The following is a 72,089-nucleotide window of genomic DNA, read 5'->3' on the forward strand; positions in this document are numbered from 1 at the left end:
TTGACGGTAGGACGTCTTTAAAATTTTTTCAACAGGTTTCGTGCCTGACAGCCAGCCAAATTGACAGACTGGCTGCCTGTCGGGTGGGAAAGCAGCTGGAGAACAATTGGGGTCTTTGAGGTTTGGATGTGGGGGGGGTTTGGGGGGAGATCAGGGTATTTGGGGTTTGGATGGGGGAGCCAATCATGGGGGAGTGGGGGAAGTTGGACAACATGGGGGGATGGGACTTATCAGACATCGTGGGGTAGGGGGGGGTAGAATCGGACGATTGCGGGGTGTTTAAAAGATAAACGTGGTGAGCCACAGGTAAACACTCCTGATCCTCCTGGACCACAAGCAGTACAATAAAGGCACTTATCTCATGGATCCGGCCCTTCTCACCTCCTTTTATCTGCTGGGATTCCTGCAGCCGGGAAACCTGTTCTGGTGGCATTAAATTCTAATGCCTGTTGAGTTCAATTTAAAATCACCTCATTAATATACGAACATAAGAAATAGGAGCAAGAGTAGGCCATACGGCCCCTCGAGCCTGCTCCGTCATTCAATAAGATCATGGCTGACCTTTGACCTCAACTCCACTTTCCCGCCCAATCCCCATATCCCTAGATTCCCTTAGAGTTCAAAAATCCATCGATCTCAGTCTTGAATATACTCAATGGCTTAGCCTACATGGGGTAGAGAATTGCTAGACATCTGCTAATCATCTAAATTACCCATCCGCCTGTATTAATTATCGACCTGCCTCCGTTAAATTCGAAAGTGGGCACAATGGAGCTGGGTTGTGGTTGCGCTGCAAATTCTATTATTTTAACTTCCCACCCTCCCCTAACCCACCCGCCCTTGGGGGATAAAATTTCCCCCAGGGGGCCAGTTTAGATCAGTGAGGACGAGAGTATTGAGCAAGCAAGACTTAATGTGAAACAGGCTAGTGGTAACCAAAATGACACTGTGTTAAAATGACACTGATCAGAAAACCTAGGCTATTGGGTTTAATTCCACAAGATGATTATTTATTTTTAAAAACTACAATTAATAGATCATTGGACTTCAAATATAATTCAGGGCTCATATTTATACAACTATTTCTAGAATAAATTCAGCTATGACATACCACTGCTATCATCATCTAGCTGAAAACACTCGTGTAGCTTTGATGCTATGCTGTTGATGACCCTCGGTCCTTTAGAATTTGTACAATTCTGAAGATGCTAAATGGCTGAACTGCGGGCACCCATGCCTGTCACTTTTTATTATTTAAGAAATCCATTCCAGCGGGCTACAGTTCATGCTACTGACAACCAGAGAAGTACAAATCTAGGCCAGAATTCTGGGCTAATCTGCATTTGGCTCGTTTGATTGAAGCAGGCAAAAATGTAGCTTTTGTCAGAGCAAGGCTTGGATAATCACATATAGGGGGTTAAATTGGTTAACCACCAAAAATGGGTGCTGGGATCGTGGCGTGCGATTAACCTGCACCCGGACGTTGAGATGCAGGCAGCACGTAACATTCGTGCTGTCTGGTGATTGCAGTGATTGCTGCGTGCAGCCAGCGCTACCTGCGCTGTTGATTGCCTGCATGGACCAGTAAGGGCCCCCGATATCGGGAGTGGCTAACACTACTTAAAAGGCAGTCTGCACCTCTTAAAGAGGAGGTGCATTGTGGCTGCAGGGAGACCTGGAATTGGTGTGGCAACTAACTCTGTGGTGGAATATACTGAAGAATGGCTGGGGCTGCGAGAGAGCGTGCACCAAGATTCTCAGACGACCCACTGGAGGTCTTCGTGCAAGAGGTGGACACATGGAGGAGCACCCTATAGCCGCAGGGAGGGCAGGAGAACCTCCAAATGCTGAAGAGGCAGTGGGAAGAAGTCACAGGCGGGGTAAATGCCAGGAGCATCGCACCACACACATGGATGCAGTGCAGGAAGAAGTTCTATGATTTGACATGAGTTGTTAAGGTGAGTGAGTTCAAGTTTCAAGTGACCAACTGCACCACTAGCCTCATCCACTGCTCCACGCACTACACCCCTATCACCCAGCTACCAAAATCTCTTTCAAACAGTATTCAACCGTTCAAATCAGATGCTTCATCTCACCCTCACACATTACCACTCCTGCAAGCTGCACACCCACAACTCACAGATCACACACACTGGCAGCTATTCAACTATGACAGCCACATCACTCAAACATCTTGCAGGACATTCACTGACTGACTTCCCTCTTTCTTGCAAGAGAAGGTGGCACATAACAGTAGGCAGCAGGAAAGACCTGGAGGAGGACAGGCATGCCTACACGTCCATACCCCCACGGAGCAGACAGTGCTGTCGATTATTGGGCGAGTCATTGCTGATGGTGCCAGAGGGATCGATCATAAGGGTCCCTGCATAACTAATCCTCCTTCTTGCTCCCCACTTCTCCCTCATCCCACAATCTTTTCTGACTCACGTGATGCGGATGGTGTAAGCATGCATGTTTTACTTTCTCCTCTCCCCTCACCACAACGCAATCCGTATCCCTTTGTCGTTTCAGATACCCAAGAACTGGAACCAGCACCGTCAGAGGAGGCAGAGGAAGATGACAGTGGTGATGCAGACACACCATCGCTCAATCTTACACTCACAGCCACCAGCACAGATACTGACACTGCGCGTAATTTAGAGGCTAGGTCAGAGGTGGGATCTGCACGTGGTGAGACACCAGGCACAAATGTGCAGGAGCCGGGGCGGGGGGAGCGGATACTGCACGTGCCAGCTCGCCGGAGGGTGAGATCACATACTGGTTCTGCTGCAGAGGAGTCAGATGATGAGCCAGGCTACAGAAGAAGGCTGATGGGCGTACACGGCCAAATGCTTGGAGCACTGGAAAGCCTGTGCACAATGTCAAGGGCATGGAGGAGTCCAACTCCAACTTGGCATAGGGCTTTGCGCAGAGCTTGGAGCCCATCCTTTCCCACATGGAACAGGTGGTCACCTCCATCAGCGCACCTGTGGTCCCCACCATGATGCAGCATCTGATGACCGATATCACAGCTTCCATTGCAGCACAAACATCTGCCGTCCAAGGTCTGACTGTTGCCTTGGAAGCTCAGACTGCTGTTATTATGGCTCTGGGTTCCACTGTGGAACGGGGCTTCCAGGGCATCACTGCTGTCCAGCAAATCTGTTCTCCAGCTGATCACCAGAATTGCTGAGGCCCCGCCCCAGGAGAATGGCAGCGGCGCCATGGAAGATGAAACTGTTGTCTTCTCTCAGGATGACAGAATTCCTGTTCCCACCCCTGCCACTCCACCAGTGCCCCTGTTGTTGCCTGCCAGCCAGCCAGCCCAGACTGCTGCAGCTCAGGCTGAGATGGTGCAGTCTGAAGTCGGGCTCTCCCAGCCCAGAGCTGCTCGAGGTCGTCCTCCAAGGCCACCTGCACTCTCCTCAATTAAAGGCCAGCAGCCTTCCACCACCCATGCTCCAGCCATTGGGGATACACCTCATAGGAGCACTAGGATAGGTAAAGACACATGAACAACGGGCACAAGGGTGAATAGTATCAGTTTGTTTGAATTATTACATGTGTTAATTTATTATTTGGATTTGAATTTGTGTTTGGTGTTGGTTTTTATTTCTGCGATGAGCTGAGGGAGGAACCAATGTGTAATCATAAGGAGAATGATTTGATGGTCATGTGAGGGAGAAAAGGTAAGGAGTGTGGGACTGTTGGTGAATGGGGAGGTGTCGTTGAGATTACTGGTATATCGCTCATTAATAATCTGATCACACAGAGCCCTGGCAAACAGGAACTGTCAACCTTGTTGCCTCCCTGCCTCTTCCACCACTTCCTACTGCATTCTTCCTCCCCCTCCCTCTTCTGGCAGCTTGTCCTGCTCTGCCTGGCCTCTCAGCATACTCCCAGGCATGTTCAATTCCCAGAGGAAGCCCTAGCAGGCCACCCTTGGCGACAATCTTGTTCAGCACACTATTTTAAATGCCACTAACAGTAATGCAGACCAGCCAGACCACTCTCTATATAATCATAAAATCGTAGAATCGTTACAGCACAGAAGGAGGCCATTCGGCCGATCAAGCCTGTGCCGGCTCTTTGTAAGAGCAATCCACTTAGACCCATTGCCCCGCTCATCACCTGTAGCCCTGAATTTTTTTTCTCTTCAAATATTTATCCAATTCCTTTTTGAAAGCCACGATTGAATCTGCTTCCACCACCCTTTCAGGCAGCGCATTCCACATCATAACTACTCACTGCATAAAAAAGTTTTTCCACACGTTGCCTTTGATTCTTTTGCCAATCACCTTAAATCTGTGTTCTCTGGTTCACGACCCTTCCGCCAATGAGAACAGTTTCTCTTTATTTACTTTATCTAAACCCTTCATGATTTTGAACACTTCTATCAAATCTCCCCTCAACCTTCTCTGTTCTAAGGAGAACAACCCCAGCTTCTCCAGTCTATCCAAGTAACTGAAGTCCCTCATCCCTGGAACAATTCTAGTAAATCTTTTCTGCACCCTCTCTAAGGCCTTCACATCCTTCCTAAAATACAGTGCCCAGAATTGGACGCAATACTCCAGTTGTGGCCGAACCTGTGCTTTATAAAGGTTCATCATAATCTCCTTGCTTTTGTACTCTATGCCTCTGTTTATAAAGCCTAGGATCTTGTATGCTTTTTTAACCGCTTTCTCAATCTGTCTTGCCACCTTCAAAGATTTGTGCACATATACCCCCAGGTCTCTCTGTTCCTATGCCCCCTTTAATTGTACCATTTAGTTTATAATGCCTCTCCTCGTTCTTCCTGCCAAAATGTATCACTTTGCACTTCTCTGCATTAAATTCCACCTGCCATTTGTCCACCCACTCCACCAGCCTGTCTATGCCCTCCTGAATTCTATTACTATCCTCCTCAATGTTTACTGCACTTCCAAGTTTTGTGTCATCTGCAAATTTTGAAATTGTGTGCTATACTCCCAAGTCCAAGTCATTAATATATATCAAAAAAAGCAGATGCCCAGCACCGACCCCTGGGGAACACCACTCTATACCTTCTTCCAGTCCGAAAAACAATCGTTCACCGTTATTCTCTGTTTCCTGTCACTTAGCCAATTTCGTATCCATGCTGCCACTGCCCCTTTTATTCCATGGGCTTCAATTTTGCTGACAAGCCTATTATGTGGCACTTTATCAAATGCCTTTTATAAGTCCATATCACAACATCAACCACATTGTCCTCATCAACCCTCTCTGTTACCTCATCAAAAAAACCAATCAAGTTAGATATACATGATTTGCCTTTAACAAAGCCGTGCCGGCTTTCCTTTATTAATCCACACTTGTCCAAGTGACTATTAATTTTGTCCCGGATTATCATTTTGAAAAGCTTTCACACCGCTGAGGTTAAACTGACTGGCCTGTAGTTGCCGGGTTTATCCTTACACCCTTTTTTGAACAAGGGTGTAACATTTGCAATTCTCCAATCCTCTGGCACCATCCCCATATCGAAGGATTGGAAGATTATGGCCAGCACCTCTGCAATTTCCACTCCTACTTCCCTGTATATATAAAGTTGCAACTAATATTGCAACTTTCTCCAAGTAAGTGGGAACCAACGGCATAGCAAAGAAAAGGGATGAGGTCCTGCAATCAGAATTTCAGGAGCTAGGGAGGAAGTTAAAAAGCAGAACATCAAAGGTTGTAATTTCTGAATTACTCCCAGTGCCATGCGCTAGTGAGTACAGAAATAGGGAGATGAGGCAGGTTAATGCATGGTTAGAGACATGGTGCAAGAGGGAGTGCTTCAGATTCTTGAGGCATTGGGACCAGCTCTGGAGCAGGAGGGATCTGTTCAAGATGGATAGGTCGCACCACAACAGAGCTGGGACCAATGTCCTTGTAGGTAGGTTCACCAGTGCTGTGGGGGAGGGTTTAAACTAATTTGGCTGGGGAATGGGCATCAGGATATAGCACCAGAAAGGAGAAACAAGGTGCACGATGGATTGTGAGAGACAGATAGCACTGGAGTAAGAAATAGTACAGTATTAGGTGGGATCAGACGAAGAGAGAATGCGAGAAGGTCTAAGATACGTTTAGAGTGCATGTGTGTAAACGCATGAAGCGTGGTAAATAAGGTTGGTGAGCTGCAGGCTCAAATAACCACATGGGAATATGATGTTGTGGCAATAAGAGACATCTGGCTCAAAAAAGGGCAGGATTGGGTACTTAATATTCCTGGATATAAGGTGTTCAGGAAAGATAGGGAAGGAAAAAAAGGAAGGGGGTGGCAGTATTGATTAAGGAGAATAGTGCAGTGCTGGAGAGAAAGGATTTCCTTGGGGGGGGTCAAAGGCAGAATCTATTTGGTTAGAGTTCAGAAACAATAGAGGAGCCATTACACCACTCGTGGGAAGGGCTTAGAAGAGTAAATTTGCAGGGAAGTTACAGAGAAGTGCAAGAACTATAGAGTAGTGATAATGGGACTTCAACTATCCTCATATCGACTGGGATAGCAATAGTGTAAAGGGCAAAGAGGGGGAAGAATTTCTGAAGTGTGTTCAGAAGAACTTTTTTGATCAGTATGTTTCCGGCCCAATGAGGAAGGAGGGATCGCTGGATCTAGTTCTGGGGAGTGAAGTGGTCAAGTGGAGCAAATGTCAGTGGGGGAACATTTAGGGAACACTGATCATAGTATCATAAGGTCTGGATTAGTTATGGAAAAGGACACGGAACATTCTAGAGTAAAAATACTTAATTGGAGGAGGGCCAATTTCAGTGGGTTGAGAACGGATCTGGCCCAGGTAAATTGGCATCAAAGATCGGCAGGCAAAACTGTAATGGAACAATGGGCGGCCTTTAAAGAGGAGATGGTTCGATGGTTCGAGTACAGTCTAGGTACATTCCCACGAGGGGGAAAGGTAGGGCAACCAAAGCAAGACATCCTGGATGCTGAAAGAGATAGAGAGTAAGATGAAGCAGAAAAAGAGGGCATATGACAGATATCAGGTTGATAATAGGGTACAGTTGCATAGTGGTTATGTTACTGGACTAGTAATCCAGAGGCCTAGACTAAAATCCAGAGTCATGAGTACAAATCCCGCCACGGCAGCTGGTGAATTTAAATTCAATTAATTAATTAAATTCAATTAATTAAATAAAAATCTGGAATTAAAATACTAGTATCAGTAATGGTGGCCATGAAACTACCGGATTGTCGTGAAAACCCATCTGGTTCACTGATGTCCTTCAGGGAAGGTAACCTGCATTGCTTATCTGGTCTGGCCGATATGTGACTCCAGACCCACAGCAATGTGGTTGATTCTTAATTGCCCTCTGAAATGGCCTAGCAAGCCACTCAGTTGTAAAATCTCGCTACGAAAAGTCATAATAAGAATAAAACCGGACGGACCACCCGGCATCGGACCACAAGGTCCTCCTTACGAACATCTGGGGACTTGTGCCAAAATTGGGAGAGCTGTCCCACAGACTAGTCAAGCAACAGCCTGACATAGCCATACTTACAGAATCATACCTTTCAGCCAACGTCCCAGACTCTTCCATCACCATCCCTGGGTATGTCCTGTCCCACCGGCAGGACAGACCCACCAGAGGTGGCGGTACAGTGATATACAGTCAGGAGGGAGTGGCCCTGGGAGTCCTCAACATTGACTCTGGACCCCATGAAATCTCATGGCATCAGGTCAAACATGGGCAAGGAAACCTCCTGCTGATTACCACCTACCGCCCTCCCTCAGCTGATGAATCAGTCCTCCTCCATGTTGAGCACCACTTGGAGGAAGCACTGAGGGTAGCAAGGGCACAAAACGTACTCTGGATGGGGGACTTCAATGTCCATCACCAAGAGTGGCTCGATAGCACCACTACTGACCGAGCTGGCCGAGTCCTGAAGGACATAGCTGCCAGACTGGGCCTGCAGCAGGAGGTGAGTGAACCAACACGAGGGAAAAACTTACTTGACCTCGTCCTCACCAATCTACCTGTCGCAAATGCATCTGTCCATGACAGTATTGGTAGGAGTGACCACCGCACAGTCCTTGTGGAGACAAAGTCCCGTCTTCGCACTGAGGACACCATCCAACGTGTTGTGTGGCACTAACACTGTGCTAAATGGGATAGATTCAGAACAGATCTACCAGCTCAAAACTGGGCCTCCATGAGGCGCTGTGGGCCATCAGCAGCAGATTTGTATTCCAGCACAATCTGTAACCTCATGGCCCGGCATATTCCTCACTCTACAATTACCAACAAGCCAGGGAATCAACCCTGGTTCAATGAGGAATGTAGAAGAGCATGCCAGGAGCAGCACCAGGCGTACCTAAAAATGAGGTGCCAACCTGGTGAAGCTACAACTCAGGACAACATACATGCTAAACAGCGGAAGCAACATGCTATAGACAGAGCTAAGCGATTACAACCAACGGATCAGATCAAAGCTCTGCAGTCCGGCAACATCCAGTCGTGAATGGTGGTGGACAATTAAACAACTAACGGGAGGAGGAGGCTCTGCAAACATCCCCATCCTCAATGATGGCGGAGTCCAGCACGTGAGTGCAAAAGACAAGGCTGAAGCATTTGCAACCATCTTCAGCTAGAAGTGCCGAGTGGATGATCCATCTCGGCCTCCTCCGGATATCCCCACCATCACAGAAGCCAGTCTTCAGCCAATTCGATTCACTCCACATGATATCAAGAAACGGCTGAGTGCACTAGATACAGCAAAGGCTATGGGCCCCGACAACATCCCTGCTGTAGTGCTGAAGCCTTGTGCTCCAAAACTAGCTGCGCATCTAGCCAAGCTGTTCCAGTACAGCTACAACACTGGCATCTACCCAACAATGTGGAAAATTGCCCAGGTATGTCCTGTCCACAAAAAGCAGGACAAATCCAATCTGGCCAATTACCGCCCCATCAGTCTACTCTCAATCATCAGCAAAGTGATGGAAGGTGTCGTCGACAGTGCTATCAAGCGGCACTTACTCACCAATAACCTGCTCACCAATGCTCAGTTTGGGTTCCGCCAGCACCACTCGGCTCCAGACCTCATTACAGCCTTGGTCCAAACATGGACAAAAGAGCTGAATTCCAGAGGTGAGGTGAGAGTGACTGCCCTTGACATCAAGGCAGCATTTGACCGAGTGTGGCACCAAGGAGCCCTAGTAAAATTGAAGTCAATGGGAATCAGGGGGAAAACTCTCCAGTGGCTGGAGTCATACCTAGCGCAAAGGAAGATGGTAGTGGTTGTTGGAAGCCAATCATCTCAGCCCCAGGACATTGCTGCAGGAGTTCCTCAAGGCAGTGTCCTAGGCCCAACCATCTTCAGCTGCTTCATCAATGACCTTCCCTCCATCATAAGGTCAGAAATGGGGATGTTCGCTGATGATTGCACAGTGTTCAGTTCCATTCGCAACCCCTCAAATAATGAAGCAGTCCAAGCCTGCATGCAGCAAGACCTGGACAACATCCAGGCTTGGGCTCACAAGTGGCAAGTAACATTCGCGCCAGATAAGTGCCAGGCAATGACCATCTCCAACAAGAGAGAGTCTAACCACCTCCCCTTGACATTCAACGGCATTACCATCGCCGAATCCCCCACCATCAACATCCTGGGGGTCACCAATGACTAGAAACTTAACTGGACCAGCCATATAAATACTGTGGCTACGAGAGCAGGTCAGAGGCTGGGGATTCTATGGCGAGTGACTCACCTTCTGACTCCCCAAAGCCTTTCCACCATCTACAAGGCACAAGTCAGGAGTGTGATGGAATACTCTCCACTTGCTTGGATGAGTGCAGCTCCAACAACACTCAAGAAGCTCGACACCATCCAAGATAAAGCAGCCCGCTTGATTGGCACCCCATCCACCACCCTTAACATTCACTCCTTTCACCACCGGCGCACTGTGGCTGCAGTGTGTACCATCCACAGGATGCACTGCAGCAACTCGCCAAGGCTTCTTCGACAGCACCTCCCAAACCCGCAACCTCTACCACCTAGAAGGACAAGAGCAGCAGGCACATGGGAACAACACCACCTGCACGTTCCCCTCCAAGTCACACACCATCCCGACTTGGAAATATATCGCTGTTCCTTCATCGTCGCTGGGTCAAAATCCTGGAACTCCCTTCCTAACAGCACTGTGGGAGAACTGTCACCACACGGACTGCAGCGGTTCAAGAAGGCGGCTCACCACCACCTTCTCAAGGGCAATTAGGGATGGGCAATAAATGCTGGCCTTGCCAGCGACGCCCACATCCCATGAACGAATTTTAAAAAAATAATACAAGTGAGAACCAGGCTGAATATAGAAAGTACAGAGGAGAAGTGAAAAAGGAAATAAGAGGGGCAAAGAGAGATTATGAGAATAGATTGGCGACTAACATAAAAGGGAATCCAAAAGCCTTCTACAGGCATGTAAACAGTAAACGAGTAATAAGAGGAAGGGTTGGGTCAATTAGGGACCAAAAAGGAAATCTACACATGGAGGCAGAGGGCATGGCTGAGGTACTAAATGAGTAATTTGCATCTATCTTTACCAAGGAAGAAGATGCTGCCAAAGTCACAGTAAAAGAGGAGATAGTTGAGATACTGGATGGGCTAAAAATTGATAAAGAGGAGGTACTAGAAAGGCTAGCTGTACTTAAAGTAGATAAGTCACCCGGTCCAGATGGGATGCATCCTAGGTTGCTGAGGGAAGTAAGGGTGGAAATTGCAGAGGTGCTGGCCATAATCTTCCAATCCTCCTTAGATATGGGGGTGGTGCCAGAGGACTGGAGAATTGCAAATGTTACACCCTTGTTCTAAATAGGGTGTAAGGATAAACCTGGCAACTATAGGCCAATCAGTTTAACCTCAGTGGTTGGAATGCTTTTAGAAACGATAATCTGTGTGCAAATGCCTTTACCAAGATGGTGTCCTGCGCATGTGACGCCGAAAACGTGCGCGCGCATTTCAGATGCCATTTTTGGGGCTTCGGAATCCGCGTAGTGGTATGCAGCCCAATTTAGCCCCCTTAGAGTTTACCATACGGACGGTATACATTTCCACAAAGTAATACAAGCGTTACGAAGGACAAATATGGTGCTGTCCCACCCCATGTTGTTATAGCCGACCAACATGTACATATGTTGAATGGCCCCTTGGGTAAGGTACTGGAGGACTACCCATGCAACAATAGCCCAGCAAGAGACAGTGGGGTAGATTTTTCTCTTTACCATTTGGGTGTAAAGCATTGTCTGGGCTCAGCCCAGTTTAGCCTTCATTGTCTGTACTCTTACCGAGAAAGCTAACAAAACACACACAAGCACACACACAGTGACAATCGCATTGATATGCATTTTGGTCACATGGGTCAGTTGTAATGAGCGCAACCACTCTGTGATTGGGGAATTTGTCATTCCATGTAAACTTGGGTGCAAAGAATTGTACTTGGTTCTCAACGCAGCTGGCTATGAAACCAAGATAATCTGTTGCTGATATTTAACAGGAAAAAAAACCCTTCGATAATGTTTATTTCTGTGTGCGCGCCTAAAAGAGTAACATGCAAAGGCAGGAGAACAAAATCCTGTATGGAGCATAGTAGCTTCTGTTAAGTTGCAAATTTCTTTTTAAATTGCATTATTTTGAGTTTGATCTCAAGTGGAAGCTTTAGCAAGTTTACATGCCTTTTGTTTTCATGCTTACAAAAAATAGTATGCTTCAAACTTAAAACATTTCTTCAAAAAATCATTATACCTTAACACTTTGCGTATCAAGTGGTTAGTATTGAATAGCATTATTAATATTAAAATAGATAGTAATGTCATCTGGGATAGGTTAGGAAAGCCCAAAATTGATTGAGCTCCAGGTCCAGATAATATCCATCCAAGGGTGATTAAAGGCATGGGACGGGTGCTCTGTGAGCCCCTTGCCCATATCTTTAATAATTCAATAGAGTTAGGGATAATTCCCCTAGACTGGAGGTTAGCTCATGTAGTTCCTATTTTCAAAAAAAAGGGGATAAATCAGAGCCGGGGAACTACAGGCCTATCAGCCTGGCATCAATTATTGGGAAGATGCTAGAAGGGATGGTAAGAGATGCCTCTCGATGATCACTAGGAAAGGAAAGAGGCCAATAGAAATACACAACACGACTTCTGAAAAAATAGGTGGTGCCTTACAAATTTGATAGAGTTTTTTGAGGAAGTCACTAGGGTAGTGGATGAGGGTAATCTGGTAGACATTGTCTACCTGGACTTTCAGAAAGCTTTTGATAAGGTACCTCACAAGTACCCAAGTTACTTTACAAGAACGCATGTAGTTCAGCTTGGAGACATGTTATTAGTGGTGTCCCTCAGGGATCAGTGCTAGGCCCACTACTCTTCACAGTCTTTATTAATGACCTGGACAGTGGTGTTGGGAGCATGGTAAGTAAGTTTGCAGATGACACCAAAATCTGTGCAAGGGTTAAGAAGGTAGAGGAGTGCAATCAAATCCAAAAAGATTCAGATGTGCTGGGGGAATGGGCCACACATTGGCAAAAGGTGTTTAATTTAGATAAATGTAGTGTTATATGTGTTGGTAGGGCCAACACAAAATACAGGTATCATTTGCAGGGAACAATACTGAAAGAGGTTGAGCAACAAAAGATATTGGTGTTATTGTGCACAGGTTACTAAAGGTTTGTGACCAATGTAGAGAAACTGTAGCTAAAGCTATTGGGTATTGGGTTATATAAGAACATAAGAAATAGGAGCAGGAGTAGGCCATCCAGCCCTTCGAGCCTGCTCCGCCATTCAACAAGATCATGGCTGATCTTCTCCTTCAACCCCATTTTCCTGCACTATCCCCATATCCCTTGATGTCTTTAATATCTAAAAATCTATCGATCTCTGTTTTGAATGTACTCAATGACTGAGCCTCCACAGCCCTCTGGGGTAGAAAATTCCAAAGATTCACCACCCTTTGAGTGAAGAAATTTCTCCTCATCTCAATCCTAAATGGCCTACCCCTTATTCTGAGACCGTGACCCCTGGTTCTAGACTCCCCAGCCAGGGGCAACATCCTCCCTGCATCGACCCTGTTGAGCCCTGTAAGAATTTTATATGTTTCAATGAGATCACCTCTCATTCTCCTAAACTCGGGAGAATACAGGCCTAGTCTACTCAATCTCTCCTCATACGACAGTCCTGCCATCCCAGGAATCAGTCTGGTGAACCTTCGTTGCACTCCCTCTATGGCTAGTATATCCTTTCTTCGGTAAGGAGACCAAAATTGTACACAATACTCCAGGTGCGGTCTCACCAAGGCCCTGTATAATTGCAGTAAGACATCTTTATTCCTCTACTCAAATCCTCTTGTAATAAAGGCCAACATACCATTTGCCTTCCTATTGCTTGCTGCACCTGCATGTTAGCTTTCAGTGACTCATGTACAAGGACACCCAGGTCCCTTTGAACATCAACATTTCCAAATCTCTCACCATTTAAAAAATACTCTGCATTTCTGTTTTTCTTCACATTTTCCTTAACTTCACATTTTTCCACATTATATTTCATCTACCATGTTCTTGCCCACTCTATATCCCCTGGAAGCCTCTTTGCATCCACCTCACAACTCACATTCCCATCTAGATTTGTGTCATCAGCAAACTTGGAAATATTACATTTGGTCCCCTCATCCAAATCATTGATATAGATTGTGAATAGCTGGGGCCCAAGCACCGATCCATGTGGTACCCCACTAGTCACAGTCTACCAACCTGAAAAAGACTTGTTTATTCCTACTGGAATTCCTATTAATAGAACCATTCAGTATAAATAAAGGACACCATTTTGAAACTATACAGGTGGCTGGTCAGACCGCATCTAGAGTACTGTGCCTAATTTTGGTCCCCCCACATGGTGGCTGATCTGGTGGCCTTGGAAAAGGTTCAGAGGCGAGCTACAAGAGTGATTCCTAGCTTAAATAACCTCAGCTACTCAGATAGGCTCAAGGACCTTGGTCTATTTACTTTAGAGCAGCTTAGACTTAGAAGTGACCTGATAGAGGTCTATAAAATAATTAAAGGGCTAGATAGCGTTCCTATTGATAGATTATTCCAATTTAACGGGTTGGGCAAGACTAGGGGACACCAGTTTAAAATATGGAAGAGTAGGAATAGACTGGATGTTAGGCGGTTCTTCTTTTCGCAGAGAGTGGTGAGCCTCTGGAATACATTACTAGCTGGTGTGGTGGGTGCTGTTTCTCTGCAAGCCTTCAAGAGGGAGCTGGACCGGTTCATAACTGGGGCAGATATCACATCATATAGAAGTTAAGTGTCTTTATAGATAACACTTGATCTATTTGATCTCCTGGAATGGTTTCAATTGCCTGAGGGGGTTGGAGAAGAATTTTACAGAGTATTTTTTTCCCTTATTGACCCTGGATTTTTTCTGTTTTTTGCCTCTCCCAGGTAATTATATGGCTGTGAGGGTGGGTGTGAGGGGGGGAGGTCGGGGGAGGGAAGAAATGTTTAGCCATGATGCCTTGGCCATCATGGTGTGGGGCAGGCTTGATGGACCAACTGGTCTTTTCCTGCCCGTCAATTTCATAGTACTGTTTTCATTGACTAGTAATGGAGCAGTTACTCACCTGAGAATGCCGTTCCTCAATGGTGTCCTCTGTCTCCGCCAACAAATCGAAGGAGCAAGTTCCCGCATTTGCACACGCGCACTAAAACCCAGAAATCGTGAACTTGCTTTTGTTGTTTCACCAGTAATTTGACAACTGTGAACTAAAGGGGAATCGCACTCTATAATCATTGAAATCACTGAAAAATCGTAAACTTACCCATCTGCCCAGCTGGAACGTAACTACTTTCTCCACCAAAGGGTATGGTGAAAAATACCAGGTCTACACTACTTTTTAAAAGCACGATGACTCTTAATGACTGCCAAACAACTAAAAACTAAATTTTAAATATGTGGTGTCTCATTACTCCTTATTGTAATACTTCTTGGTCATATTTTTTAAAAAATTAAAAATTAAAAAGCTAAAATTTTTTTTTTTACTTTTCACTTCTTTCTCTTTAATTAAATTACTTTGGCTTTTATAAGAAAAAATTAAAATTTCTATTTACAATGACTTGCAGAATATTACTTTAAATGAATGAACTTTGCTTGCCTGCTTGTGTGTGTGACTTCTCTCCCTGACAGATTCTGTGGGCATGTCTTCCATTCCCACGGACATTTCCCATCTCAATCAACCCACGCTGTTCAGAGGCTGGGTTGATGTCGCTCATTTTTTTAAAACTTCCAAATCACGCAAATCTACGCCACGGAGCCTGCAGTGAGTAAATTCGTACATTTAATTTGCAGGAGCTGCTGCGAACGTTGCCATGCCGCTCTGAGCAAGTTCCTGATCAATATGTTCCGCTATTTTACACTGTGTGTTGGTGTTAATGAATTTACGAGCACATTGGCCCTGAATTTCAGTGGGGCGCTCCCAATCTCCTGCCATAACTTCGATGGGAGATTGCCAGAACCCTGGAGAAATAGCAATAATGGCCATGTTTAGCCATTGGTGCCATTTCTCCAGCGATATCGTTGTCTCCCATCAAAGGACCCTGCGTAAATTCTAGACGAATGTTTACAAAAAGAAAGAACTTACTTTATATTGCACAACCTCAAAATGTCACAAAGCGCTTTACAACCAATGAAATAGTTTTGAAGTGTAGTCACAGTTGCAATGTAGGAAACATGACAAGCCAATTTCCACACAGTGTGGTCTCATAAACAGTAATGTGATAATGACCAGATAATCTGTTTTTAGTGATGTTGGTTGAGGGATAAATATTGGCCAGGACACCAGGCAGAACTCCACTGCTCTTCTTCGAAATAGTGTCATGGAATCTTTACGTCCACCTGAGAGGGCAGACATATTCTTGGTTTAAATTCTCATCCGATAGATAGCCCCTCTGACGGTGCAGCACTCTCTCAGTACTGCACTGGAGTATCATTCTAGGTTGTGTGCTCAAGTGCCTGGAGTGGGACTTGAACCCACAACTTTCTGAGTTAGAGACAAAAGCACTACCACTGAGCCACAGCTGAGACACATGTTTATAATGCACATGCTGACCTGGATTTTTATCTTCAGCATCTGGGCGTAATAGCATTTCTCAAGGGGCACACCTATTGGAAACCGGGTCATGTGCTGGCCATAAAACCATAAGAGATAGGAGCAGGAGTAGGCCATTCGGCCCCTCGAGCCTGCTCCGCCATTCAATGAGATCATGGCTGATCTGATTTTTACCTCAACTCCACTTTCCTGCCTTTTCCCCATATCCTTTGACTCCCTTGCTGATCAAAAATGTGTCTAACTCAGCCTTGAATGTATTTAATGACTCAGTCTCCACAGCTTTTTGGGGTAAAGAATTCCAAAGATTCACAACCCTCTGGGAGAAGAAATTCCTCCTCATTTCCGTCTTAAACGGGCGACCCCTTATTCTGAGACTGTGCCCCCTAGTTTTAGATTCCCCCATGAGGGGTAACATCCTCTCAGCATCTACCCTATCGAGTCCCCTCAGAATCTTGTATGTTTCAATAAGGTCTTCTCTCATTCTTCTAAACTCCAATGAGTACAGACCCAACCTGTTCAATCTTTCCTCATAAGGCAACCCTTCCATACCCGGAATCAACCTAGTGAACCTTCTCTGAACTGCTTCCAATGCAAGTCTGACTCAATTTCCTTTCATTTTTAATTTATTTGCTGTGTCTACACAAAAGTTCCTGACAGAGAAGGCAGGTAACCAACCAACCAACTTCCTGGTCAGCACTGCTCTAGAGATCCACAAGTGCATTTTAGATTGATTCACCAATCGTCCTCTTATCTATCTGGGGAAGAGCCTCACTTTTGTTCAGTGCCTTTCCCTGACAGCTTATTGAGACTGGGACCTCACCGTGCATAGAGTCATAAATGTGACTCCACATCCAGTCACTTTGGTGGCATATTGCATTCTTATACCAGTGTGCCATATCAATGGGGCTACCAGGCACCTGTACTATTTTAAGCCCAAATTTCACTATGCTATTAAGAAGCACTTACTGGTGAAAAATTACATTGGAAATGTAACTGTATCTGCTTAGTACTTCCCAGACTCAAGCACATAACATTTTAGTAAACCGCAATTAAGTTTCCGGTTTGAGGACTGTGTCTGCAATTTAGCATGCTGAGCTCCTTAATGGTTTACTGAGGTTTCACTGCAAAACAAGATTCATTCAGAGCATTTGGTTTGAAAAAGAAACACTATTCTCTAGTTTTATTTGAGAATTTTAGGAAATTGTACATTAGAAATGTAATTCGAGGCAGATAATAGTCAGAATAGATGCAAACAAAATAGGAGACAGGAAAATTTGACATTCTTCAATTGCATTTCTTGTTAAAAAGGATATTCTGGACTTTTATCCCTGGACAATACTTTGTGTGTAATATTATTATAATATTACCAATAGTAATGGACAGTTGTTCACAATATTTCATTTTTTATGTCATTATGCATTTTGTACATTGCTGCCTAAATATTCTTTGTATTGATTTTTTCTCTCAATCATCCTTTTCATATTCAGCTTTTCAGTCACTGCCTATGCCATCTTCACATTGGTGAAGAGCAGCAGCTCGTTGGTACTGAATTTAGTTCACTTCGACTCATTCCATGGGGGAAGATTAACTCTTTCAAAAACTGCTTGCCATAATGATAGCTAGGACAGCAGCTTGCATCCCAAAATCCACCCCAAATGACGGTAGAAGAGGAAAGGAAGAGGGAAACAGCTGAGCAGGCATCCAGATTTGTGCCAGATTGTTTATGCCTATCAGATGTGCGGCAGACATTTTGAAGTGGAGATGCCGGTGATGGACTGGGGTTGACAATTGTAAACAATTTTACAACACCAAGTTATAGTCCAACAATTTTATTTTTAATCCCACAAGCTTTCGGAGGCTTCCCCCTTCCTCAGGTGGTGTGGAAAAATTTCCACACCACCTGAGGAAGGGGGAAGCCTCCGAAAGCTTGTGGGATTAAAAATAAGACATTTTGAAGGCATGGCTGGATCTTTGCGAACCAACAGGATATCCTCAGGTATGTCATTTTAATTCTTCCCCTTCATTCCAACACGTATAAAGCACGAATATTGCAGGTGGCTCATTTCTTGCCATTTGTTTTAGTTTTCTCTGCATTATCAAACTTATCCTGTCTGCTCCCACATGACCATCAAATCACCCTCCATCTGATTACACATTGCTTTCTCTCTCAGCTCATCGCAGAAATAAAAACCTCCACCAAATGCAAATTCAAAATCACATTTATCAATTAATAAATTAAATTATGCAAACAAAAGGAGACTATTCACCATTGTGCATTCCCTTAGTGCCTGTTGTTCATGTGCCTTTACCTATCCTAGTGCTCCTACGAGGTGCATCACCAATACTGGAGCATGGGTGGTGGGAGGCTGCTGGCCTTCAATTGAGGAGCTTGCAGATGGCCTTGGAGGATGACCTTGAGCAGCTCTGGGCCAGGAGAGCCTGGCTTCAGACTGCACCATCTCAGCATGCGCTGCAGCAGTCTGGCCTGGCTGGCTGATAGGCAACAACAAGGGCACTGGTGGAGTGGCAGGGGTGGGAACAGTAATGCTGTCGTCTGGAGAGAGGACAGCAGGTTCGACTGCAATGGCGCCACTGCCACACTCCCGGAGCGGCGCCTCAGCAATCCTGGTGATCTGCTGGGGAACGGATTGCTGGAATGCTGTGATGCTCTGGAAGCCCCGTTTCACAGTGGTACTCGGAGCCACAATAGCAGCAGTCTGAGCATCCATTGCAGCAGTCTGAGCAGCAACCGTAGCTTGCAGACCTTTGATCATATCGGTTTGTGCTGCAATGGAAGCCGCAACATCAGCCATCAGGCATTGCATCATGGTGGATGCCACAGGTGTGCTGATGGAAGTGACCACCCGTTCCATTTGAGAAAGGATGGGCTCCAAGCTCTGCGCAAAGTCCTGTACCAAGTTGGATCTGGACTCCTCCATGCCCCTTGTCATTGTGCGCAGGCTTTCTGGCAGGCTTTCCAGTGCAGCAAGCATTTGCTGGTGTACGCCCATCAGCCGTCTTTTGTAGCCTGGCCCATCGAAGTCCTCATCTGACTCCTCTGCAGTAGAACCATTGTGCGACCTCGCCTTTCGGCGAGCTGGCACCTGTGGTATCCATTTCCCCTGCTCCGGCTCCTGCGCACTTGTGTCCAGTGTTTCACGACGTGCAGATCCCTCCTCTAACCTAGCCTCTAAAGGATGTGCAGTATCAGTGTCTGAGCTGGTGGAAGCAAGTGTCAGATCGAGTGACAATGTGGCTATAGTGTCCTCCTCCTCCTCCTCCTCAGACAGCGCCGCCACACGTTCTTGGGTATCTGCAACGACAAAGGGAAACAGGTTGAGTGGTGGAGTGGGGAGAGCAGCAAGTAAGACGTGCGTGCTGACGCCATCTGCAGCGCGTGAGTCAGAAAAGATTATGGGAGGGGGGAGATGTGGGAAACGAGAAGGAGCATTAGATATGCAGAGACCCCCTTCATCGAGACCTCCAGCGTGGCATGTGGTCACGGTTGCGGCGGTGGCCTGCCCAATGATCCAAAGCATGGTCTGCTCCAAGGGGGTGAGGACGTGTAAGCTGCACCTTTAAGAGGTGCAGGCTGCCTGTGATGAGGGCTGGCCACGCCCCATGTCGGGCTTCCTGATTCTCTGCTACCTGCGCTGCTGAGAGGCTGCACCGTGATCCATGACTAACCCGCGCCCCATGTTTCCTGTGCAGGCAGAATGTGAACTTCTTGCTGCCTGCACAGGAAACATGGGGCGCGGGTTAGTCATGGATCACGGTACCCGCGTCTCCTTTGTGGTCTTATTCAATTTAACCCCCGTAGTCAGTTCTGTTGCACTTGTTTTTTTGCTTTTTTTTTCTGGGACCCAAATTGATTTTGAGCAGGGACACATTTTGTTTAATTATAGTTTAAGTTTTATTGGCAGCAATGCATTACTGTATGGCCAATTTAACATGTCAATCCAATTTATAAGCAAGTCTTCTAATAAGCAATTTTATCGTCCATCCCAATGAATTCCACTATACAGCACCGTGCATAGAAAACAGCATAGATGAGAATGATCAACTTTTTGAAGGATTTATGAGTTTGAGACCATAAAATTTGCATATGCATAAATTGTATATGTCACTACACACCTTCAAGAAACATGTGAGAGGGGAGATTTTGACTTTGGACAGACATTGGGCAGGCAGCATCCTCAGTGAGTCACCTAAGCCATTTTGAGGGCCAGACCTCATTTGGATAATGCTGGCAAACTCTGAGTGCTGAACCAGCACTCATCGGCAGCTGGCTGATTGGGTATGGGGTGGGAATTTCAGCAACATCCCCATTCCACGTTAAGGGGAGGGGGGCCGCAAATCATGGAGGGAGGGCACAGATGGGCCGGAAGATTTTTGGGGGGCCAGGAAAATGGGGGCAGGTGCGTACGTGACGGGTTAAGGTCGCCCTGCCCAATTTTTAAATTTTAACCTCCCCCCGAAACGTTCCCATCTGTCGCGGGGGTGTTAATATCGACCCCATATATTCACAGTTCAATTTTTAAAAAGGAATGTGCTTTATAGTATTTATATATGTTTTGATGTGGGGACTTGTTTCCAAACCTCTCAACAGTGCCATATGATCTCATACTCGTTAGGACAATGTAATTTGCTTTATTATGTCTTGTTTCGGCAGTATACATGAATACTTCCAATAACATCTGAGGTAGATGTCTCAATTTACTACTGGTACTACACAATGTAATTCGCAGTATTCCTGTGTGGTAAGTAAGTGATGACAACACTCAATTTTTATGCTGCTGGCTCATTTCAAGCAGCCAACAGGGATCTGTATAATATCACCCAGGTGCCACCTGAGCATGAAATCATCAGGTAACTGACACACTTTTTAGAAGAGCTGGGAAATAATCCAATTGAGCATGACAGCAAGGCAGCAGTGTGATAGGACTATTATGTGTTCATAGAATCATAGGAAGTTACGGCACAGAAGGAGGCCATTCGGCCCATCGTCTCCTTGCCAGCCAAAAAAGACCTATCCAGCTTAATCCCACTTTGCAGCACTTGGTCCGTAGCCCTGTAGGTTATGGCTCTTCAAGTGCACATTCAAGTACTTTTTAAATGAGTCGAGGGTTTCTGCCTCTGCCACCCTTTCAGGCAGTGAGTTCCAGACTCCCACTACCCTCTGGGTGAAAACATTTCTCCTCAGCTCCCCTCTAATCCTTCTACCAATTACTTTAAATGTACACCCCCCTGGTCACTGACCCCTCTGCTAAGGGAAATAGGTCCTCCCTATCCACTCTATCTAGTCCCAGCATAATTTTATATACCTCAATTAAATCTCCTTTGTTCCAAAGAAAACAACCCCAGCCTATCCAATCTTTTCTCATAGCTAAAATTCTCCAACCCTGGTAACATCCTCGTAAATCTCCTCTGCACCCTCTCTAGTGGAATCACCTCTTTCCTGTAATTTGGAGACCAGAACTGTATGCAGTACTCAAGCTGTGGCCTAACCAATGTTTTATACAGTTCCAGCATAATCTCCCTGCTCTTATAGTCTATGCCTTAGCTAATAAAGGAAAATATCCCTTATGCCTTTTTAACCACCTTACCTACCTGTCCTGCTACCTTCAGGGATATTGTGGACATGCACTAAGAAACTTTGTTCCTCTACACCCCTCAACAGCCTCCCATTTATTGTGTACTCCCTTGCCTTGTTTGCCCTCCCCAAATGCATTACCTCACACTTCTCTGGATTGAATTCCATTTGCCACTTTTCTGCCCACCTGACCAGTCCATTGATATCTTCCTGCAGTCGACAACTTTCCTCCTCACTGTCAACCACACGGCCAATTTTTGTATCATTTGCAAACTTCTTGATCAAGCCCCCTACATTCAAGTCCAAATCATTAATATATACCACAAAAATCAAGGGACCTAGTATTGAGCCTTGAAGAACCCCACTGGAAATAACCTTCCAGTCACAAAAACCATTACCCTTTGCTTCCTACCACTGAGCCAATTTTGGATCCAACTAGCCACTTTCCCTTGTATCCCATGGACTTTTACTTTTGTAACAAGTCTGCCATGTGGGACCTTGTCAAAAGCCTTGCCAAAATCCATGTACCCTACATCAAACACGTTACCCTCATCGATCCTCCTTGTTACCTCCTCAAAAAATTCAATCATGGATGTCACTGAGCGGCTTCAGGGCATTCTCAAGGGGGAGGCTGAGCAGGCAGAGGTCATGGTCCACATTGGGACCAACGACATAGGTAGGAAGGGAGATGAGGTCCTGCATCAAGAATTTAGGGAGCTAGGTAGCAGATTAAAGAGCAGGACCTCAAAGGTTGTAATCTCTGGATTACTCCCAGTGCCACGGGCTAGTGAGTATAGAAATAGGAGGATAGAACAGATGAATGCGTGGCTAAAGAGTTGGTGCAGGAGGGAGGGTTTCAGTTTCCTGGATCACTGGGCCTGCTTCTGGGGAAGGTGGGACTTGTACAAGTCGGACGGGTTGCATCTGAACCAGAGCGGGACAAATATCCTTGCGGGGAGGTTTGCTAGCACTTTTGGGGGGGGTTTAAACTAACTTGGCAGGGGGATGAGATACAGAGTGGAGCTACAATAGGGGGTGATGTGCAGCCAAATATTGAGAAAAAAACAAGTCAGCTTGGAAGACAGGGCAAATATGTAAGAGCAAGGCTGGATGGCATCTATTTTAATGCAAGGAGTCTTGCAAATAAGGTGGATGAACTGAAGGTGTTGATAAACACATGGGAGTATGACATTGTTGCTGTCACAGAGACATGGTTGAGGGAGGGGCAAGACTGGCAGCTCAATATTCCGGGGTACAGAATCTTCAGGCGAGACAGAGGGGGAGGTATAAGAGGAGGGGGGGTCGCAATATTAATTAAAGAATCAATTACTGCCATAAGGAGGGATGATATATTAGCAGGTTCCTCAAATGAGGCCATATGGGTGGAGCTTAAAAACAAAAAGGGGGCAAGCACTTTGATGGGAGTGTACTATAGACCCCCAAACAGTCAGGGGGAGATAGAGGAACAGATATGTAGGCAAATCTCAGAAAATTGTGCAAATAATAGAGTAATAATAGTGGGGGATTTCAACTTCCCCAATATTAACTGGGATACTCAGAGTGTAAAAGGCTTAGAGGGTACAAAATTCTTAACGTGCATCCAGGAGAGCTTTTTGAGCCAGCATGTAGAAAGTCCTACAAGAGAGGGGACGGTACTGGACCTAATTCTAGGGAATGAGTCCGGCCAAGTGGAAGAAGTGCTAGTAGGTGAGCACTTTGGTGACAGTGACCATAATTCAGTGAGATTTAAGGTGGTCATGGAAAAGGACAGGGAGGGGCCGGAAATAAAGGTTCTAAATTGGAGGAAGGCCGATTTTAATAGGATAAGGCAGGATCTGGCCAAAATGGACTGGGATCAGCTGCTTGTAGGAAAATCCACATCGGAGCAATGGGAGTCCTTCAGAAGGGAGATTGAGACCATACAATGGCAACATGTTCCCGTAAAGGTCAAGGGTGGTTCCAAGAACTCCAGGGAACCTTGGATGTCAGGGGATATACGAGAATGGATTAGGAAAAAAAGGAGGGCTTTTGGCAGATACAAAAGGCTAAGGACGGAGGAAGCCCTAGAGGACTACAAAAAGTGCAGGGGGATACTTAAAAGGGAAATTAGGAGATCAAGGAGGGGCCATGAAAAAACTCTGGCGAGCAAAATAAAGGAAAATCCTAAGATGTTTTATAAGTATATTAAGGGTAAGAGGATAACTAGGGAAAAAATAGGGCCCATTAGGGACAAAAATGGCAATCTGTGTGTGGAGCCGGAAGATGTAGGAGGGGTTCTAAATGAATTTTTTGCATCTGTTTTCACTATGGAGAAGGACGACGTAGACAGAGAAATACGACAGGGGGACTGTGATATACTCGAACATATTAACATCGAGCGGGAGGAGGTATTGGCGGTTTTAGCAGGCCTAAAAATGGATAAATCCCCAGGCCCGGACGAAATGTATCCCAGGCTACTGTGTGAGGCAAAGGAGGAGATTGTGGGGGCTCTGACACATATATTCAGAACCTCTCTGGCCACAGGGGATGTGCCAGAGGACTGGAGAACCGTTAATGTAGTACCATTATTCAAGAAGGGGAGTAGGGAAAAACCGGGGAACTACAGGCCAGTGAGCCTAACATCAGTGGTTGGAAAATTATTGGAAAAAATTCTGAAGGACAAAATTAGTCTCCACTTGGAGAAGCAAGGATTAATCAGGGATAGTCAACATGGCTTTGTCAAGGGAAGATCATGTCTGACTAATTTGATTGAATTTTTTGAGGGGGTGACTAGGCGTGTGGATGAGGGTAACGCAGTGGATGTGGTATACATGGATTTCAGTAAGGCCTTCGATAAAGTCCCGCACAGGAGACTGGTCAAGAAGGTACGAGCCCATGGAGTCCAGGGTGCCTTGGCACTTTGGATATAAAACTGGCTTAGTGGCAGAAGGCAGAGGGTGATGGTCGAAGGTTGTTTTTGTGACTGGAAGCCTGTGGCCTGTGGGGTACCACAGGGATCTGTGCTGGGGCCCATGCTGTTTGTGGTCTACATTAACGACTTGGATATGAATGTAAAAGGTATGATCAGTAAGTTCGCTGATGATACAAAAATTGGTAGGGTGGTAAATAGCGAGGAGGATAGCCTCAGTCTGCAGGACGATATAGATGGGTTGGTCAGATGGGCGGAACAGTGGCAAATGGAATTTAACCCGGAAAAGTGCGAGGTGATGCACTTTGGAGGGACTAACAAGGCAAGGGACTACACAATGAATGGGAGGACCCTAGGCAAGACAGAGGGTCAGAGGGATCTTGGTGTGCAAGTTCACAGATCCCTGAAGGCGGCGGAACAGGTAGATAAGGTGGTAAAGAAGGCATATGGGATACTTGCCTTTATTAGCCGAGGCATAGAATATAAGAGCAAGGAGGTTATGATGGAGCTGTATAAAACACTGGTTAGGCCACAGCTGGAGTACTGTGTGCAGTTCTGGTCGCCGCACTACAGGAAGGATGTGATCGCTTTGGAGAGGGTGCAGAGGAGATTCACCAGGATGTTACCAGGGCTGGAGCGCTTCAGCTATGAAGAGAGACTGGGAAGATTGGGTTTGTTTTCCTTGGAGCAGAGGAGGCTGAGGGGGGACATGATTGAGGTGTACAAAATTATGAGGGGCATAGATAGGACGGATACTCAGGAGCTTTTTCCCTTCGTTGAGGGTTCTATAACAAGGGGGCATAGATTCAAGGTAAAAGGCGGGAGGTTTAGAGGGGATTTGAGAAAGAACTTTTTCACCCAGAGGGTGGTTGGAGTCTGGAACTCACTGACTGAGAGGGTTGTGGAAGCAGGAACCCTCACAACATTCAAGAAGCATTTGGATGAGCACTTGAAATGCCATAGCATACAAGGCTACGGACCAAATGCTGGAATATGGGATTAGATTAGACTGGGCTTGATGGCCGGCGCGGACACGATGGGCCGAAGGGCCTCTATCCGTGCTGTATAACTCTATGACTCTATGACTCTAACTCAGTCGGACACGACTTTCCCTAATCAAATCGATGCTGACTGTCCTTGATTAACCCATGCCTTTCTAAACCACGATTTATGCTGTCTCTCAGAATTGATTCCAATAATTTGCCCACCACCGAGGTTAGACTGATAGACCTATAATTACTTGGTCTATCTCTTTCTCTCTTTTTAAACAACGGTACAATGTTAGCAGTCCACCAATCCTCCAGCACCACACCTGTAGCCAGGAAGGATTGGAAAATGATGGTCAGAGCCTCCGCTATTTCCTCCCTCACTTCTCTTAATAGCCTGGGATACATTTCATCTGGGCCTGGCGATTTATCTACTTTCAAAGATGCTGAACCCCTTAATTCTTCCTCTCTCACTACGTTTATCCCATCCAATATTTCACACTCCTCCTCCTCCTTAACTACAATGTCTGCATCATCCCCCTCTTTTGTGAAGACAGATGCAAAGTATTCATTAAGAACATTGCTGGGTTCCCCAAAGTACAGGATACAATAAATGGCATGCTCGTAGCACTGTGTGCTCCTACAGTTACTCCCCCCCACCTCAATTTTCTTAATAGAAAGGGGTACCACTTGTTGGATATTCTGATTGTTTGTGGCCAGATATAAACAAATCCTTCACAGCAATGCCAGATTAACTGGAAGTTGCCATAATGCACTCATCCTCAGGAATTCTGTCCTCCCTGAGCTCTTCAAGGTGGATAGTCAGATGGCTTGTGGGCAACAAGGCTACCCTTTTCTACATGTCTAATGACCCCTTTAAGAAGCTCAAAAACAGCAGCTGAAGAATGCTAATGAGGCACATGCTTCTACCAGTCATCCAGGAGAGAACCATCGAGGCCCTGAAGAGTTGCTTTCATTGTCTCGATAGATCAGGAGGGGCTCTGCAATATGTTCCAGCACACATATCCTGCATTGCTGTAACTCATACAACTTTGCCATCCAAAAAGACTTGGAAATGGAGATTCTTGGGGAGGTGGCCCTAGTTGCTTTGGAGGCAGAAGAACTTGGAGGAGAGCATCAGGAGGACTGTCACTTCAAAGATTCCTCAGCAATAGCTTCAATGGGCATCAGAATTTAATTTTTCAATGAAGTCCTCATCTGTCTAACTTGGTCTACATAGAAACATAGAAAATAGGAGCAAGAGTAGGCCATTCGGCCCTTCGGGCCTGCTCTGCCATTCATAATGATCATGGCTCAGTACCCTGTTCCCGCTTTTTCCCCATATCCCTTGATCCCTTTAGCATTAAGAAATATATCTATTTCCTTTTTTAATACATCTAATGACTTGGCCTCCACTGCCTTCTGTGGTAGAGAATTCCACAGGTTCACCACCCTCTGAGTGAAGAAATTTCTCCTCATCTCGGTTCTAAATGGCATACCCCATATCCTGAGACTGTGACCCCTGGTTCTAGACTCCCCAGCCATCGGGAACATCCTCCCTGCATCTAGTCTGTCTAGTCATCGCATGCTATTACATCAGATCCCGCACATTCACATAAATGACAACTCCTTCAATGCAGTACCAATCATAGGATGTCACATCACATCAGAACTCTGGCTCTACGTGACCATGCAAATTTACTTAATATATGTATGAATAGCCAATGATGACATAAGTGTACCCTTTTGTGTATGACTATAATCTGCAGGATTAGCTGCGCACAAAATAACTGCACATTCTTCTCTATTACATGCAACTCACAACTGAACATAAGCCTACTCCTTCCTCACATTGTGTTTCCTCTGATTGTTTAAACATGTCTTCAATTCCCCTATTTTAATGCTTCTTCTAGGTGCAACCTGGGGGCCAGTATTGTGAGAGATGGCTGGCTGCCCTTGTGGTACAAGGTCTTGTGGTACAAGGACCCTCCACTCATGGCAGTTTGGTCCTGGAGGGGAGCCGTTGCTGGCTGTATTTTTGGAGCTTGTGCCCAAGCAGCCTGCGGTTGTATTCTACATGCCATTTGCGTGGTGATCTGTGCGGAAGGCGGAATGCCTGGAATGTACTGATGTCCTGAAAAATTGCAGCCTCATGTAGTTTTCCTTCAGCTGTTGCCATTTCACTGGGCCCTGGATCTGGACCCTGATCAGCAGGCTGGCTGGTCTAATTGCAGCTATCAGATCCCGAAAGCCCTGAGAGACAGCTGCTTGCATCCTGGCCCCCAGAGTCTGAAAACTGGTACAAAGGGTGCAGTCTAATCTGTTCCCGACTGCTATCAGGGCAACAGTCTTTGGTTCCATGGAGGCAGAGTCACCGACTGGTCCCAGGCCACTGCTGTGGTGGGGGGTTGTTGAAAATTGCACTGAAGCTGACAGATGTCTGCAACAAAGAAAAAGCTTCCCTGATGATGCCGCAAATGAGAGGGAGAGGCTCCAGAGTCACAGTTGTCAGTCGCCACACTTCCTCAAAGACCGTCCTCAAAACATATTTCTTGTCAGGTGACTACCCACGCGTTTCGAGTCCTACAGCTTCTTCTCTACCTCCGCTGGACAGATGGCACATCCTCATTCACTCCCCAGTCTTCCGGTTCAGTCATGCTCTGTGAATCACCCGGTGCCACGCCCTCACTTACACTATCTAATTTCCCCTTGATGACAGTATCTGAGCTTGTGCATGATAGTGAGAAAGCAAGTGACACAGGGGATGACATTGAGAGGGTTGAGACAGAAGAACAAATGGGAGGCTGTTGCTCCAGGGACGCCTGAGCGATCTATTCCTCAGCATTCTGCTCCTCATTGTCATTTTTATTATCATCAACAAGGAAGAACTTTTTGCCCTCATCATCATCTTTCTCCTCTTCATCACCCAATCCCAGTTGCTGTGGTGGATCTGCAGGAAAGGCGTGCATAAGCCAAGAACAAGTGGTAGTAAGGAGACCGAGAAGGGTGTGAAATGCTGCCTGCTGCTTCAAAGGGATGCTGTGGTGACTGTCTAGGTGTGCCCCTTGCAGCTTGCACTGTCCCATCAACCTTGCCGTCTTCCACCGGTAAGAGAAGAGTGTCTCCACAGCAGCTCAATGTCCTGCTCCTCATAAGGGTTCAGTTCTTTGATATCTGGAACGCCCTAGCCGATTCCTTGCCTTTCACGGACACTGTACACAAGGTTGTTCCGTAACAAGATTGAGTGAGTTACATAGAAATAAATATTTTGTGGTAAAGGGGGTAATATTTGCATTCCTTAAATAGACTACTGGTTTCCATGTGCACAATGTATTTCACCATTTTATTTCTTTTTAATCACAAAATATATGTAATAAACCTTGCATCAGTATTCTACAATAGTTTCAATTGAAGAATGCCTCTAGAAAAGCACACAGACAAAAGAACAGAACAAGGTACAGATTTGATGTAGTCAAGGAGGCTGTGCTTTCTATCATGCATGAGGCACAGTTTATATAACAAAGGTGTTTGCGTTCCCAATGGAGCTAGTTATTTATACTTTATCGTTGCTATTTATGACACTTTATTCCCCTTCAGCAGTTATTTCTCACTGGTAATAGTGCTGGAATTCAGCTCTTAAGATAAAAACCCTTAATTGACCACTTCATTAGCAACAATAATTGCTAAGAATGTGAAATTTTACTCACGTAATCAGATGCAAATAGAGTTTCACACATAAATATGCTATGTTGAGTATAATAATGATATGTGCAATTTAAATCATTCATAAACACAAAACTCCATCTTATGCAGTGCTGCCATTCCCACAGCAAGGTGGCCATGTTCCAGGAGCTCATTATTTACCAAGACTAAGAACAAAATTTAGCATGAATCTGTTGGCAGAGCTTTCTGAAGTCAGCTTAGCAAAGTCACACGGGGAATTTTCAATGCCAATTACTTCATCCACGTTTCAAGAGCTTGAAATAAGACCTGGAGGATTGATTGACCTTCCTCAGTAAAATCATCAGTTTCTCAATCTGGTACAGAGCAGACCAGGAATCCAGTAATAGACTGCACCTGTTCACTGATACAGCAGGTGGTATTGGCTTTGGAGCGTAGCTAAAAGGTCAATGAGCTATTGGGTCCTAGATTGCCTGATGGTCCAAAAATCTCCAATAAAAAAATATTCGTCTAGAAATTGGATCACCCTGCACCTGTTTTATAGGCATAAAAGGAGCGCCTAAAGGTCAGATATTGTGGGCTGCATATTGCACTGGAAGTATGCTGCATAGCCTATTGGTTAGGGGTCCTTTTATAGGTGTCCAGAACTTGCGCCTGAAACAGGCGTCCGGCTCTTTGCATATGCAAATCGGGGCCTAATGCCTGTTTCAGGCCCCTTTGCAAAATTCGATTGCAAATGACCTCAGCACGCGCCAAGCATGCTGTAGTCAGTTACTTCATGCACTTAGTAGCCAAACCAACAGTTCTTAAAGGGACTGCTGGAGCCTGCCACCTGAAAGATAAGTTTTAACTTTTTTATTTACCTTAGTGTGAAGCTGGGAGGAGCAGGAGTATTTCTCCTGGCTCCCTATTAAATCCGTAGGCTGCCAACAGCCACCACTTGCCCCTTCTTCCAATTGCCTTCACCCTGATTCTGCTGATCGGCATCCAAGCCGGCCAAATTTGCTCCCCCTCCGTGACCTGCGAGCTGCCCCTGGGGCCGTGACAGGTGTCCACAATTCACCTGTAATAAACAAATGAGGCCGGTGGAACAATTTGCTGCTGTCCTGCCGGCAACCTCATTAGGCGTGTTCAAACTCTAGGCAATTAGTTGTAAACAATTCAAGAAAAAATGTGGATCTGTTATCTGTTGTAGCCTTTAATTCTGTTATCTACAGGTAATATGCAAGACCCAACCATCAGCAGGTTCAACAAAGACTTATGTATATTTCTATCAAATATATTACATCTGTTTTAACCAACGATATTGACTTAACAAACTTTACGACAGTAAAACTTCAAATTTAGTCTTTCATTTTGATCTTCAGACGTGCCCTGTGGTGTCTCCTGGTTTATGCGCAAATAAAGAATAGTTTATACAATAAGTTACTTTTTCATAACATTTTACTTAAGAAAAATGGACCTATAAATGTATTAATAACTTAATATTTGTTACTACTTTACAAAATTGCAGTGATAATACCTCAGTGTGGCATGTTCTTGCCCTCTACTGATCAAATTTGGGTAGCAGACAGTATATGCACTAAAGATTGTGTAATTTATTTGGGTCTGTGATTGTATCTTCTTTATAATAAATGAATACAATAATTGTAATATATTATATTCTCTTACTACCTCTAGCTGTCTTTTACCTAAAAAATGTAATTTCTCAAGTGATAGGATATTGGAGGTAGATGCTAACTGCTGTATGTTTGAGTGCATGTCTAGTACAAACTAAGAATTGTGACTGTGAAAGAAATACTTTGTGACCATTGCTAAGGTGGGAGCCTCAACAGTACTCTATTTCCTTGCATGATTTGTGTGCACAAGGTAAAAACTAGAATTATAAGACTGGAACCATAAACAAAAACAGTCAAAATGCAATTATTCCAAGGGGTAGTGAAAAGAATTTCTCCCATGTTAAGAACATAAGAACATAAGAAATTGGAGCAGGAGTAGGCCAATCGGCCCCTCGAGCCTGCTCCGCCATTCAATAAGATCATGGCTGATCTGATCCCAACCACAAATCTAAAGAACACAAGAAGTCGGAGCAGGACCCGGCCACATAGCCCCTGGGCCCTCTCCGCCACCCACAGGGCATTGACCGATCCGAACTCAGCTTCATGTCCAATTTCCTGCCCGCTCCCCATAACCCCTAATTCCCTTTACTTCTAGGAAACTGTCTATTTCTGTTTTAAATTTATCTAATGATGTAGCTTCCACAGCTTCCTGGGGCAGCAAATTCCACAGACCTACCACCCTCTGAGTGAAGAAGTTTCTCCTCATCTCAGTTTTGAAAGAGCAGCCCCTTATTCTAAGATTATGCCCCCTAGTTCTAGTTTCACCCATCTTTGGGAACATCTTTACTGCATCCACCCGATCAAGACCCTTCACAATCTTATATGTTTCAATAAGATCGCCTCTCATTCTTCTGAACTCCAATGAGTAGAGTCCCAATCTACTCAACCTCTCCTCATATGTCCGCCCCCTCATCCCCGGGATTAACCGAGTGAACCTTCTTTGTACTGCCTCGAGAGCAAGTATGTCTTTTCTTAAGTATGGAGACCAAAACTGTATGCAGTATTCCAGGTGCGGTCTCACCAATACCTTATATAACTGCAGCAATACCTCCTTGTTTTTATATTCTATCCCCCTAGCAATAAAAGCCAACATTCCGTTGGCTTTCTTGATCACCTGCTGCACCTGCATACCAACTTTTTGATTTTCTTGCACTAGGACCCCCAGATCCCTTTGTACTGCAGTACTTTCCAGTCTCTCGCCATTAAGAAAATAACTTGCTCTCTGATTTTTCCTGCCAAAGTGCATAACCTCACATTTTCCAATATTATATTGCATCTGCCAAATCTCCGCCCACTCACCCAGCCTGTCTATATCCCCTTGCAGGTTTTTTATGTCCTCCTCACTCTCTACTTTCCCTCCCATCTTTGTATCATCTGCTAAATCCATAAGCTCTGTGCATCACAAGATCTCCACTACTGTGATTTGGGAATATCTTGTTACTGTCACTAGACAAACTGGGATAGAATATCCGTAGGGGTTCTCTCAATCTCTCGCCGTAACTTCAGCGAAAGCTCAGAGAAATGGTTTCAACATCCATTTATTGCCATTCCTGCAGAGTTTCTGACAATCTTTTGCCAAGGTTATGGCAGGAGATTAGGAGAACTAAGCAGAAATTCTACTCCCTCAAACTCAAAACCCTGTTGGAGTCTAGATGATCAGGTCTGCTGGATAAAGCCCCATAGAAAATGTGGAGAGAATCTCTGCAGCATTCCCAATCTCCCACTGTAACTTTGGCAAAAGATCGGCTGAAATACTGGATAATCAATGATCATTTATATCCTTTCTCTGGGGTTTTTGTTGAGTTTCTGCTGAAGTTACAGCAGGTAATTGGGTAAACCCTGCAGAAATTCTCCCCCCAGGGTGCATCCCCGGAAGTTGTCCCTCAAAATCGTTGTGAATGGTTTTAGTCCAATGTATTAATGCATTGACATGATATTGGCCATCACTATTGCACGCTAATTAGGTTGCATCACCATCACTATGTGCTGTTGTGGGACATGTGTGTTAAATCTTTGAAAATCTCCTTCTTTGTAGTACTTTCATATATTACTTTATTGATCAAGCAGTTTGACTGCATAGCAAAAAAATCTGAATGTGCCTTTTTACAACACCAAACGAAATTAAGACAATTAATTGTATTGTTAAGATGGTCTACGCACTCCACATCTCCTTTTGATTCCTTGCCAAAGCTTTCTCTTTAACTTCTGTAATCCTTCTTTCCACCCCTCATCCATTCTAATGATACAGTTGCCTGCTCTTCTAAAGTGACAGCCAATTTTTTTCACTTTTCATCTCCAATTCTAATCTCAATTATCTTTGACAAGGATGACCTTCCATTACTCCAGTCTGTTCTACCATTACCCCAGACAAGGGCTTTCAGACCCTTCACTATCTGAACCTCAGTAAGACTTCTGATCCTGATGGCATCTCTTCCACTGTCCTCAGGATATGTGCTTCTGAACTTACTCCTCTCCTTTGCCATCTCTTCAGTTTCTCCTGATTCCAGTACATTTTCCATTCTCCTTTGAAATTCTCTCGTGCTCAACCTATGCCCTTCCAAAAATATTAAAACTGCTGTTAACTCTCTTCCAATACTTATGTTGCATCCTGGACAGGATACTAGATAAAGTTTGTCTGATGCTCACTCTCTCAACTCTGGTTTCCAACCTTTCTGGCTCTATCACACACACAACCTTTCCTGGTCCGAGTCCATTCTGTAATAACTGCTGTGGTCATTGCTCCTCAGAACTTTCTTCTTTTGTTCCCTTAAACTACAAAAAAGTATCCTACATACTCTTTCTCCATCCTCACTATATTGAAATCAAGACTTAACACACAGTGATCTACTCTAACCCGTTGGAGGCACTAACTATAATTTTCAAAAAAAGCTCTTTGGAAATGGGAATTGTACGAAAGAACTAGAAGACGTACATCTGTGTTCAAAAGGGGAAAGGAATATGCCATGAAATTGTAGGCCAGTAGCCTCACCTCAGTTGTGGGTAAGTCTGTAGTTTAGGATGAAATTAGTAGACACTTAGAAAGGCATTGGTTAATCATGGATTTGTAAAGGGCAGATCGTGCTTCACTAGTTTAAAATGGAATGTTTCAAAGAAATCACAGAGTGCAGAGACAAAGGGAATGTGATGGATGCTGTATATAGAGTTTTGGAAAGAGTTTGATAAGGTGTCGTGTGAGAGCCTGGTTACGAAAAGTAGGACACATGGGAGGAGAAATTCAATTCATAACTGCCTGTTTTTCCAGTGTAAAATTAGCGTTAGACCTTTGAATTTTGTGGTGCAATCTTCCATATCTGAACTAAGCTGGAATTGTGCCGGGCGCCATATTGGCTCGGATGACTTTTAGTCATCCATGGTGTCCGCTTGAAACAGGCATTAGACTTCTTAAAATTGCATATTCAGGTCTTACACTGGTTGTAGAAACCAGAATGTGAAATTCAGGTACAAATGGGCGGAGCTTGCACTGCGCATTCTCCGTCCAGTTGCACCAGGCATTGAGTGGCCTAATCAGCAATCCTAAAGGATTAGCTGGAGGCTGCTCAAAAGCCTAGGAAATTTTAAGTTTTTATTATCGTGGGCCCAGGACAAGCAACAGTGTTCGTCCTGGGTCCAGAAAGAAACTCCGGCTCACTCGCTTGGACAGACCAGGCATCGGAGCAGCTGCTTTGCTGTCTTTGCGCCCATTTTGGGCGCAAGTCCAATTTCACAGCTATGGTATCAATGGGAATGTGGCTGCATGAGTGGAGATGGCAATGGGATAGAAAACAGAAAAGGACCTTTATTGTTTTCCATTTATATGAATGATTTGGACATAAACACAAGAGGAATTATATTGAAAATAGAGACATGACAACTGTGATGAAGAATGCAAGTGATTGCAAAAGAACATAGACAGGATCATGGAGAAACAAAATATGTCGGAAATACAACTTATGGCAAAGAAATGTGAAATAGTAAAGTTTGGGAAAAGAACAATGAAAGTAAGTTACATAGTTACATAGAGTCCACAGCACAGAAACAGGCCATTTGGCCCAACTGGTTTATGTCGGTGTTTATGCTCCACACGAGCCTCAACTACTCCTTGTGGTAGTGAGTTCCACATTCTAACCAGTCTTTGGGTAAAGGAGTTTCTCCTGAATTCCCTATTAGATTTATTAGTGACTATCTTATATTTATGACCTCTAGTTTTGGACTCCCCCACAAATGGAAATATTTTCTATACTTTTACCCTATCAAATCCTTTCATAATTTTAAAGACCTGTCAGGTCACCCCTCAGCCTTCTCTTTTTTTAGAAAAAAGAGCCCCAGCCTTTCCTGATAAGTATATCATCTCAGTTCTGGTATCATCCTTATGAACCTTTTTTGCACCTTCTCCAGTGCCTCTCTATCCTTTTTATAATATACCCTAAATGATAAGATTCTTAACAAAATAGAGAAATCTAGGGTTGCAGGTACAATAGTCCCGATTTTAACTCTGAAAATCTAATAGAGGTTTTCAAAATTATGAAAGGTATTGAGAGGGTAAATAGTGAAAGATTGTTCTCACTGATTGGTGAGTTGTAAGAAGGGGATATTGTCACTAGAAGAATGAAGGAGGAAGTTGGAAGATTTTTTTCACACAGAGTGCAATTGGAAAATGGAATGCTTTATCACAAATGTCTATTTCATGCAGAGACTATAAATTTTAAAAGGAATTGGATAAGCATTTAAAAACTATGAATATAAAAGGATACAGGAAAAAGGCAACTATTTGCAATCAGAGTAGACCACTCCAGTTGAAGAAATAACCCCAGCACAAACACAATGAGCCGGACAAACTCCTTCTGTGATGTAACTTCAATGACTATATGGACAACAACAAAAATAAATAAAAATTGGTCCTCTTTGCCCTCATTTACCTGTTTTGTTTTACATTGTAAAACAATTACAGACTATTATTTGAAGTAGCATCTCTCACCTGTCTATTCAATACTTCCTGGACAGTTCGGTGCCAATGGATTAGGAAGGAGAAACTTAGTGAGGATTTCCATTCTTGATTTTTTTTAATTATTCGTTCATGGGATGTGGGCGTCGCTGGCGAGGCCGGCATTTATTGCCCATCCCTAATTGCCCTTCAGAAGGTGGTGGTGATCCACCTTCTTGAACCGCTGCAGTCCGTGTGGTGAAGGTTCTCCCACAGTGCTGTTAGGAAGGGAGTTCCAGGATTTTGACCCAGCGATGATGAAGGAACAGCGATATATTTCCAAGTTGGGCTGGGGTGTGACTTGGAGAGGAACGTGCAGGTGGTGTTGTTCCCATGTGCCTGCTGCTCTTGTCCTTCTAGGTGGTAGTGGTTGTGGGTTTGGGAGGTGCTGTCGAAGAAGCCTTGGTGAGTTGCTGCAGTGCATCCTGTGGATGGTACACACTGCAGCCACTATGCGCCGGTGGTGAAGGGAGTGAATATTTAGGGTGGTGGATGGGGTGCCAATCAAGCGGGCTGCTTGGTCCTGGATGGTGTCAAGCTTCTTGAGTGTAGTTGGAGCTGCACTCATCCAGACAAGCGGAGAATATTCCATCACACTCCTGACTTGTGCCTTGTAGATGGTGGAAAGGCTTTGGGGAGTCAGGAGGTGAGTCACTCGCCGCAGAATACCCAGCCTCTGACCTGCCCTTGTAGCCACACTATTCATATGGCTGGTCCAGTTAAATTTCTGGTCAATGGTGACCCCCAGGATGTTGATGGGGTATTCGGCGATGGTAATGCTGTTGAATGTCAAGGGGAAGTGGTTAGACTCTCTCTTGTTGGAGATGGTCATTGCCTGGCACTTGTCTGGCGCGAATGACGCGATTGATATACAGTGATCCCGAGTAGAAGGCCAAGAACACACATGAAGAAAGGTCAATTGGGAAAGATGCTAAAGGGCAAGCTACAATTGTGGAACCATGTCCTAGCGAGCAATCAATACCTTTGAGGGAGGGGGGGGATTGTCAGAAACAGAAGTGGAGAGAAAAAGAATCAGCGTGTGCCACTTAGGAATGAACCTAAATTAAATTCAAAATTTGAAATGCTTTGAACAAGGCCAATTTGAATTAATTGGCAGATATTGAAGTTTATGTGATCTAAATCCTTTTGGATATTGGCCCATTTGAAGTTACTAATCTGCATAATTAAAAGTCTTGCTTCTAGCGTACATCCAGTGCATCACATCTTTCAAAGGCCTCACATCTAAAGTGTGGTCTCAGGAGTATCAGATCTCAAATGTTGTCACACCTCAATGTATCACACACTTCCAAAGTGTCAAACGTCTGAAGAATAAAAAATTGGGATGGAATCAAATAATCATTTACCAATCAATTATCCATTAAATATGAATGAATTATAAAGTAGGAAAAGGTACCAATGAGGAATGAGCAGAAAGTTAATCAATCAAATCGCACAGCTTTTTTTCAAAGCTACCAGTCATGAACTAGCAATTATTACAAAATGGACCAAATTGTTCAAATACTTCAGTTTTCATCTGCCATTTTCTTCCTTAACTCAAGTGAGTTCATACAGCTCCAAATAACATTTATAACACTACAAGCACTTTAAAGATTACACTGTTCATAAAATTGGTGGAGAAATTACTGCAAGAAGTTCCCTCCACGATGGCCTGCCTTTCCTTTTGCTGCCTGGAGCTTGAATTTGAAATCTGACTGGACTGGGGTGCTGCGAATTTTTAGCTGAAAAATTGTGTGTGAGAGAGAGCTGTGTTTAGGGAGTTGTAGTTTCCAGCCTGCTCGTGTGGAAGTGCAACACATTGAGAGCACAGTGACAACCCATGCCATCTGGCAATGAGGTAGAAAAGAAACAAAAGTTATAGCTTCTGCTCAGCAAATTTTCTTTGACTGAAGGAGAGCAGCATCATGGGAATTGCTCACATGGAACTATAATACCCTAAGTACATTATGATAATCAAGGCAGAAAATTAACAAATAATAAATGCAAGATGTGAATATTGGAAAAAAGATTAAAAGGTTTTCAGCTTCTCGTGCAATTTAGGCATTAAATAAAAATGCTGAGCTAACGGTGTTGTTTGGGATGAGTTTTTTTCACGTTGCTGAGGGGACTGATGTTTGTGAGAGGATCTGAGGATTATGTTTGAGGCATTTGATGTTGTTTCTGGACACTATGTCAACGCAGTTACTCAGCTCGGCCTGGATCATAGCAAATGACCACCTGTTCAGGTGCTGGAGATAGAACAGTGGAAACTCCTCCCTGGGTAGTGCAACAACAAAGACACTTTCAGCAAAATGGGGAGGAAAACTCTTTTATAATCATTTAAATAAATGCAAAAAAGAAGGAAGGTTTTGTTGTGGGAAAAAATCACCACTCGGAGTCAGACTTAAAGATTCAACATGCAGTTTATTGGACAAAGCTTTGGGAGAAGACTGGACATTCAGCAATGCACGCAGCTAACTTCTCAACTTTAAAATGGTTGTCATGCTTTTTTATACCTTATCCTGTTCGTGACGCCAGTTGCCTTTAATTCAACAGTCCAAAATCCACGCTAACAGATTTGAGAAGGGAGGAGAGATAAATAAACAAATAGATGAAGTACTTGTATTTTGAGCATAAACTGTTAGTCCAGCAAGGGAGATAGGGCGAAAACAAATTGTAATATAAATGACAGAGAGTAAGAGATTTTGGAGAGAGAAGAATTAAAGTTATTTGTATCTTATGCAAGTGTTATAAGGTGATGCCTGTATCTTTCAGTGTCAGTGAAAACTGTAAAATTTTTACCTAGACTTAGTCATGACTAGGGTTGCCAACCCGACAGGATTGTCCTGGAGTCTCTAGGAATTGAACATTAATCTCCAAGGAACTGCTGCAAATGACCCAAAGAGGTGGGGTACTGCATTATAATATTTAAATCAGGCTCCCACACTGCAGTTGGGACCCTGATTTAAATTTAACCCTTCCCAGGGCTCAGGAAACCTGGCAGCAAAATGGAGACAAGAGCAGCCAGATCGGGCAGGTAAGTGCTTTTTATAGCATTGCTTGTGGGCCAGGAGGAGCAGTAGTGCTCCCTCAGGTCCCTCAAGCAAACTTTCTGTCACGATCGGCCGACCGGACCCCCCCCCACTCCAAACCTGTGAACCCCAACATTCTGCCCCATAATCCCTCCCCCCCTGTTCCCCTCTCCCTTCTGATTGCTGGTCCAACTTCCCCCCTCTCCGACAACCCCCATGCTTTCCCGGTTGTTGGGGACCATCCCCAACGGTCCCAGGCTGTGGCCTTCTACCCCTGGCTTTCCTACCCAACAGCTGGCCAGCCTGTCAATTTGGCTGGCTGGGGTGTGGGAAACAGAGTAAAAAAAATGATAATGAGATCCCGCCGTTAAATTTGGCAGGACCTCAGCGTCGCCGAGATTTATGGGTTTTTCCCCCTTCCACGCTTCCCCGCTCTCTCCCCGCCTCCCCATAAATATCGGGGCCAAAGAGTCTGTTCCCTTTCCAATTGGCATGGGAAGGAAGTGCATTTGGAGGATGGACCAATAGTGGGAATGTAGCGTCAGGGCAGTTCGAGGCGGGAGGTCATGTGATGAAACCGCCAGGAATAGACCCAACCAGAGTAGGCAACCTTAGACATGACAGCATTTGGTGAACCATTGTTATGTTAGTTTGAAGCAGGACTGCAGTAAACATCAATGGGATGATCTTCAAGAATATGGAAATGAGCACAAAGTGTGGGTAGTGCAGAGAAATAGCACTCCACCTAATTTCAGTACTGTGCATTTGGCTTTCTTCTCAGGCCTAATTTTCATCTTCTGGGTGTCACATGGACAGTTGTTGAGGCCTACTATTGGGCGCAGTGAAGTTTTTTTTATTCATTCATAGGATGTGGGCGTCGCTGGCAAGGCCAGCATTTATTGCCCATCCCTAATTGCCCTTCAGAAGGTGGTGGTGAGCCACCTTCTTCAACCGCTGCAGTCCGTGTGGTGAAGGTTCTCCCACAGTGATGTTAGGTAGGGAGTTCCGGGATTAAGACGCAGCGAAGCTGAAGGAACAGCGATATATTTCCAAGTCAGGATGGTGTGTGACTTGGAGGGGAATGTGCAGGTGGTGTCGTTCCCATATGCCTGCTGCCCTTGTCCTTCTAGGTAGTAGAGGTCGTGGGTTTGGGAGGTGCTGTCGAAGAAGCCTTGGCGAGTTGCTGCAGTGCATCCTGTGGATGGTACACACTGCAGCCACAGTGCGCCGGTGGTGAAGGGAGTGAATGATTAGGGTGGTGGATGGGGTGCCAATCAAGTGGGCTGCTTTGTCCTGGATGGTGTTGAGCTTCTTGAGTGTTGTTGGAGCTGCACTTATCCAGGCAAGTGGAGAGTATTCCATCACACTCCTGACTTGTGCCTTGTAGATGGTGGAAAGGCTTTGGGGAGTCAGGAGGTGAGTCACTCGTCGCAGAATACCCAGCCTCTGACCTGCTGTTGTAGCCACAATATTTATGTGGCTGGTCCAGTTAAGTTTCTGGTCAATGGTGACCCCCAGGATGTTGATGGTGGAGGATTCGACGATGGTACTGCCGTTGAATGTCAAGGGGAGGTGGTTAGATTCTCTCATGTTGGAGATGGTCATTGCCTGGCACTTGTCTGGTGCGAATGTAACTTGCAACTTATCAGCCCAAGCCTGGATATTGTCCAGGTCTGTGCAAACATCAGTGAACACCCCCATTTCTGATCTTATGATGGAGGGAAGGTCATTGATGAAGCAGCTGAAGATGGTTGGGCCTAGGACACTGCCCTGAGGAACACCTGCAGCAATGTCCTGGGGCTGAGGTGATTGGCCTCCAACAACCACTACCATCTTCCTTTGTGTTGGGTATGACTCCAGCCACTGGAGAGTTATTGATGAGTAAGTGCCATTTGATAGCACTGTCGACGACACCTTCCATCACTTTGCTGATGATTGAGAGTAGACTGATGGGGCAGTAATTGGCCGGATTGGATTTGTCCTGCTTTTTGTGGACAGGACATACCTGGGCAATTTTCCACATTGTCGGGTAGATGCCAGTGTTGTAGCTGTACTGGAACAGTTTGGCTAGAGGCGCGGCTAGTTCTGGAGCACAAGTCTTCAGCACTACAGCCAGGATGTTGTCGGGGCCCATAGCCTTTGTTGTATCCAGTGCACTTAGCCATTTCTTGATATCACGTGGCGTGAATCGAATTGGCTGAAGACTGGCTTCTGTGATGGTGGAGATATCGGGAGGAGGCCGAGATGGATCATCCACTCGGCACTTCTTGCTGAAGATGGTTGCAAACGCTTCAGCCTTGTCTTTTGCACTCACGTGCTGGACTCTGCCATCATTGAGGATGGGGATGTTTACAGAGCCTCCTCCTCCCGTTAGTTGTTTAACTGTCCAGCACCATTCATGACTGGATGTGGCAGGACTGCAGAGCTTTGATCTGATCCGTTGGTTGTAGAATCGCTTAGCTCTGTCCATAGCATGTTGCTTCTGCTGTTTAGCATGCATGTAGTCCTGTGTTGTAGCTTCACCAGTTTGGCACCTCATTTTGAGGTACACCTGGTGCTGCTCCTGGCATGCTCTTCTATACTTCTTATTGAACCAGAGTTGATCCTCTGGCTTGTTGGTAATGGTAGAGTGAGGAATATGCCGGGCCAAGAGGTTACAAATTGTGCTGGAATACAAATCTGCTGCTGCGGATGGCCTACAGCGCCTCATGGATGCCCAGTTTCGAGCTGCTAGATTGTTAGCCCAGGAAATAAAAGTACAGATGCAGGCCTTAAAGGACAGTGCATGCTTAAAGGGGCCAGAGCATCTTGGTACTTTGGGAGAGCCTGTGGATGAAATATTCAACTGTGAGTGTGGGTGAATATTTTGGAAGCTTAATGAATGTTTCTCAAGCCCACAGATTGCAAAGAAACATCCTGAAGTGCTTCTGTGAACTTATATGTGCCAGTAGATAACTTTTACAATTGGTAGTGGCAAGAAAGAATATTTAATGGCAGGGGTGGTAAAAACAGTGTCAAATATTCAGAATAGTCATATAAGGGCATCCTGAGCAGCAACTACTGGAAGTGGAGCAAAGGATGGAGGCACTGTTTCACTATCTTGGAAGGAAGATCCTAAAGGCAGTGGCACACAGAGCATGGCAAGAAGAGGCTGAGACGAACAACTGCAACAGCACCTTGCCAAGGACCTGAATGAAATGCCAGAAAAAGTTTAATGCCCTCACCACGAGGGAGAAAGTAAGGGAACCTTTGCATAGATGTAAGATTGTTGCTTTACCCTGTTGCTACACCCTAATGTTTCCTGTCACTCAATATTCTTTGGTCGGTGATATAACATTTTTCAATTATGGTACAGTCTCATGCCCACCTAGGAAACATTCCACAGAAATTCGACAAAAGTCAATGCAAGGGTGTAATACATAAAAGAACAACCACACTCATGGTCACTGCCACTCATTATTAATGTAAAGGGATGTGCAAATATGGGATGTCCTGATGATGCATACATTCATTGAAAGTGTATTATTTATCAGCAGGAGAAAGTATATGAGTAATCTAAGACATGACATGTGGTAAATGTAGCATGTTTGAGAGGAACAGATGACTTTGGACCTGTGGTTTCCAAAGCTCTCCACCACTAGGGGTTTCCTCCCATCATGTCTGGGTCTATTGTAGACTAATTGATAGAGATTGATTGCTATGATTAGTTAACAACTCCATTATCATTGTATAATGTGACTACCAGGATGGTAGAAGGCAAACTAGATGGAACTTGGTCTTTTTCGTCCAGCAATTCCTATATTCATATGCAGGAGGAGGAGGCATTTAACAGAAAGCAGGCCACGGCTACTGGAGTAGGACTTGAAGCAGTTTGGGAAGCGATCTCATCTGAAACATGGGGAAATAAAGGTTCTGCAAGGTAATTTGGCAGAGGTGGCAGGAGACGGTGAAGCGGGTGGACAAGCTTGCTGCCCGCCCGCTTTCCCCACAATGTAAAAATCAGCCTCTTCATTTTTTTGCAAGCACCCCATTTTTATGTGGGCAGCTAGCACATGACCTGCGACCGGTATTGGGACAGGAAATTGGGGTGCAGGTTGTTCTGATGTCGTAAACCTGACAAAATTGATTCATTTGAATAGCCACGTCACCTTCAGGTGCAGCTCTGTGGTGTCTTTTCAAATGAGGACAGGAAGTTTGTGGGCAGTCCAATGGGAATGGAAACCCAATGTTTCTGGTCTCCACCTGTACTTCCAATTGGCTATGCCTCTCATTCGAATGCTCCTGATAAGCAACACCCAGGAAAATCAGCTTTTAATTTTCTTTTATGGGCTTTGCCTGGAAACTTTGGTTTTTGTTTGTTTTTCTTAATTTGTTCTTGGGATGTGGGCAACACTGTCAAGGCTGCATTTATTGCCCATCCCTATTTTCCCTAAGAAGGTGTGATGGTCCTTCCGCTTGAACTGCTGTCGTCCTTGTGTTGATTTGAAGGTACTCCCAGAATGATGTTGGGCAGGGAATTCTAGGATATTGACCCAGTCACAATGAGGCACAATGGATATCTAAGTCAGGATGGTGTGTGGCTTGGAGTAAAACTTGGAGGTAATGGTATTTCCATGACATTATTCCTTTTCTTCTTCTTAGGGAAGTTGCTGATCAGGTAACCTTCGTGATTTGCTGCACTGAAATTGTAAATAGTATATACTGTAGCCACACTGCACCAGTGCGGATGGGTAGACATTGAGTCCAGTGACAAGGATACCAAATAAGCAAAGTGCTCTGTTCTGGATATCTTGAGTGTTGTTACAATTGCACCCATCTAGTCGAGCGATGTGTATTCCATCACACTTCTGTTTTGAACATTGCAGATGGTGGAGAGGTTTTGAGGGGTCAGGATTGAGGGTACCCAGCCTCTGCTATGCTCTTGTAGCCACAAGATTAATTTGGCTGGTCCACCCTCAAGATGTTGATGGTGGGGGACCAAGTGTTAGGGCCGTTGCTCTTTATCATCTGTATGAACAATACAGACATTGGGGGAAACTGTCCGCAAGTTTGCGGTTGTCACAAATACATGTAAGGGTGTTAGGACCTTAGGTTAAAAAAAGAAATTTCAGGTGGACCTAGATGTGATCGGGGAATGTGCCCATATCTGGTAAATGTATTTTAACATAGGCAAATGCAGTGTGATGCACTTGGGTAGAGGTAAATCCTGGCATGTGTACACCTTACAGGATTGTGTGCTCAAGGCTGCTGAGTGGGAGAAGGACCTGGAGATTATAGTACATGATTCATTGAAGATCCTTGGCCAGTGATGCTAGTGTAAAAGAAAATAGGATGTTGAGATGTATTGCCAGGACAATTATATATAAAACCATCAATACCATCCTATCTCTGTATAATACATTGTTCAGGCCACATCTAGAATATTGTATCTAGTTTTGGTCCCCTCACATTGTGGTTGATATAGAGACCCTGGAAAAGGTTCAGAGGAGAGCTGCTAGATTGATACATAGCTTAAGAGCTCTCCATTACCAGAATAAGCTAAGAGAACTGAGGCGTTTTACTTTAGTTCATCCGCTTTCTTAGATTAAGTCCCTTCTGACTGAAGGCACAAGTTTCTATTGATCAGGTAAGGAACAGTGGGATAGATTTTGACTTGGTCGGCCAAGCATTAAAATATCTGTGCAGCACTTAGCATCCTGTTTACGTCAGCACTCCAGCCACTGCCACCTTGAAAGGGGCCTGCCACTGGGTGGCCGGAATATCCATCTGTTTCAGGTGGTAGGTCCCTTTAATATGTACAGAGGACCCGATTGCCACTTTAAGACTCAACTGGGCAGAATATGTGCCATGCAATCTTCGCCCAGTTTTACCGGAAGAGCAGCCAAAAAGGCCGCAAGAAGGTAAATTTAAAATTATTTTTGTGGGGCCAGGAGGAGCAGGCAGTGCTCCTTCTGGCCCCACAAGACTAATGTGGGGCACTGCCACCTCAGACATCTGCTCCCTCCACCCCGATTGCAAATCCCACCAGTACTTACCTTGCTCCTGGTTGGGTGTCCTCGGGGCCGGCCAATATTGCAACAGCTCGAATCTAGCAAGCTGCATCAGGATGCCTGCTTGGTGCCTGCAGCTCACCAGTTCTATTTAAATGAGGCCGGGGCTCAAAATGGCTTTGGCCTCTTTGCTTCGCCGGTCGTTTGCCCGAAAGATAAAATCTATCTCAGTAAAATGCATTTTTATCAGTTAAGCAATGGAAAATTAGCACGAATATATATTTACCACAAACAGCTGGTAATTTGATTATAACAGGAGTATTATGTCATTTAGTTTCATGGCAAATAAATTGAAATTGGAAGATTTTCATAGATTTTATTTTGCTGGATCCAAAATCACCACAAGTGATTCTATCATTAAGGTTCCAGCTGTTGTCAATCTGCTACATATTTACCAGATACAAAAATAATACCTTTTTAATTTAAAGAGGAACTACCAGTTTTAAAAAAAATGTATATACTGTAATCACAGTACTTTCCCCATGGTCTGAACTATGTGTTATGAAGAAATCCATTTATAACATTGCACCTGAACAAAAAAATATTTAGGAACAGGAAAAAGTCATGGTGGGATGGGGGGAATTGGTCCCTGATGTGGCTGTTTATTGGGGCATGTTGTGCGGTGGGGGGGAAATCAATTTCTTGATGCAATCTCCAAAGGCCGATTTCCCCCACCCCCGATGGAAGTGAGCTGGCTGCAAAATTGGCAACTGGCGACTTCTGGATGCCTGCCTAAAACAGGCATTAGGCCCCTTGAATATGCTAATCAGGGGCCCAATGCCGGTTTCAGGACCTCGACGCCAAATTGAGTAAAAAACAGGACTGCATAAATGTTATGTGAATGGCAATTTATTTAAGGGGAGAAGGAAATGAAACATAGGAGGGTGCATAGACTTTAGTGGAGACTAAATACCTTCAGATTTGCTTCATTTATGGAAGGCTAACTAATTATTATTTATTTATTTCAGCAATTGGAATTGAGTTCACTTCATGCATGGAGATTGCAGAGGCTGTGGAGGGACATGGGCCTACAGCCTGGCCTGTAATTTAGCTCTCTTCAGTGTTATTTGCTGCAGACAACATGTGAAGGTTCAGTGCCTTAAACAGTAAGATGTGTAGCACTGAGGATTATGGGTAATAGACTTAAACACAATGTGAGTCATTTTGAGTTTTGGCGATATCCATTGAAGTCAATCAAAATAAAAATCTGTATGATAGAAGTTAAATATTATATATATTTTACATTGCTGCTATCACCTGGCTTTCAATCTAGAACAGGAAAAAGAAATTATGTTCTCTTTGTGGATTTTATCAGGTTGATGAGATTTAGTTCTTGTAATCTTAGTCTAGTTTGCAAAAGACATGAATCCACAGCAAAAGAAAAACTACCCATTTTAAAACAAACAACTCAATTTCAGCTTTAAGAAAACCAGCAATGAATGATCCTTCGAAGAGCAGCAATGACATTCTGATACCAATCTATTCTTTTGAGGTTAATTTGATGTCATTGTGTTTGAGCATTTTAATGACAGTCAGTCATTGGCTGTTAATGAATTCACACAAGAAAAAGAGAGTTAAGAGTAAAACTGAATATTTGAAACACTTTTTTCAAAGATATAATGAATTGTTTCAAAAATAATATCCAACCTTGTGTGGTGAGTGTGCTGAGGGAATATGATTTAAAAGAAAAGCAGAGAAGATAGATATTGACACTGGGAAAAAATTACTTGAACATTTCTGGTCAATTATCCAAATTGTATAATGGTACCATGTTGTAAAATACAACAAAAGTAATGTGAGCTGCTCTGAGACAGAAACTATGGCTCTCTCCGTACCACCGCAACATCTGTGTAATTCCCCAAATCACCTTAACTGCTGAGATAACTTTCTTAAGATTTAAGTTTAAAGTAATTACTTTTGCAACCTAATTACATGCTTAAAGCAACACATGTTTTCATCCAATGAATTCTGGAGCACTAAAATCAATTGTTGAACAGTCAGTAATGACAATTACCATGGAAACAGAAAGCTCTCCCACTGAGATGGTACATTCTCGGTGTCTCTTTACTGGCTCAAAGTGGCTTCTGGCTTTAGGAAACAGTGCTTGTTCCAATTGATTAGAAGTGCTATGACTATTTATTTTGTGTGGGTGAGAGTGTTTTAGTCCTAAATCATTCCAATTGGTTCTTAAACAAACTCTTCCAATTCAACAACTTTATAGGTTTTATTGTACCAATTTCTGAAGTCCCTGAAAGCTTGACTCAGTGAAACTGAGACAATGAATTCTCCCATATGGATTTTAGTATAAACAAATCAACAGCAGAAATAGATGTATATCTATATTGAAAGAAAAATGAAACACTATATTTACCTTTGTCTTTACTTATACCGTTAGTACTATAGCCTGGAAATTACTCTGTGCAATGTTATTTTACAAACAGTTAATGTATTCACATTAAAATCCTCTGCCTGCTATTTTAGCAGAGGCAAGTTAATGCCTCCATTAAAATATTAAACAGTATTAAGTGTTAATAAAATAGCACAATGTAATTTCTAGGTGTATACAGTCACACTATTGCAATACACTATATGGCTCACCTTCATTTACTATCCAGGGTTCCTCCCTTGCTATGATTAAAGACTATCATCTGGCAATTCATTTTACCTGGCACTTTATCTCCAAGTAAACTAAAGTTAATGCCTTTCTGTCATAATTTAATAAAGATCTTTGATTAGGTTAAGAAGACAAGGAGCTATTGCCCAATTATAGAAAATTAAGCCTGGAACTTCCCTTTCATGGTGCAGAAATCTGGAAACAGTGGGCCAGGAAATTGTAGTAGATCCTGTTTCTGTCCCTTATTAGCTCCCAAGAGTGGGTGCATGCTTCTCCCACCAGTGCCTTCAGTCTGACATCACATTTTGGAGTGTGTTCATGGCATCTTGGATTCCCCTGAAAATCCCATCAGTTACATCGCCTGTACGGCCAGTGCTGAAAACAGTTGCATGAAGCAGATGTACTTGCTCTACAGAGCTATTTGTGGGCCCCTCAATGCTCAATTCAAATGGAAATCGATCCAAGGAAGATCAATTGCCACTTGAATATGGGGCCCTACAACAAGGGAGCAGGGGAGAAGAGAATTTGAGGACATTAGATCTTTGCTCTGTGCTGCTCCAAAAGCCCGCTGGGTGCACAGGGTGGGCACCACAGCAGCACTGATACAGGTGCAAGTGCCCGTTCCTAATATTTAAATGATATTGTCCCCAGGATGTGGAATGGTGGTCACTTGAGGCCAGACACGTAGGCAGGAGTGCTTCCCCGCTGCATTTCTGATGGTGCAATGGGACTACCAGACCTCCTAGGCTTTAATCTTTTGGTCTCCATTTGCCCTGTTAGACTGTTAAAAGACTTCAACCGTACTCATCTCTACCACTGAAACCAAAAGGGTCAACAAAATTGTAGATATATGTCCAAGCTTCATTTGTGTTTGGAAGAATATTTTTGCTAAAATTGAAAACAAATAAATAAATATTATACATAATACAAAGCCTCTATGTATTTAAAAATTTTTACACTCACCATTTTAGTATTTGATAAGGTGGAGCTATTTGCTGAGATTTTCTGCCCCTGTGCTTCCAGCATGTACCAGGGGGGTGATTTTAATCCCCAAGAACGGGTGGGTTGGGGCCGGTGGGAGTTGAAAATAGTGGGTTTTTTGAGTCACAACCGCAAAATTTTCCGACTTCACATTCCCAGTGGGAAGCCTGTATTTTTCCGCGCCGACGTTAAACCCGGAAATAAAGCCGGGTTGTGGTCGCGACCCAAAAAACAACTATTTTCAACTCCCACCCACCCCCAATCAACCCGTTCTTGGGGGTTAAAATCACCGCCCAGGTGTCCAAAGATGAAAAATCCCAGCCAATGTTTCTTTTACATCAGGTCAATATTTGGTGCATACCTTTTCATTTCAGGAATAGTTTTCAAACAAAATTTATACATGCTTCAAGTGCAACAAAGAGTCTAATGTGTAAATATTTGAAAAGGATTATGTCTTGTATATTATGTAGTTTTTAATTAACACAGCATTCTTGTCAAATATTAGATATATTGATTTTGCTTTGGTATTCCACTTTGTCATTCGTAGTACTGTCTTCACTTGTCAATCTATTTTTACCTCTGCTTTTCATGCTAATCCAAGGTTGAAATAGCATTGCAGTCTCAATACACAATGCTGTGTCCTCTAAAACTAAAATATATGGTCAAACAAAGTGAGCTAGCATAGTGAATTGAAATACTATCCTTTCACTGCTAGAACTGAGGTTGATGACAGACCCAAACAAATAGGATATAAGCCTTCTCTCTCTGCAATCCATAAGACTCCTCTAAGAAATGACTTTGGAATTCTCAACTTAGTCCCTAGTAATTCCCATAGGACAAATTAGCAATATCCCTCAGAGTCCGCAGGGCAGGATAGGGAACAATTCCTCTGCTGTACCAAAAGTCGCAGACATATTTCGTGTACACTTATTCACAATTTCACTACAAATGGCAACAGAAGACATCTTCCCTGAGATGATAATGTGGTAAATGGAAAAATACACATTATTACAGTAAGGATTGCCCTTCCAAGATTGAGATTAAAGTCCAGAATAGATTGATTTACTTTCTGTCTAACCTGTGCAATGCCTAACCTCTGATTGCTTGATGCTAGGTGTAAAAATATGGAAACAGATGGGCTGATCTTCCTCTTCACCCCTCCCCCCCCCCAACCCATCTACTGACAGGTGTGCTGTTCTTGTGTGGGAGGAATATGCTCAATTTACCTGGCCTGAGTCTCTTGTATTGCCCAGGTGTCCTCACAGCACAGGCCCAATCCCTGGTGGTTTGCTGAGGGTCCTGGGACAAGCCCTACCACCAACCTTTTGGAGCACCCCTCCATTTTGGACACCCCATAGGCACACTCAAGAGGCCCCCTCCTGCTTCATCAAACTGCACCCCAATGCTGGTCTTGAATCTCCTGGAAGCACAGGTCCAGTCCCACCCATTTTGGGAACCCCTGAAAATCCAAAGGCAGTGTTGTGGGGATAGAGACCTGACATAAAAGTTTTTCACCCCAATTCACTCCTTACTGCGCCTGGGAACTGAGCATTCCCCAGGTACAGCAATGAGGAAACTCTTCCCTAATGTTTCATTCCCCAACTTTGACATCCATTCACAAAAACACAATTCACTGAAAAAAGCAACAAAACTGGCCAAATCTAAGAGTAGAATAGCTTGGCCCATTACACGTTGAATCCAAGTCCAGGTTTTTCAGAGTCCTTTAGACAGTCCAAACTCCTAGAATAACAGGATTGCCTTCTATCAAAACAAACTATTGATGGCCAGTCTTCGTTAAAGTTTCAAAAAGAAATTGAATGCCAGATTTGACTGTATGGCTGAAGAAACCTAATCATCAACAGAGTTAAGCTGTAGAGACAGATGACAGATGTTACTTTCTACCAAGCAAAGGTGTTGAAAATGAATTCAATCACAGATGTTTTCTAATGTTGGGAATACCCAAGGTTCTACTTAAAATGTTGATGATATCTTATTAGCACATTATATGAGTTTGGAAATGCAAATTTTTCTTTCATAAAGTCTTAGGTATGCAGTGATAGTCCCTGTATTTAATTTGGTTGTAAATAAGCCTTCCTTGCTTTTAGCTACATTCCTGACACGAAGGAACTACAACAAGTGAACAGCTGATAATGCAGTACTATTCCTGTGGAGTAGCAGGATGTGGCTGTGTGCCTATGAATTTCTGGCATAGCAAGTTCTTAATCTTAGTTGTGCCATCTGGGGAAGGCATCGGGTGGATGTGAGATGATAGATTGAAAATGTTAAAAAAAACGTTAATTAAAAACCCATGGGTGAGTCAACACTCTTGAGTGCCTCCTTGCAGAGCAGTATTGATAGAAGCCTGGAGGTAGGTTGCTTAACTGCTCTATGCGTTATAGATTGGTCCACGGAGTAGGAAAACCAAAAGGAGGGGTGAATAACTAAAAGAAATGGAAATATTGGAAATTTACTGACACAATGTTAAAAAGCTATCAGCAATTCTGAGAATTACTTTGGAGAAAATTTGAAGAACAAAAGAAAGCTTAAGGGTAGTCCTGTTCACCATGGTGTAGTTGTACACATACATTCCATATTTCTGGTGAATACATTCAGTTAGGATATTGACATAGGGAATGCTGACTGGGAGTGTGAACTAGGTGGCTGAGGAAGGTGATGAAATGAGCAGCAACCATAATGTATTTTGGTTGATTTGAATATATTTTATTCAATATAGTATAAAGCTTACTTCACATAGGAATTCAATCAATATTACTAAAAAGGCTACGCCTCATTAATAAACCAGATATAACAAAAGAGGACAAATAGAAATCATTTGTCTTAACAGTCCCATTTTATTAAGGTCATCTTAAAATTAAACTGGCCCTGAAAAATCTGCAATGGTACACAAGCTGGCAACATTTGACTGCTACAGAAAACCTCGCCCTGCCATGTACACCGATACAAAATCCATTTTTCAACACACTGTAGATTAGGAGGCATGTTCGAGATCGTTCAATTCAGTCTTACTTTACATATACCTAATGCAGAATATTTTGATCCAAATTTTGTTAAAAGTTTCATGTTCTCACTGTTCTTCCATTAGCTGTAAATTATTAAATCCTATAGCCCATCCCATCAAAGTAAACATTAGCAGATATTTACATTATTGTGCACTATTTACCATAATTCTATGGAACCAGACACAATCTGATCCGATGAATGAGCGCCCAAATATTTCAAAAAATGATTACTGATGTCCTTGCACTTTGATAAATGTAATTGTTGAATTATTGGGGAAACAATTTGTCTCAACCTTCAGATACTAGCTGACTTTTGTTCCTTGCCAGGGGGCATCTAGAGGCTTCTGGGTTTAGTGAGAAGTAATCACAAATATAATCAATAATGACAGATTCCCAATGATGTTTTTTTGTTCACTGTTTTCACCAGAATACAATTTTTATAATTAAATGTCTACTTCATAGGAAGAGGACCTGGCTCATCCCCAAGAGACCAAATGGGTAAAACCTTTACCCTGGGACACAGAGCTATCAGAAAAATACATACTGGGGCAGAAATTGCTCACAAAATAATGGTGAACTGAATCGGAGCACCGGAGGTAAGGAGCGGACCTGTTCGGAGTCGGGGGCAGAGCATCAGAGCACCAGACTAAATAAAGAGCGAGGCCTGGGGAGTAGGCCTCAATCAGAGCGCATGAAGTAATGAGTGGACCTGTTCGGAGTCGGGGGCGGAGCAACAGAGCACCGGACTAAATAAAGAGCGAGGCCCGAGGAGTAGGTCTCAATCAGAGCACCTGAGGGAAGGAGCGGACCTGTTCGGAGTCGGGGGCAGTGTGTCGGAGCGCCTGAGGGAAGGAGCGGACCTGTCCGGAGTCGGGGGCAGTGTGTCGGAGTGCCTGAGGGAAGGAGCGGACCTGTCCGGAGTCGGGGGCAGTGTGTCGGAGTGCCTGAGGGAAGGAGCGGACCTGTCCGGAGTCGGGGGCAGTGTGTCGGAGTGCTTGAGGGAAGGAGCGGACCTGTTCGGAGTCGGGGGCAGTGAGTCGGAGCACCTGAGGGAAGGAGCGGACCTGTCCGGAGTCGGGGGCAGTGAGTCGGAGCGCCTGAGGGAAGGAGCGGACCTGTCCGGAGTCGGGGGCAGTGAGTCGGAGCGCCTGAGGGAAGGAGCGGACCTGTTCGGAGTCGGGGGCAGTGTGTCGGAGTGCCTGAGGGAAGGAGCGGACCTGTCCGGAGTCGGGGGCAGTGAGTCGGTGTCGGGGGCAGTGTGTCGGAGGGCCTGAGGTAAGGAGCGGATCTGTCCGGAGTCGGGGGCAGTGAGTCGGAGTCGGGGGCAGTGAGTCGGAGTGCCTGAGGGAAGGAGCGGACCTGTTCGGAGTCGGGGGCAGTGAGTCGGAGTGCCTGAGGGAAGGAGCGGACCTGTCCGGAGTCGGGGGCAGTGAGTCGGAGCACCTGAGGGAAGGAGCGGACCTGTTCGGAGTTGGGGGTGGAGCTTCAAGGAGCGAGGTAAGAAAATCAAGAGTGACGTCAGCACAAGGAAAGGAACTGATTGGCTGCTAGCTGGTGAGATTTTCTTTTTCTGGTGAGTTTTTTTCAAGTCTTTAGTTTATTTTTGTTAAGTTTAGTTAATCTAATAAATCGAGGCATGGCAGGGCAGCTCACACCCGCAGAATACGCACCCTGTGCCATGTGGGAACTCCAGGACACTTCCCGTTTCCTGGACAACCACAGGTACTGATTGACAGGCTGGCTGCCATCAGGATCAGCAACGCGAGGGGGGGGAGAGAAAAAGAGAGAGCGAGACATCATCAGGCACTGGAATGGGAGATCGCCGGCGTGGGGGGGGGGAGGGAGATCGCCGGAGGGGGAGGGGGGAAGATCGCGGGGGGAGAGGGGAAAAGATCGCGGGGGGCAAGAGGGGAAGATCGGGGGGAGAGAGGGGAAGATCGGGGGGATGTCGGGGGGGTGAAGAGGAGGAGATTGAAGAGGGAGACATCGGACATCGGAGCAGGGTGGATAGGTATTTTAATTTTGTGTTTTAACTTCCTGCAATATTTTTTGATGTACTTTATTTTGTTTCATTTTCCCTGGTCCGGCCCTTTATGCCTGGTTTCAGGTAAGTTTAAAAATCGTTATAACCACGTAATCTGTCACAGGTAAAGTGCCTTAAGTACCTCAAGGAGGTGCATTTGGCTCTTTAACTGTCATGTGACTTCCGGTTTCGGGACACACAGGTGCGTCCGTGGGGAACTCCGAAGTCGGCAGGTTGGAGCCAGCTTCCGAACCCAAATGGGATTTCCACAATTTTCAGAGGCCCCCGCCCCCAATGCACCCCCAATTTCCCCATAAAATTGAGCCCAAGGTGTTCAGGAAAGATGGTGGCAGTATTGATTAAGGGGAATATTGCAGTGCCGGAGAGAGAGGATGTTCTGGAGGGGTCAAGGACAGAATCTATTTGGTTAGAGTTAAGTAACACATTACACTACTGGGTGTATTCTATCGGCCACCAACTAGTGGGAAGGACATAGAGGTGCAAATTTGCAGGGAAATTACAGAAAGGTGCAAAAGCCATAGAGCAGTGATAACGGGGGATTTCAACTATCCTAATAGAGACTGGGATAACAATAATATAAGGGGCAAAGAAGGGGAGGAATTTTTGAAATGTGTTCAAGATAACTTTCTCGACCAGTATGTTTCTGGTCCAACGAGGAAGGAGGCATTGCTGGACTTGGTTCTAGGGAATGAGGTGGGCCAAGTGGAGCAAGTGTCAATGGGGGAGCATTTAGGGAGCAGTGATCATAGTATCAAAAGGTTTAGAATAGCTATGGAAAAGGACATGGGCCACTCTAAAGTAAAAATACTCAATTGGAGGAGGGCCAGTTTCAGTGGGATGAGAACAGATCTGGCCCGAGTAAATTGGAATCATAAATTGGCAGGCAAAACTGTAATTGAACAGTGGGCGGCCTTTAAAGAGATGATTCGGGTACAGACAAGGTACATTCCAATGAGGGAGAAAGGGAGGGCAACTAAAACCACAGCTCCCTGGATGACAAAGCAGATAGAGAATAAGATGAAGTGGAAAAAAGCGGCATATGACAGGTGTCAGGTTGATAACACAAGTGAGAACCAGGCAGAATATAGAAAGTTCAGTGGGGAAGTGAAAAAGGAAATAAGAGGGGCAAAGATAGAGAATGAGAATAGATAGCAAGCAACATAAAAGGGAATTCAAAAGTCTCCAAAGACATGTTAACAGTAAACGGGTAGTAAGAGGAGTGGTGGGGCTGATTAGGGACCATAAAGGAGATCTACTCATGGAGGCAGTGGGCATAGCTGAGGTATTAAATGAGTACTTTGCATCGGTCTTTACCAAGGAAGAAGATGCTGCCAGAGTCTCGGTAAAGGAAGATATAGTTAAGATACTGGATGGGCTAAAAATTGAGAAAGAAGAGGTACTAGAAAGGCTAGCTGTACTTAAAAAAGATAAGTCATCTGGAACGGATGGGATACACCCTAGGATACTAAGGGAAGTAAGGGGGGAAATTGCAGAGGTACTGGCCATAATCTTCCAGACATCCTTGGATAAGGGAGTGGTGCCAGAGGACTGGAGAATTGCAAATGTTACACCCTTGTTCAAAAAAGGGTGTAAAGATAAACCCAGCAACTATAGGCCAGTCAGTTTAACCTCGGTGACAGGGAATCTTTTGGAAACGATAATCCGGTACAGAATTAATAGTCACTTGGACCAGTGTGGATTGATTAGGGAAAGCCAGCACAGATTTGTTCAAGGCAAATCGTGTTTAACCAACTTGATAGAGCTTTTTGATGAGGTAACAGAGAGGGTAGATGAGGGCAATGCAGTTGATGTGGTGTATATGGATTTTCAAAAAGCATTTGATAAAGTGCCACATGGTAGGCTTGCTATTAAGATTGCGGCCCAAGGAATAAAGGGGGCAGTAGCAACATGTACACAGAATTGGATAAATGACAGGAAACAGAGTAGTGGTGAACAGTTATTTTTCGGACTGGAGGGAGCTGTGCAGTGGTGTTCCTCAGGGGTCGGTGCTGGGACCACTGCTTTTCTTGATATATATTAATGACTTGAACAAGGCACAATTTCAAAATTTGCGGATGACACAAAACTTGGAAGGGTGGTGAACAGTGAGGAGGATAATGATAGACCTCAAGAGGATATAGACACTCTGGTGGCATGGGTGGACACGTGGCAGATGAAGTTTAATGCAGAAAAATGCGAGGTGATGTATTTCGGTAGGAAAAATGAGGAGAGGCAATATAAACTAGAGGGCACAATTCTAAAAGGGGTAGAGGAACAGATGGATTTGGGGGTATATGTGCATAAATCGTTGAAGGTAGCAGGGCAGGTTGAGAAAGCAGTTAAAAAAGCATACGGGGTCCTGGGCTTTATAAACCGAGGCATAGAGTACAAAAGCAAGGAAGTCATGATGAACCTTTATAAAACACTGTTTCGGCCACAACTGGAGTATTGTGTTCAGTTCTGGGCACCGCACTTTAGGAAGGATGTGAAGGCCTTAGAGAGAGTGCAGAGGAGATTTACTAGAATGATTCCAGGGATGAGGGACTTAAATTACATGGGTAGACTGGAGAAGCTGGGATTGTTCTCCTTGGAACAGAGAAGAGATTTGAGAGGAGATTTGATAGAGGTATTCAAAATCATGATGGGTCTAGACAGAGTAGATGGAGAGAAACTGTTCCCATTGGCGGAAGGGTCAAGAACCAGAGGGCATAGATTTAAGGTGATTGGCAAAAGAACCAAAGGTGATATGAGGAAAAACATTTTTACACAGCGAGTGGTTAGGATCTGGAATGCACTGCCCGAGGGAGGCAAATTCAATCATGGCCTTCAAAAGGGAACTGGATAAGTACTTCAAACGAAAAAATGTGCAGGTCTATGGGGATAGGGCGGGGCAATGGGACTAGATGGATTGCTCATGCACAGAGCCGGCGCGGACTCGATGGGCCGAATGGCCTCCTTCCGTGCTGTAACCTTCTATGATTCTATAACGGTGCTCTCCATTTTTAGTGGCAAAATTGAGGAGCAAGTTCCGGCATTCGCACATGCTCAGTGAAATGTAGAAATCTGGAACTTGCTCCTACTGGTTCGTCGGCGATATGACAGCTTCGAATTAAAGGGGTATCACACACTGCAATCGGAGAAATCATTGAAAAAGTGCAAACTTGCTTATCTGCCCAGCTGGAAAGTAACAGGTATGCATAAAAATACAGGTCTAAACTAAGTTTTAACAGTGCAGTAAGTCTTAATAATTGCCAAACAACTAAAAATTAACTTTTAAAAAATGTGACGTCTCATTACTCCTTATTTTAATAGTTTTTGGTCATTAAAAAAATGTAAAAATTAATTTTTTTTCACTTTTCCCTTCTGTCTCATTTTTTAATTCAATTATTTCTTACCCTTTTTTTGCTGTTTATAACTGTTTTTACATTGATTTTAAAGTTGTATCTTTCACTTCCTGGTTTAACAATTCAAGCCGGCAGAGATAGTGAACGCAGCGTATCAAAAATGCTGCGATCTGATGGGTCGAGGGGAGAGATCATTCCTCTCGCGTCTCCCAGGGTCCTAGCTTCGCTTGAACTGACGCTGGGCTGCTCTATGCTTCCTATTAGAAGAAGTAGCCGACGAAAAGACGGCAGTAAGTTAGTGGGTTAGTATAAATCTATGGAGCGGCAAGCAGTGTTGATTCACCGCTCCGAGCAATTTCTGGCTCGTTCTTTACCAGCTGCTTGCACAAATGTTGAATGCTGCTGCAGATTGCAATTGAATGTGCATTCCAGATATTATAGCATTCCGCTTTTCAAACAGAGCAAGCTGCTAACCTTTTGATTAAGTAAAGCCCATGCCAGTTTAGGAAACAAAAGCTTGTCAAAAATCTGTTATCTTCATGCAATTGTGTGTTAAGAGGTGCAGTGACAATTCAAAGTAAAGCAGTTGGGTTTTGGAGTCAAACATGTATAATGCACCATTTCAGCCACCAATTGTCTCTTAAAAGATTCCAGGGTCTGAACAGAGTGCCTATGCAATTACATTACAACATCCTTCCACTTGTATTCTACTGTTTTGGCGATGTAGTTTAACACTCTTTTGGCTCTGTTGATTGCTGCTCTGTATTGGTTGGATATTTTGAGTGTTAAGTCTACTGAGACACCTCAGTCTCCTTTTAGATTCAACCTTAGCTATGTCAACACCATTCATGGTGTATGTGTGTTTATTTTTTCTCCTATGATCAGTACTTTACATTTATATGCATTCAATTTTATTGGCCATTGCTCTGCTCACTTGAACATTGTATTCAACTCATTCTCTAATTCTGCCTTCTCCAATTCCACTGCCCCATCCAGTTTGGTATCACCTGCAAATTTGACCACTTTGCATTGAGTATCTAAATCCACGTCATTTATGCAAATTAGAAACAGCAGTAGTCCCAGCACTGAGAGCCATGGGGCACTCAACTCAATACTTCCCCTATCCCAATATAACTCCTCTAATGAGTACTTATTAGTTTCTACTCCATCCAATTACTGGGGTTTTTGGTACAGTGCAGCTTTTAAAAAGATAGTTCTGGCTGAACAATTCAGTAGCAGACTGGGGACAACCAGGTACCTTACTCACTTGACTCAGAGAACTTTGCTGCCTGTCTCATCAATCTTTTTATCATACTTTTTCAGAATGTCTAGAGCAGGAACCACTAGACCAAACAGCCAAACAAGGCAGGGAGGGCATGGTACACCAATACAGAAGAAAAACCCAGAATTTTACAGACTCGCACCTTCAAGCTCTCCTGGAGGAAATAAACCTAAGGAAACAGGGATTGCTTGGTGTCCATGACAGCAAACCTGGAATATCACTTGAAGGGATGTGGCACTGAGACTGAGTGCCAACTTTCTCACCCACTGCAGACCAGTTCCACAAGACGTTCAATGATCTCACTAGAGCAAGAATGATAACACACCAAAAACTCCCTTATCTCCTTTGCCCACACTGGGCACCAGTACACTCCCATAAAGGTGTCAATCTTGGTTCAGTGGTAGCACTCTCGCCTCTGTCAGAAGGTCGTGGGTTCACTCCAGATACTTGAGCACATAATCCAGTGATACTTCAGTGCAGTACTGAGGGAGTACTGCACTGTCGGAGGTGCCGTCTTTCAGATGTGACGTTAAACTGAGGCCCCGTCTGCCCTCTTGGGTGAACGTAAAAGATCCCATGGCACTCTTCGAAAAAGACCAGTATGCTGGACAACATTTATCCCTCAATTAACATCACTAAAACAGATTATCTGGTTATTTATCTCATTGCTGTTTGTGGTACCTTGCTGTGTGCCAATTGGCTGAAGCATTTCCCTACATTACAGTTTCTTCCTCAGGTTCCTTGTTGGAATCGACATATTGGACACTGGATTTTTGTCTTTTCTCCTGTTGATTCCTCACAGTGCTATGACATGACTCGGGGCCTCTTTTTCTTCTCCCTGCCTCTAATCTAGCAGCACCTACTGGCTTCCAGCTACAATAGCTTGATTCAATGCAGTTATGACATTCAACCTTCTTACAAAAACATCGGTCTAGATGATGATTATTTTTATCACACTTCCAACATGGTTGAACGACTCTTTTCACTCCGAAGCTGTTGGATCCTGTGGCAATAACTCACTAGCGTGTCTGGCAGCAGTCTCCATCCCAAGTGCTAGTTCGGGAGCTCTAGCAGACGTGAGTCTGTCTTCTACCAATAGTTTCCTCCATATCGACATTTCCATCAAACCACAGGCAAAATGATCTCTTAATGCATCAGCGAGAAACCCATCAACGTCATATGTTTCAAACAGATTCCTCAGTTCTGCCATGAACTGAGAAACATTTTCATGATTCCTTTACCTCCTCTGGTTAAACTTGAACCGTTCCACAATAACAAGTGGATTCAGGCTTAGACGTTCTTTGACCACTTGGACTAATTCCTCATTTTGTCTTTAGGCTGAGCAGAAGGGATCAGATTCTGGCCTTGATTTTAACTTGTCCCATCTGATGAAAACCAGGGCCTTGCTCACTCCTTTCATGCCCTAATCTGACCAACTGCAATTTTAACTTGAGGCAGCAATGATTCCCTCCCCGAGTCGGCAAGGTCCTCTCTAAATATGCAGATCGGGTTCTGATGATGTAATCAGGGTCTGATCTGTTATTTTAACCCAAGGCTTGAGCGGAAGTGCAACAGTTGTGACTTCCTCGCCAGGCCAAACCTGCTGGGAGCTGCATCGAGGGCCAGAAGAGTAGGGTAAGTTTTTTTTAACAATTAAGTTTCCTTGTGGGCCAGGAGGAGCAGGAAAAAGGCAGGTAATATGACAGATTGGTCCTTTTACTTTCTTGGCCACAATGGATACCACCACACTGTTCACTCTCTAAATCAAGAGCTACACAAGTCACCTTTCAGTGCAATATGGTTAAGGAATTTACTAACAGTATCTTACAAGATGTGGTGCTAAGTCCCCTAATAGAAGCTCAAGAGATGGAACCTGCAGCACTTCCCTGGACCCATGCTACCACAGGAGGAGGGCCTCCTCAATCCCATTAGATTTTTGTACCAAAAGTGCCGCCAGCCACCTCTTGCAATACTAGCCCTTAGGTTAAGAAAGAAAGACACGTTTACGCACTCTTGGAAACACGATGTGAACAAGTAGGCTGGCTCGTGTTCACTGATGAAATTGTTGCAAAAAGTGAAAAGATACTCTTAACCCATGCTATGTTATTTCTGAAGTTGTAGACATGCAAGAAAGGGGGGACACTTATTTTGTGTTTATGAAGCTTATAAAGACTGGCAGGGTGAGGTAGGGGCAAAGAAGTCTGAGGTGCTGTAAAATTCTTGGATGTGTACTGCATTGAAGGAACTATAATTTCTTGGAAATGGGATAATCATACAATCAGAATCATAAAACACAGAAGGAGGCCATTCAGCCCATCGTGCCTGTGTTGGTTCTTTGAAACAGCTATCCAGTTAGTTCCACTCCCCTCTTTCGCCGAGGCCATGAAAATGTTTCCGTTTATATCTAGTTCCATGTGTATATCCAGTTCCCTTTTGAAAGTTACTATTGAATCTGCTTCCACCACCCTTTCAGGCATTGCATTCCAGATCTTAAAAAAAAAATCTCCTCATCTCCCCTCTGGTTCTTTTGCCAATTATCTTAAATCTGTGTCCTTTTGATTAATGACCCACTGGCCACTGGAAACAGTTTCTCCTTATTTACTCTATCAAAACCTTTATCGGGGTTGACTCACATTGCCCTATGTCTACGTATATAGGAACAGGAGTAGACCATTCAGCCCTTCGAGCCTGCTCTGCCATTCAGTTGGATCATGGCTGATCTGAAACTCAACTCCATTTACTTGCCTTAGCTCCATATCTCTTGCATTACCGAACAACAATCTATCGTTCTCAGCCTTGAAAAATTCAAGTATTTGGGGGGAAAATTCCAGAATTATACTACCTTTTATGTGAAAACATGCTTCCTGATTTCCCTTCTAAACGGCCTGGCTCTAATTTTAAGATTATGTCCCCTTGTTCTTGATTCCTCCACCAGAAGAACTAGTTTCTCTATCTACTATGTGTAACTGGGGGTTTAACAATAATACCCACTTGTTGCCTGAACTGGATATTCATAACCTTTGCATGTGTACTTCTTCAAACTAACCAAAAAACAGACTGAGCAAACGTGAGGTGAGATGGGGCTTGATACAAATCGATAAGCTGCTTCATTTCACAGTCAGGTGAACATACAAAATGGCAGTTATGACCGGACTCACTTAATTCAGCACAACTAATCTTCACTTAATGATACAGAATAAAGAACGTGTCATGCTTCTTCATATCTGTGGGTCATCTGATTCGACTTAAACAAGAAGACTTCTAACTCTCCTCTAGCATTTCTGACCTCTTAGTCTTGGTGAAATCTCTGGCAACTTTCTCTTTAACAACCCGATTGTCTGTGCAGCATCCTCTTTTATCTGCCTGCAGCCTGTGTACCAGCTCTATCTTGTATCTCTTTGTTCACAGCTAATAAAAGAGATCAAAGATTTTTCAATTCATTGGGTGTGAGGTGTTTTTCAATTGCTGAGACAGGCTTATTTATAGGGCAACAACATCAAAGAAAGCCCATTTGGATCTTAACTCAAGCCTTTTTTTTAACTTTCACAAACCTAACATTAAAGGTAACTTTTTTTCCAACTCATTTTTTTCTGTGGAAAAATGGTCAAAATATCCCAAAATGTGACCTCAGTCATCAAAGAGTAAAACAAGGGGAAATAAGTTAAAAGTTGTGAAAAACAAAAGACTGTAGATGTTGGAAATCTGAAATAAAAACAGAAAATGCTGGAAATACTCAGCATCTGGGAAAATAAGTGGCAGTGAATTAAACATTAAATCAAAGTTCCGACGAAAGGTCATCGACCTGAAACGCTAACTCTATTTCTTTCTCCACAGATGCTGCCTGACCTGCTGAGTATTTCCAGCGTTTTCTGTTTTTATTTCAAAGTTGTGAAAAGTGGATTTTTTTCACTTATGTCAGGAAGAATTTCTTCACACAAATAGTAATCAACACTTGGAATTGAATTCTGAGTAGATTGCTAGAGGTGAAACCTCAGTAATTAAAGAGTCATTTGGATGCTGTGATGGGGGATGCTGTCACTGGGAGGATTGTCGGAAACCCCATTTACATTGTGTTATGTTACGACAATGTTACGGTAGCTGCTCGGGAGAACCTAGCGTGTAGGTTTGTTTTGTTGTACGGATGAGCTAAGAGGGGCCAGAAGCCTTCCCTTAACCTGTGAAATAAATATTTAGGAATTTCTTATCTTCCAGATGGTAACTGGCATGTTTGAACCAGCTTGCACTGATTCAAAGGAAACTTTCTGTTACTGTTTGAATTAGAATTGGTCCTATTAGATAAATTGCCTTTTCTGCAAATTTGCTTTTCTGTTAAATGTTGTGACCTTAAGTAACCTGCACAAATTAGTGCAACTGACATCCTCAGATCAGCAATGTAAAAATCAAAGGGGTGGGAAAGAAAGTTTACTATATGTAGGGAGGCAAATTTCCTCGGCCTTTCTGCTGGACTGCCACCGTAACTCTGACAGGAATTTGGCGGAACAAGTTGAGAAAAGGTTGTGACCCAGCCACTCTGGGTCTCGACCTGATTTGGAAATTCCCACTTAGCTTTGTGAAGGCCAGAGTCCTGACGCTGGGAGTTCTCACTTCCCAGGTCCATAAGGGCCCTGGCATATCTCTAGAGGCTGTCACACTGAGTCACTAGAAAGCACTAGTGGACGCAATTCCAGAGTAATTTTTCTGATTGTAGCACATCAATTTTCAGCCCCATAATCTTTTCATTCTTAGAAAACAAATATATAAATGAACACATTTTTATATAAAAAGTGTGTCTGTGAAATCGCCAATGTTTCTGCTTGAAGCATAATTTTAAATTGGGAAACAGAAACTTCCTATGTTTGTGATTCACTGCTGAAGGCAAATGAAACTGGAAGAACATGCTCCGGAAATTACAACATGAGCTCAATTTTAGGGAGAAATTGCAGGTGCATTGGGGGCGGGGGGGGCCTCCGAAAATCGACGGGATGACCGTTAAAGAGCCAAATGTACCTCATTGAGGTACTTAAGGTACTTTACCTGTGACAGATTAAGTGATTGTAACTATTTTTAATTTACCTGGGCGGCTTGCCCACCGTTTCTGATTCACGCCTGGTGAAACCGGATCAGGGAAATAGAAACTAAATAAATTACATAAAACAATATAGAAGGAAGTTAAAACACAAAATGAACCTATCTTTGCACCCTGCTCTGATGTCCGATGTCCCCCTCTTCACCCCCCCCCCCCAATGTCCTCCCGATCTTCCCCTCTCTCCCCTCCCCACCCGATCTTCCGTCCCAGCACCGGATGACGTCTCGCACTCTCTCTCTTTCTCTTCCCCCCCTCCCCAACGTTGCAGCTCCTGACGGCAGCCAGCCTGTCAATCAGGCTGGCTGCTGGGCGCCAAACCCGGAGAGGACGTTAATCATCAGCAATTACCGTGCGATCGCGTCGGAAACAATAAGTTTTGTTTATTGGGGTTTGCCACATGCACCTTCACCCCCCCCACCCCCGCTGCCAACCCGCTACTATTGCAAAATCGACCCCCACGTGATTGTAGCACAAAGGCACCTGAAATTCCCCCTCTTCACTATTTTAGCAGAGGCATTAACCTGGTTAAAATAAACGGGCTAACATGACTGCTAAAATAGTCATTTCAGGGTCCTAGTGTTTTAGAAAAGAAATAAAGACATATATAAAACATGCACCCACACGAATACATTTATTGGCATAATTAAACAGAATATAATATTCACTGGGAGGATGACTTTATAAATCAGGGCTTACTACATGTTAAGACAAATGCTTAACTTTGTATGGACTACAGCCAACCATAGAGATTAATTGAAGGTTCTGTCTCTGTAAAAGGCCTAATTGATTTTGCATTAGTCAAGCTCTTAAAAAGGGGAGGCTACTTTAGTTCTCATGAATTGTAATTTATCAAATTAGGAACTCAAAATCCAATAGAATTCACAAAAGAAAAAATGTTACGTTTATTGAGCTACGGAAACAGAGGGACAATTTGAGGAAGTCAATAGACACATTTTTTGTGTTTCTGCTCTATTCATAGAGTGGATGATCCTAAAAAGGTAGCATTATTTATATGCATTTGTTTTTTCAAAGAATAAATTACACAGACTGACAAATTACTTCATCAGACATTATGATGTACGAATACTGTTACCTAAAAGACATTCAAGCACCACAGAAACATATTAACTTATCTTAGTAATTCAGAAATAAAACATTCTTTATGCACAGTTATAGTAGGTGAATAAAAAATAATCCTCGTAATCTCCTAGGACAATAAAGAGATATGCAGTAAAACACTTAGGCAGGGCCAGCTCATGTTTTATTTATGTGCTACAAATTTATTATTTATCTGCACTATGCTGATGATGTTTCTAACCATTTTCTGTCAAAGTACATATACATAATGCATGAATATAACTGGAATTTACTGGCTTTATTTTAAATAAATTTGTTTATAATAAAAGTGTCACTGCTTTTAAAAAGATTACTGTTTTGTTAACCTCAGAAAATTAGGTGATAAGCTGTTTGTACCCTACCATGTGATTCCTTCCGTCAAAGAACCAGCAATAAACAGTAAGTTACAGTTTTTAGTGAAACAATTTTCTGGATCTAGTATAAATGACAAAACCACAGACACACAAAGAAATATCCTTTAGAAATGAAATACAGTCCCCATCACTTATAACGGATGCGATTTGCCTGCTGTAAGAAATGGATGTTAAAACTGCATCTTTGCTGTTGGTTATTACTATGACAACACTCTGGTAACTGGAGGGAAGCACTGAGTGCAATGTATGTTTTGGGAATCTGGGAGGCTGCAAAAGAAAATTGTTGCCTGAAAGAGGGTTAGAAGGCGCAAACAGTAGCATCTCTTTCAAGGATGGCCTGTTGACGGCTCTTCTCCAAGGCAAAGTGTCTGGAGACTGCGAGGCCTTAATCCACCAAAGGACTTAAGTGGTGTCATAAGACCAAGGAATGTCATCCAAAACCTTTTATGGGATGACTATTTTGAGACTCATGGTCCAGGTATGTTATTTGGTATACTATGTAATAAGACAAGTCTGATATGCCAGCTACCTGAAATAAACACTGCACTTAATGTGTTATAAGCTGCACCTTTGTAATTGACTTCAGTGGAAATGGCAAATGGTTAGCGCCTGAGAGTAGCACTATAAAACAAACGGTTAGCGCCCGAGAGTAGCACTATAAAACAAATGGTTAGCGCCCGAGAGTAGCACTATAAAACAAATGGTTGACGCCCGAGAGTAGCACTATAAAACAAACGGTTAGCGCCCGAGAGTAGCACTATAAAACAAATGGTTGACGCCCAAGAGTAGCACTATAAAACAAATGGGTAGCGCCCGAGAGTAGCACTATAAAACAAACGGTTGACGCCCGAGAGTAGCACTATAAAACAAACGGTTAGCGCCCGAGAGTAGCACTATAAAACAAACGGTTAGCGCCCGAGAGTAGCACTATAAAACAAACGGTTAGCGCCCGAGAGTAGCACTATAAAACAAATGCAGAGAAAAATCTGAAAAAAAATTCTGAATCTGAAAAAGTGATGTCAGAGCAGAGGGAGGAACGGCTGAGCCCGAGGAATTACAGCTAAGTGTTAAATTTAATATATAACTGAACTTAAGTGTTAAATGAATTAATCAGATCTATGGGGATAAATTAAAATTAACTAAATAGAGGATACAACATTAAAGCGCTCTGAATTTCATTGAATTAAAATCTGGTATAAATAAATGGTAAACAGGAGTTAAGGAGATAACAAATTAAAGAAGTTAATAAACAAAAAACAAGGCTAATTGGCTACAAATTAATCTGAAATCGAGCTAAATCCATCTACAAAATATAATTTAGATCTCAAATAATGGTATGTCTAGAATTAAATGAATACTAATAAATAAATGAAAACTAGAAATGACAGTATAGGCTATATGTCAGGACTGTGATATGTGGGAGTTTGTGGAAAGTGAGACTGTCCTGGGTTGCCACATCTCCAGGAAATGCCTTGAGACTCTCCACTCAGAGTCCATGAGCTGGAGTGCGAGTTCGAGACACTCCGACACATAAGGGAGGGGAAGGAATTTTGGGATAGTTTTCACCAGAGAACAGTCACTCCTCAGAGAAAAGCAGAGTACAGGGAGGGGAAAGTGTGACTGTGAGTCAGCAGGGTAAGGGGAACTAAGGGTAGATAGAGAAGGAGGTCCCGCAGACACTGGTCTTATCCAGCAGGTACAATGCACTTACTATCTGAGGATGAGGATGCAGGCTGCAGGGTGGACAGCCAGAATGCTAACCATGGCACTGTGGAGCAGGAGGCAGTCCAAGGGGGGGAGGAGTAGAATAGAAAGGTTGTAGTCATTGGGGATTTGACAATTAGGGGGATAGATAGCGTCCTCTGCAGTCACCACTAAGAGTCCAGAAGGTTGTGTTGCTTACCTGGTGCAAAGGTAAAGGATATCTTGGAGCAACTGGATAGGAACTTGGAAACGGAGGGGGAGGATCCAATTGTCGTGGTCCATGTTGGGACCAATGACCTAGGAAAGAAAAGGGAGGAGGTTCTGCTAAGGGAATATCAGAAATTAGGAACTAAATTAAAATACAGGACCTCACGGGTGGCAATCTCAGGATTACTACCCGAGCCACGTGCTAATAGACAGATTGGGAAGGTGAATGCGTGGCTGAAAGACGGTGTGGGAAGGAGGGGTTCCATTTCATGGGACAGGAAGGAGCCGTATTGCTGAGACGGGCTCCACCTGAACCCGAATGGGACCAGTGTCTTAGCAGAAAGGATAAATAGGACTGTGGATAGGACTTTAAACTAATAACATGGGGGGCGGGGGGGGATGTGTTGGGAAAATAATAAAAGTCTGAAGATAAAGGAAACGGAAGATGAGAGTAGAGATCAGACCAGAGTAAGGAATAAGGGTAACATAAACGGTTAGGGAACAAATACAGTTATAGAACAGGAGTACAAAATGACTGTTAAAAATAAGTGAGGGGAACAATTAAAAACAAATTAAATTGTCTGTACAGCTATGTGCACAGCATCTGAAACAAAATGGGTGATCTGGAGGCAATAATTCATAGCGAGGAGCCAGATATGATAGGGATAACTGAAACATGGCTACATAAAGAACAGGACTGGCAGTTAAATATTGCAGGATTTAATGTATTTAGAAGGGATAGGGAAGGAAGAAGAGGGGGGTTGGAGTAGTTTCACTAATTAGAGAGACCATAATTACAGTAGAAAAAGGGACATAAGTAACATTAAGATAGCAACAGAATCGATATGGATTGAGACAAAGGATAAGAAGGGATCGATCACTTTAATAATCCTATTCTCAGACCACCTAATAGTGGAAGGGAAGTGGAGGAAGAAATATGTAGACAAATCTATGAAATAAGTAAAAAAACATCGAATAACAATCATGGGAGATTTCAACTACCCCCAAATAAACTGACAAGAAGAAGCAGGGAAAAAGGAATAGAGTTTTTACAGTGTGCACAGGACTCCTTTCTTACACAGTATGTGAGAAGCCCAACAAGAGAGGAATCACTGCTGGATCGAGTAATGGCAAATGAAACAGAACAGATAAGAGAAGTAAGCTTTGGGGAACATCCAGGCAATAGCGATCACAACATAACAAGGTTTAAAATAACGATTGAGAAAGACATAAGTAAGACAAAGAACAAAGTAGTAGATAGGAAAAAAAGATCATTTTGAGGGGATGAGAATGGAACTGGGGAAGGTAGACTGGAAAAACATTTTGACAGACAAAGAGATAGAACAGTAGTGGAAAATATTTTAAATGGTGATCAATAGATTTCAGGAGAAATATGTTCCTCTAAAAAAACAAGAACAAACTAGCCAATAATGAAGCACCATGGATTACTGAAGAGATAAGGATAACATTGGAACTAACGAAAGAGGCATACTCTAAGTACATAAACAATAAAGGGTAGGATGACCAAATGCGAAAAGGTTAGGAAGGATGTCAAAAAAACAATTAGGAAAGCAAAGAGCAACAACAAAATTAATTGATCAAAGAATATAAAAAGACATAGTAAAATTTTCTACAGACACAAAAATAACAAAAAAGCAATCAGGATAGGGATAGGGCCATTAAGAGATGCACAAGATAAACTCACAGGTAATGACAGCGAAATGGCAGAAATATTGAATAGTTACTTTGCCTCAGTATTCACCAGGGAGACTAACAAGGTGGGTATGACATTAGAAGAGGAGATCAAAAAGGTAAAGACATTTAAGATAGAAAGGCAGGAGATAATTGTTAAACTAATTCAACTTAGAGAGGATAAACCCCTGGTCTGGATGGATTGCATCTGCACAGATTAACGCGCAACCACAAGGAGTAGTTGAAGCAAATAGCAAAGATACATTTAAGGGGAAGTTAGATAAGCACACAAAGGAGAAAGGAATAGAAGAGTATGCTGATAGGGTTAGATGAAGTAGGGAGGGAGGGGGCTCGTGTGGAGCATAAACGCCGGCATAGACCAGTTGGGCTGAATGGCCTGTTTCTGTACTGTATACTCAATGAGCCGGAACTTGCTCAGAGTGACATGGCAATGTTCACAGCAGCTCCTGCGGATTAAATGTACGAATTTTACTTATTGCGGATTCGTGGCATAGACTTGTGTGATTTGTAAGTTCTCAAAAAGTGCGCAACATCAACCCAGCCTCTGAACAGCGTGGGTTGATTCGCACGGGAAATGTCTGTGGGAATGGAAGCCACGCCCACAGAATCTGTCAGGAAGAGAAGTCACGCCCACAAGCAGGCAAGGAGAAATTATTAATTTAAAGTTAACTTCTGTAGGTCAGTATAAATAAAAAAAATATTTTTTTTTAATTAAAAAAACAAATAATTGAATTTAATTAGAGACAGAAGTTAAATGTAAAAAATTTTTTTAACTTTTTAATTTTTACATTTTTTTAAACAAATGATCAAAAAAATTACAATAAGAGGTAATATGACATTCCACATTTTTAAAACTTAATTTTTAGTTTTTTCAGTCATTATTAGTCATCGCGCTTTTAAAAAGTAGTGTAGACCTGGTATGTTTCAGCGTACCCTTTGGTGGCGTAAGTATTTTCGTTCCAGCTGGGCAGATGGGTAAGTTTATGATTTTTGAATTATTTCAGTGATTGTAGTGTAGTATACCCCTTTAATTTGCAGCTATCAAAACACTGGCGAACCAATGGGAGTAAGTTCCCGGTTCCCGGGTTTTAGTGTGCATGTGCACCTTCATGAACTTGCTTCATCGATTTGCCAGCGGAGAGAGAGGACGCCATTAAGGAACGACATCCCGACCTGAGTAGGTTCTGCCCCAACGTAACTCAATGTAAGCGTGGACAGTGTAATTGGTGGAGACTGTATCTGATGTCTCACCAGCCCACAGTATTTCAATACTGTTTGACCATGCTTTTGGCTACCTCTCCTAACTCTCCCTAGTTAGGTGTCATTTTCTCCATTATGTAGCACCATGGGACATTTCCTATCTTAACGGCACTATATAAAAGCACAGTTCTGTTTTTGCTTTGGAAATTGAGTAACATGTTGAATTGTGAAGAATTAATATCGATTGTTCTGACTGATTTTCACATGCACATGCCGTTTATGGACAGCAGTCATGGATATATATTGAGTATATGTTAGAGATTGTGTTCTCGCATTAGTTTACACTATGAGGATGATTTTCTTAGACAGTAGCAGAGGTATGAATACAGCAAAACTACTTAGTTTGTGGTAAAAATGCTTTTGCTAGATTTATAAAACAATATTTATTGCAAGGAATTTTTTCCAACAAGAAAGAAAAACATGACCATTGCATCTTTTAAGGGAAAATTGAGTAAAAATTTGAAGCTGTAAAAGATACTAAGTATTGGGAGACAGCTATTCAGATTAATTTGGGATTGCCCTAGCCAATTGCTGACACTGATATGATAGCCAATTCTCCTCTTTGTCTGCTGTAAACCTCTATGGTTCGATGGTTCATTTCCACCTCTCCCCACCAATCAACATGCATTCTGCTCACTGTTTCTTAAATATTGAAGTCTAGAGATTACTGTTGGTGATATAACACATTCATATGATAATCCTCTGTCCACTATTTTAACTCTGTCCACTATTTTGTTTGCTCTGTTTTAAAAACATTCAATATATGTGACCTGGCTAAAGTTTTTGAAATCAGTCCTCTAGCTTTTCTTCAAATAACTTTGAAAAACAACTGAGCAAAAACTGCCAGAAGTTAAAGACACAAAATATAATTAATTGGGATCAATAAATCATGTTATTGTGAAATATGTAATTTGTTGAAAGTTGTATTTTGTTTAAACACTTATTTTGGACATTCAGTTACTGAGCAAATAGTGGAAGATAACATTTTTTTCAGAAAAGATCTTGAATGATTTAGTGGGGAAGGTAGACCTGATTATACTACAGGACACTCACTAAAACAGTGGCTGTTATGTGATAGGCAGTCTTATGTGACAGACGATGTGACAGCTCTAACACTGAGAAGTTACCAAAAACTTTCTGTTGAAGCCTGATTTAAGGACTAGTTAACTAATGAGGCAATCTTCTTTGAAAGATGAAGATAACTGTATCCAGTGAAGGTGTGGTAATTCCTCTACATTACTGCATTAGAAATGCAATGATTCTTGACATTGTTCCATGAGGTGGCTTTATCTCAAACAGAATCGGCTTTCAGTTTGTCTAGTGGCTGTTCACTTGTCAGTTCTCAACATTCTATAACCACCTAACAACATATTGATTGATAATACAATGATTATAATGGAAAAAGAAACAAGTACGTGTCTAGAGTTACATAAATCTAAATAGAATTACAAGCGGAAAGTACAGTAGGACATGTACTAAAGATATGTATAAAAGGAAATTTCCATTTGATCTTCAAGGCAGAAAGATTTTGAGGACCATAATTTCTTGATGAAACTCAAAACAGTTTTGATAGCTTTGCAAGAGGTCTAAGAATCTGAACACCAAGGGGGAAGAAAAGAAATTCGATGGGGCCTATTTTCGGGCTCGGGTAGTGTGATCCGCTATTACCCCACACCCGATGGCCCCTACACAGGTAGCACATGAATTTCAAGCGACCTGCTAATTACCATGATATCTCCGTGCAGCCTCTCAGCGGCGCGGGTAGCGCTGGCTGCACGGTGAATGAGGAAGTCGGAAATGGGGCAAGTCATCGGCAGCCTGCACCTCTTAAAGGTGCAGGTGCACATTTTAAATGGGACCTGCTCAGTCCAGTAGGAGGAGGGAAAGATGGCCGCAAGGATAGCAGAACCAGCGCGAGAGCAGGCCCCACGCTTCTTGGATGATGCACTGGTGTAAAGGGTGCACGAAAGGAGGGCCAACATGTACCTGCATGGTGGCAGGAGACACTCCAGACTGCAGCTCCGCAGGCATTGCAGCGTGTGATGCAGGAAGTGAACGCCAGGAGTATGGCACCATGCACGTGGGTGCAGTGCTGAAAGAAGTTCAATGATTTGACACGAGTAGTCAAGGTGAGTGAATGCAAGTGTCAAGTGGCACATCCAACCAACTGCACCACTGCTCCACGCATCACATCCCCCATCACCCACCCACCAACAAACACTGCCCATCCATACGCAATGCTGCACTCGGCATGTTACATCCCACCCATAAATAGTACCACATTTGCAGGCCACACAACCACCACTCACAGGTCACACACACTGGCAGTTATTCGACCACAACAGGCACATCACCCACATACCTTGCAGGATACTGTCCTGTGTCTTTCAGG

The sequence above is a fragment of the Heptranchias perlo genome, chromosome 6, assembly GCF_035084215.1.
Source record: "Heptranchias perlo isolate sHepPer1 chromosome 6, sHepPer1.hap1, whole genome shotgun sequence".
NCBI lineage: Eukaryota > Metazoa > Chordata > Chondrichthyes > Hexanchiformes > Hexanchidae > Heptranchias > Heptranchias perlo.